Below are 72,089 nucleotides of genomic sequence, written 5' to 3'. Positions count from 1 at the left end.
TCAAAGCGAGCACAGGAATATGGAACATTTGAGAATTACCTTATTCCAGAACATCCGCCAATTAATTCTGGTTAAAAGTAAAGCTGACCTAGCCAGGCGAATCTCTCCCGAGGAACAGCGAATCCTAAACGCTTTCAACATTTGCACCGGCCAAAGTCTCATCCTCCAGGCCAAACAGAAGAACATTAACAACACGCTAACAGGATGGACTCGGCCCCCTACAGGTTTTCTGAAGTTAAATTTCAACGAAGCCTCGAAAGGAAACCCGGGCCCAGCTGGTATAGGGGGCATAATCCGAAACCATTTAGGCGAAATACTACATCTCTATAGCACAGCGCTAGGTGAGGGCACCAACAACGAAATGGAATTCGTAGCAATGGAAAAGGGGTTAAAAATCCTTCACAGAAATCATACAGAAAACGCAATAATTGAGGGCGGCTCTGAGATAGCCATAGCAGTGGCCAAGAAAATTTACAGGGGCACTCCAATAAGCAAAGTAACGAAGCACTGGCGCCTATCCATGGTCACAGAAAATATTGGGAATTTGCTTGGAAGAATGAAAGGCCTCGTCTTCCAAGCAGTAAGGAGAAAGGAAAATTCAGTCGCCGACCACTTGGCTAACCACGGGATCAAATACCCAGCTGAAATGGTGGACAACTGTTGGCAAATGGTGGAAAATCATCATTTAAAAGACCGATGCTCTCAACTCGCTCGCTTAGATTTAGTGGCTGTGGAAAGGGCAGGTCAGCACTCCGTTTAATGATCTTACACAGGTACATGGATAGGCCGACGGGACTGGGGCCATCAACTCCTAACAACTACTACAGGACAAGCCGGTTAAGGGCATTCATGAATATAGCAGGTTACAGAGATTTGTACAGAAACATGATCCAGGATGACATAACCCAACGCAGAAGCGCGGGACGGAGGGACACGTGGGACTCTCAAGATCGTGCAGGAGGCGGCGAAGGCAAACATTCCCAATCAATGGAAAACCCCTCCAATTTTTCGCACAATAACATTTATGGTGATCGTACAGGCAAGGATCACACCGCGATCCACTCCCCAGCCCGAAACCTCCCCACCAATTTCTATATATTTGCTCCTGCTCTCCATTGGAGCATCATGTTTCATGCGCTCAGAAGGCAGAGTATCAACTTTCCCATTTGCATTCAGGAGGGTATCAGGCACGAAAGGTTTCTCATGGCGGGAAATAGCAGCCGAAATCAATCGGCAAACAAAGACCTGCAGACGGCCCAAGAATTGTTTGAGCGGAGAACTTCTCAGAGGAATAAGAGAAAAATTATAGACTTGGAGGCCTCTGCTCAAGAAGAGGAAGCAAAGCTCTCGGATCACTAGCTCAGCCAGGAAGTGGATTGGTTGCAGGACCCTGGTACGCCCAGCACCAGAGAAACTCAAATTGTCCGCACTCGAGCTGAAGCATGGAGGATAAATACCATCGTCGCAAAAGCCATGGACGTTCAAGGGGAACAGGCGGAGCAACTTCGCACCCTCCAATAGTTCGCAGCCTAGATGACAAAGGAACACTGAGCTGTGGTCGAAAGCAGCAAATTCAAACTCTGTGCTCTGCATCAGGAGATGGATTCCATCAGCAAAAAGCTCTCGGTTTTGATCAAGCTCCTCCAGAAATCCATTGAGAAGGATAGCAAGCCCACTGATTCGTCGAAGGGAGGACCATCGTGCATCCACCAGGCCCAGGCCCCCAGGCACAGAGAGGCGCATGCAACCCCTCCCAACAACCATGATTAGTCTCCCCTGTCCCTTCGCGGGACTCTGCTATATTCTCTGCTACTGTGTTTTTTCAGATATGTGATAATCAGTTTTTTGGGATCAAGTCACCCTGCGTGGTGTTATTCTAGGCAGCTCTAGTTCTCTCTATGTCTTCTATAGCTCTCTCTTCTCTTTTCAATCTGTTGCTACTGAGTAAGGCTTTCCATGCAGCCAGCAATCTGCCTCGGCAGAAGTTTTGTAATATATGTTTTACTTGTTAATACAAAAGCTTATTTACACAAAAAAAAAAACTAAAACCAATTCTCTAGACATAATGGAATAAATTGTTTAGGAAAAAAATGTGTGGAAATAATTAATTTTAGAAATGGCAACACAAGCTCAAGATATTGATCAACAAAAAGAGTAGCTATTTTAACATGCTATGATACATGTTCGAGATGATAATTCATTCCATATAAGACAAACACCTTCAATAACTAGTCACACAACTAGATCAAATATCATAGCTCTAGTATTTTTATGTGGTTGAAACCCTCAAAGAGGGAAATACTCCACATCCCCAATCAATGTGGCTACTAGAGGAAATTTAACTGATGAAAAAGGAAAGAACTTTACATAAGATATTTCTCATGAAATAATTATTAACAGTGACCCCCCATGCTCTTTAAATCGACATTATGGACCAATTGGGTGTTAAGTCATGAATCAATAGTCATTAATATCGAGGAGAATGTAAACCATTAGATTACTTTATGTCTAGAATACATCATGGCCATCAAATTATGAGGCAAATAATGCATACTAAAGAAACATGATTCTACCTAATAGACACATTAGACCAAGCTGAGCATAACTAACTCCTAAGTGTCTAAATATCCTAACATAAATTTCTAATTAGAACCTTTAACTTAATAACTAGGTGAACTTGTGAAGTTCACTTGAAACATTTTGATGTTCCAATAAGTGTCAGAATTCTATAAAAGTAGTGTGTTATGTATTTTGGTTACACATTGTCGATTTGGTTACAATGATATTGCAGATCATTTAGGCCCGAAATGTCCCTCTATTATCTGAATTGCTAATTCACATTCATGATACCATTTAAAGGAAATTTATGGTATGATCAATAGGAAGAAATCAATAAATATTGGATATTTGACTAAAATTTACCACTAAATAACAACTTCCAAATAGATTTAAATAGCTATGAACCTTATTTAAGGCATCCTAAGTAACGATGGACCCATATTAAGGGTTTGTGCCCTCAAATGGTTTAGTGAACTTAGGAAATGCACAAAAAAATGACCGAATGGAAAAAAATGAGGCAAACTAGCAACACAGGGTATGATACCAATGGGGTAACAAGGAATCAAAGAACTCACCATAATGTTAAACATCCCAATGGTGTCCCATGTCTATACCAAGGTGAAATTAGCTCTTGGAAGGTGATTTATAATTTGAGAGCTATCATATAATCATAAGGTGGGTCAAGCATGGGTGAATAGTTCCAGGAACCTTCTAGGGTATAATCATATGTGAGTACCAAAGTTAAAATTCCATACTATACACGATTATTTTTGGTGAGTGAATTTAATGAAAGTCACTAAACACCCAAGTTAATTTTCTTCCCTTTGATAGAGTATAAATGATGTACAAATGATATAACATGAAGCATCTATTTCTTAACCTAAGAATTGGAGAATAGAAACTTGGACTATGGGTATTTATTATACCAACATTATTTTAGGTTTACCCAATCTCATATCATATCTTAATGCTTTCTTTAGTTTAAATTATATGCTAGGTGGGTTATTAGGCCCACTTTGTTTTCCATTGGCACTCAAACTTATCTCATTTTAATATACAATATCAATTTATTTTCTATGTTTCATTAAAATAAAGAATATCATAAGAAACACATCATAAAAATGAACTAACTAAATTTAGTAATGAATAGCACAAAAGTACAATATTAATTAGATTTTTTCATTAATATAGTACAACAACTAAACTATTTGCGAGCTTGGATATGTAAGAAACACAAATAAATGGGTAAAACATGTTTATATCCAATTGTGATTGAAACTGATAAAAATAATATTGAATTATATAATTTAATATATTATAAATACATAGTTTTAATTATGAATATGCAATCTTGGGGTTCATTATTCACCCACAAAGGGTCCAAAGGGAATCTATCCCAAGTGCATGTTATGGATCAACACTATCTATTTTGAATCTTTCATGATGAAGGCATAATGAATTTAATGGAATTGTTTAGCTCTAATATAGTGTGTCGGGTTGAATTAAAATTGAATTAAAGAAGTTGGCATGAGAAGATAGAAGCTATAAATTAACTAAAGTCTACAAGATGAAACTATTTATATAGAAACATGGGCACACATAATTGAAATTAATACCATACTCATGATACAAAAACTAATTTGAAAAGAATAAATGCATGTGTAATTTCCCTCAAAATGTTTTTCTATAAAGATATATTTGCTACGCAAAAAATCCAGTTGAATCTAAAATGAATTAATTGGCATGGCAAAGCCAAAAAGAGTCTTCTACATTCAATACGACTTATAAAAATGACCATCATGAGGTTTTTTATATTCATATTCTAAACTTCTTTCTAAGTACATATAATGGATTTTGATGTCTTAAGGGATGATACTCTACTTTGACTAAATTCAAGAGTAATTTGTGATCTAAGATGGTAGTACAACTAGATGGACTCAATAGGAGTTTCTAATGCTTCCTTCTAAATTTCTACCTCTAAAACATTTTTTTATATAGATAAAGTTTAAATGTAAAGGTTGTGTGAAATAATAAATTCGGTATAGCATTTGATCTTTGTTGGGAATGATTGAGTGTAGTTTCCTATGATTCATAGAAGAGATCAAAATTTGTTCCCATAGATCAATTATATTCATTAGAATTGAAAACAACTAATGTTCATGTCCAAGCCCTAAGGGTTAGCTCAAATATTTGAGTCCCCGTCGTTAAGTACCACTCCCCAATCGGGAGGTCACACAAGCAATTCTCCTCGATGCCCTTGGGGTTAGGCCTTGCTAGTCTCACTGACGGGCTTTAAAAGATTCCCTTCAGGGTCGATCTACCCAAATTTTTCCAAGGGAAAAAAACTAATGTTCATGTCCAACACATTGATAATATGGCTATTCATTCCATCACAACCATGATAATATATATATTTTTTTTCTAAGTAAATGCTACTTCTATATTGAAAGGAGAAAAATATGTACAGAGCTGAAGAAAATACAAAAAGGCCTAGGCCAGTACATGAACTGAGAAGGCCTGACTAATCTGTCTATCTGCCTTTGCTGGGTACCAAAAATTCCAATTTGTCACATGATTTCTTGAGATTATAGAACCTAGACTCCTACTGATAGATATATGATGGCTACTAACAGAATAGTGCCATGTTACATTGTAAAGTGTGGAGCAAAAAAAGCTGGCTGTTATGGCATGAAGCCAACAGCAGTATCTGTATAAAGCCTGAAAACTGAGGAAATCAGAGAGAGACACTAGATGCGAAAACATAAAGACAAAAGACAGAGGATTGCAGACCGAAGTGATCTAAGTATGCTGGCTAGTCGATTCCGTCTGGACGCTGTCACCGTGGCTTGGAGAATCAACCCAGATGACCATCCCGTCTTCAGGATCAGGAGGAGCTTGGGTACCCGAGACTTCTGCCACAGCATTCAAATCTGGCAATTGCATGATTTCCTGAATGGACAAATCGTTGCCCGAATCCTCCCTCATTTCTGCTGGCCGGGCGAGAGCACTCGGAGCAAACATCCCAACTTCACGGCGCGTTCTGTAAACTTTGCCCTCCATGTCCGCGACAAAGACATCACTGTCATGAGCTCTGGAGGGGGAACCCGAATTTATGCAGCTAGGGTCCTCCTCCGTTATAAACACAGAGAAATTCACCACTACCTCCGGGCGAACCAGGCGACTAGGGAAACGAAAACGGAAGGATTGATAAGTTCCCTGAGGGAGCCAACATTCCTGTTCAGAATTGTCTGTGTCAGAAGGAGAAGGGGGCGCTTCATTGACAGGGGAAAGGGGCTGCACACTGCCCCTTTCCGAACTAACTCTCACGCCAGATCTACCACCTCTCCTGGGGATGCCTCTATCCCGCGGCATTTTGCCCAAATCCTGAGAGCCGAGCTCACTGTAATGCCCCAGAATACTAAACTGCCATTGATGAGCTGAATAACGATTGCTGGACTCAATTAATAGGAGAATGACCATGATTGCTGCGTGTGGGAGGCTTTTGGCGCCTCCCCTTCCCTCCTTAGAACTCTGCGCCCACATACCAGGCATAAATGCCTCACCTCTCCTCTGCTGCGATCGCCTGAGAGCAATGTCCCGTCGGCTCTGAGCCGAAGTAAATGCTACCGTCCTGCAGCTTAAGAACTTGAATTCTCCACCACCCTTCACGCGCATGGGCTGGCTCCTCCATCTGCGTCCATGTGGCTGTGTCATGGGGCGTTTAATGACAATTGTGGACACCCGCATCCGGGTAACCATGATAATATATTACTATTATTAAAAAACACAATTAGTAAAGGGTTACGCACTCCATATTTTTCCAAGGGAAAAAAAACTAATGTTCATGTCCAAGCCATTGATAATATGGCTATTCATTCCACCACAACCATGATAATATATTATTATTATTCAAAAACACAATTAGTAAAGGATTATGCACTCCATATTTCATTTGCCTAGCAATAGTAAAAAGGTGCACTTTAAACATGGTATAGGAGAGATAGATGTGTAGTGTATTGTAATCCTTATAAATTCAATTGAAAAATAAAGTTCATAAAATTTGATTTTTTCATCATCCATAATAGTCATAAGAAAATAAACGCACATAAATCCATCTAAATCTCAATCTTTTAGTCACAAATAAATTGGTGTTGCAATTGACCTTTATTCCACTTAGTGATTAATAGATGTAAGATGGATCTACATTAGTATTAATAACATACAATCATACATAATCACTTAATTTGTTTGAATATTTCTATAATATTTGTATTTTTGTTATATAAGTGTGTGTATGTGTGTGTGTGTGTGTGTTAAAAATTCTACTCTCAATAAAAAGTAGCTTGAATAACATGCAATAACTTTGAAATGTATATGCAAATTCATCTTAACTTTATTCAATAACTTTGAAATGTATATGCAAATTCATCTTAACTTTATTCAATAACTTTGAAATGTATATGTGAATTCATCTTAACTTTAGATTTATAGTTGATTATTTTATGATAACATCATCTTAAACAATATCCTTATGGTTCAAATTAGCATGTTAATTGTTGGAAAAAAAATTCCAGCAACAACAAGCTAGAATCATTTAATGGCAAGTCCCCATTGGACTTGCTCTCATTTGGTATAGTTTCCACCTAAAATGCTGGAATAAATTTAATATCAATTAAATTAGAAAAATAACATTAAAATTTCTAAAATCCAACTATTTGTATATGTTAGAAATATTATGTCTAATTACCTATCCTAATTGGGAACATGTGCATTGAGATAAAACACAAGCAAACAAATTAATTACAAAATTAAATTAAATAATTAATAAAATCAATAAAAGATTGAGCACAAAAAATATATTAATATTTTAAAAATATATTTTTACTTAAAAAATCACATACATATTCTTATATCCAATATGAAATATTAATTGAAAAATAAACTTACTGTGAAATATAAGAATATGGAAATCTTAAACCTTGATAGAAATACAAAATATATAACAATAGATTGGCATAGAAGTCTTCTCCAAAGATATATGACGTTTCAATCTATCATTAAGAAATTTATCAGTAAGAGTTGATAAAATTATACAAGCTTCTGGAATCTAAATTTTCGATCTCTTTGTTTCTCAAAAGCACATCCTCTTAAATGGCATACTTAATAAAGTACATTTATTAAGAATTGATAAAATTATACAAATTTTGGAATCTAAATTTTCTTTCTTTTTGTTTCTCAGAAGAACTTCCTCTTAAGTGACATAATTAATAAAGTACATTCAATTTTATCTTCTTTTTGTTACAACAAATTCCACATTCCAAGTCTAATTTTAATATTTATTATGAAAAATGTTGGATAAAAGCATACGACTATTCCTTTCAAACAATGATGTCGATATAATTTTCCATTTATCAAATTCTTATGGTTAGTAACAAATTGTAATTTGTTATACAAATATTTGTATTTGATTCAAGATTTTGAATATGTAGTAGTGTTTATTTGAATGCAAGTAGGTTTTTTTCTCCTTATTTTCTATTATTTATTGTATTCTCTTATTCTTTCTATTTTCTTTATCATTCAGATTATTTCAGTCTCAAAAATATTTGCCAAATGTACAAAAAGTAATAGCTAGTATGTTAATAGGTAAATAATTTTATATTTACGCAAGTAATCATAAAAAAATAATAGATTCAAATATTAATCCCATATTCATTGGGTGAAATGGTTACAAAGAGTTTATAAGTTATCCTTCACCTAACATAATTCATTTGCACAATATTATGCAATATGGACTACAATGTATTCTTTTAATCTTAATCATATACTAGACTAGCATACAAAAATTTGGGATCTGAAAATATGTAATGGATAGAAATACTATGGTAGATGACACATCAGCAAAAGCATGCCAGTGTCTAATAGATTCCATACATGATTATCTCTAATAATCCATTGGTTAGCCCACGAATAGCTGAGTAGTTTTATCTGACATGGAGAAGAACTTCACAAGTAACATGGACTAAACAAAACAATTTGAATGTGAAAAACAAAGCGGATACCTCGGTATCCATAAGACTTGTATGAGGCCTATAAAATTTAATCCATATATGGATTTTCAATATCCAAATAGTTATATAAAATCCTTGATCCAGGTACTTGAAGTGGAAATGAATAATATGGAATTAGGAAGAATGAAGTGAAAAATAAATGATTGGGATCCATATAAAAATAGTACATATGAAAAACTTCAAAACAAATTCCTAGTTCTATATAGTTAGATAGAAAATAAAATCTAGAATGCATAACACCACAATAAATTCCATTGAATCATTACTTATCCAGATACAATGAATTCATGAAATTTGAATACTTTTAACACCTATTTCAAAACTACCATGTCAATGTATATGTCATCATTCCAAGTCATTAGTATGCTTAATAAATTAAATCAATCATTGGCCATTTGGGATGACATGTCAACATGGCATGTCATATTCCATGTTATCATAAATGCACTCAAAATTTGGTTAGATTCATTTCATTGTCCACCATGTTATTTCAAATCTATGAAATATTATGTGAAAGAAAGCTTTGGATTTTGATATCCAATATCAAGGATTTGGAAATTTCAAATAATTATATATTAAGTTTGATCCAAATCCTAATATATATGATCTAAGTTATGAGAGTTTTTTTTAGACATAATTTACCTTATCCAGATCCAAATACAAATAATCTATCAACAATTCCTCTAGATCTAGATTTAAGGAATTGAGAGCTCATAAAATTATATTAGCAATGTGTATACATGATCCAGATTCAAATTACTTGCATGTGCATTTAATCAAAATCTTTAAAAACACCCATATGATCAATGCTTTGAACTCTTTGATTTGGATCTCGTTACCAAGAATTTTTCAATAATTTTTTTGGCACTTTTATGAAATAATAGGAAACAAATTAGATCAAATGATATGAAAAATAAATAAATTTCGAATGGAAATAAGTGTCATCAAATTAATTGGAAACTATGCAAAATTGTAAAAATTCATTATATACAATCAAATAAAACAAAATAAAAGATAAAAACATTTACAAACTATATTAAATCAATAATAAATCATATCATAGAGAAAACATAGGAAATCTATAAGAGGGTGTGGCCATATAGAGGAGTTGTCTACTTTAGTTCTATCGTCTCTACTAGGAAGTTCGTTAACACTAGGAGCGAGACATGTGTTGGTTGGAAACACTTGGTCGTTTCTCTATCTGGATGTCATTTTAGCAATGTCTACATGATGGAGTTACAAAGTAAAAGTGTTGGTTTTGACTTGTGTGTAAGTAATTAGTATCTCCTCCCCAATCTTAAAAATGACTCTTTATTTATCACATACATATAATTTTATACACAGTGGTGATATCAATATACATTCTTTAAAAAACAAAATCTAAACACAAACCAAAGTCTATATTTCATAATGCTCATATAGTCTAATGTTTGTTATATGATATTTATGAATTCCCAACCTATATTCGAGTGGTCCATCTCTCCCTACTTATATTTTGTACTTGAACCCTATTCTTGAAATTTCTATATCAGTACTAAATCTCTATGCTCCCATCTTAACAAAGTATATTTCTTTATCACAATATTGTTTCTTTTTCACAATAGATATACTTTTATACAACATTTATATCACTTGCATATTTTGTAAACTAAACACAAATCAAAATCTATATTTCGTAATGCTCATATACTCCCATATTTGTTGTAGGATATCTATAAATTTCCAACCTATATTCAAATTATCCATCCTCCCTACTTGTATTTTAAAATTAAACACCATTCAAAGAAATTATTATATATTCATATTATTTAAAACAAATATACATTATAACCAAGTGCAAATTTCCCCCTCGTGCAAATCCAAGAGCAATCTATACATCAATAAACAAATAAATCCTATGATTACACATTCCTAAATGCTCATATATAACATCATGGAACAAAAATCCTATGATCACACATTCCCTATATGCTCACATATATAACATGATGGCACAGGATCTTCTAAGACTCTCTTACACCATGTTCTTCTAACTAATATCACTGCTATTTAAAAATAGAAGAATTTTCAATCTGCATATGGGATCTAAGATGTAAAAACAAGTCTTCAAACTAATGAGCAATCTATACATTAATAAACAAATAAATCCTATGATTACACATTCCTAAATGCTCATATATAACATCATGGAACAAAAATCCTATGAACACACATTCCCTATATGCTCACATATATAACACGATGGCACAGGATCTTCCGAGACTCTCATACACCATGTTCTTCTAAGCTAATATCACTACTATTTAAAAATAGAAGAATTTTAAATGTGCATATGGGATCTAAGATGTAAAAACAAGTCTTCAATCTGATTCAACAGGATGAAATGAAACAAAACAATTCTGGAGCCCATAAGTACCAAAATTCATATATATTTCCATCGACTCAGATTTTCATATAGAATACAGACTTAGTAAAAGATATTACTAGGGATAATGTGGATTAACCTACTTTGAATCAATCCCGGCTGACCTAGTTGCAGCTCTGCGCGCACGCGCCTGATCCTGCTCTCGGCCCCTGGCTCCTTTCTGCGACTGCGCCTCTGTGTCTGTGCCATTAGAACTGTCCCATGGATCCTCCGGATCCTCCCGGAGGGGATCTGGACCTGCAGTAGGCCTTTTCCAATCTGGTGAAATCGTTGCCTTAGCAAAGGCAAAGACCTACAACAACCAAGTTCGTAAAGAAACTAGATGTGCTAAAGGAAGTACACTTGCCTCTGACTATTCCTCGCATGGCAGCCATCTCGCTTGCTGAGAAAGGATTAATCTGCCAATTCACAGGGTTATGGCCCTCACCCAAAACTGTGCATAGATGGGTGGAGCATAATTGGGCAGACAAGACCCAAGGGAAAATAGCTATAAGATTTTGTGGCAGAGGATACTTTACTTTTCATTTTGAAACCAAGGAGGACAAGGATTTAATCTTTCGAAACGGACCTTACTTCATGGATTCAAGAGGTCTCTACCTCAACAAGTGGACCCCGGACTTTGATCCCGAGCTGGGCATCCCAAGTGCTGTTCCTGTTTGGGTCAGACTCCCTCATCTTCCTCTTCACTGCTGGGGAGATGATTCGGTTAAAGCTATCGGGAACGCGGTCAGAAAATACATAGACCGAAGTGAACCCAAGGATAACATGCAGGCCTGTGCGCGAATATGCGTGGAAGTTGATCTGGGTCGCGGACTTCCAGAGGCAATCAAACTGAAAGTGGACGACTGGTGCCATATCCAACAGCTGGACTACGAGCAGATCCCCTTCAAGTGCAAGGTATGTCACGAATATGGACATTTTTCTAATAGATGCCCAAAACTTATAAATGTAGATTCTTCAGAGCAAGAAGGACAGTGGGAAACGGTAAAGAGAAAAAAAACGAACCCCCCCCTGAAGCAAGCTGAAACTGAAATCCCTGGGCCTTCCCAGCCTCTTCCTTCACACCCTCATTCACCGCCTCAGCACCTGCCCTCATCCCCTCAGCAGCCCCATCCTCACATACCCTCCTCCCCCCCTCGACGTTCAGACCCCTCCATTCCCCCATCAAACAATCCCTTTGCTTCCCTCTCTGAGGAAGACCCCGATCTGGACCTCACTTCATCTGATCCGCAGCCCCACTCCTCTCCCCCTCAATCTTCCCATCCATCTCCTGATTCAAACCCCATAAGAATCACTAGAAGTTCTTCAAAGGATCATGGAGCGCCCAGCGACATCCCAAAAAAGCATGGACCTGGCAGGAAATCAGCAAAGCAACACAGAGAAGAAAATGCTGAGAAAGATATAGCAATGGGATCCCAAACCCCTATTGAATCTTATATCCTCGGACACTCGGATAAGGAAAACAACAATAAAGGCAAAGAGAGGCGGGCACCTCTCCATAACCCAGGTAAATCATGATGAAGCTGCTATCTTGGAATAGCAGGGGATTAGGGCACCCCTCCAAGAAAGCAGCCCTTAGAGAGCTGATACAAAGTGAAAAGCCTGAAATTATTCTCATTCAAGAGACAAAGCTAGACCAGTCAGAAATCAACAGAATCATTTCCCAGCAAAAACAATATAGTGGCTGTGCCAGTGAAGCTAGAGGAGCATCGGGAGGCATTCTAACAATGTGGGACAACAACAGATGGAACTGCGGCCTCATCAAAATACATCAGAACTGGATCAATGTTAAACTCGAAAGTAAGGACAATGGAGCTGAGGTTAAAATCTATAATGTGTATTCACCAAACCATCACAGGGAAAAGGAAGTTTGCTGGAATACTTTGAACACAAGTATAGAAGAAGATCAGGACAGCAATATCATACTTGCCGGGGACCTAAATCTGGTCATGCACAGTAATGAGAAAAGAGGAGGAAATTTTAACTCAGATCCTTTCAGAAGCAAGCTTGAGAATATTATGCAAGAGAAAGAATTAGTGGATATAAAGCCTAAGAATAGAAGATATACATGGAGCAACAGGCGTCTTGGAGCAGGAAACATAATGGAAAGACTTGACCGTTTCCTCATTAACATTGCTTTGCTCTCCTCCTTCTCTTCCGGTCAGTCTGATATTCTCAACATTTCTACTTCAGACCATTACCCAATCACTCTTACTCTGCTCAATCACGGCCAGATGGGACCCCTCCCTTTTAGATATTCTCCCCTCTAGAATCGAATCCCTGCAGCCAGAGATGCAGTGATGCATGCGTGGACCCAGCACGTGGAGGGTTCCCCAGCTTATATTTGGGAATCCAAGCTGAAGCAAACTCGGCAGGCCCTCAAATCTTGGGCAAAGAGTAACTATCAGGAACCTGAGATCATCAAAAAAGAATTAAAAACAAGTCTCGAGACAGTCCAGCAAAACATAGAGGTGTTGGGTCTAACGCAGCAAGCAAAAGAAGACGAGATACGTTTGTATGCCCAGCTTAGACAAACCGTTAGAGATGAGGAGATTAAATGGAGGATAAAATCTAGACAGTTGTGGTTGCATGATGGAGATAAGAATACCTCATACTTCCGCAAGCAAGCTACAGTCAGGAAGACAAGAAATGTTGTGAGTAAAATCAAAGACAGTGAAGGAATAAGCCACGAAACTCAAGAATCCATAAAAGCAGCTGCAACCACCCATTTTAAAAATTTGCTATCTGAGGACAAAAGCGAGGAGGATTATTCAAGCCTACTCCAGCACATGACGCTCAATGTCACACAAGGTATGAATAGTAAGCTAACGGAAGAAATAGAAGAAGATGAGGTACAAACAGCAATATGGAGCCTCCATCCGGACAAAGCTCCAGGTCCCGATGGGTTTCCAATAAGCTTTTATAGAGACTATTGGCATCTGATAAAAAAAGACCTTCTAAAAATGATTCGTTGGTCCCTCCGAAAAGGCAAATTGGGGGGCTTCACCAACTCAACCTACCTTGCTCTTATCCCAAAAGAAAACAGGCCTTCCACCTTCTCTAGATTTCGGCCCATATCTCTATGCAATTCTGCTTACAAAATTATCACTAAAATCCTATCTACTAGACTCAAGCCTCATCTATCCACTTTAATCTCAGAAAATCAAGGTGAATTTCTGCCTAATCGACATATATCAGACTCCATTCTTCTTGTACAAGAAGCTATACACTCTAGCAAAAGTCGAGGGGAAAAAGGCTTTGTTCTAAAACTTGACCTTGCCAATGCATTTGACAGGGTCAGAAATTCCTTTCTTTTTGCAGTTTTACGCAAAATGGGATTCAACGCCTCATTTATAAGCATGATTAAAGCCTGCATCTCCAAACCTTGGATTTCCCCCTTGGTCAACGGGAGACCTTGTGATGCCTTTCAATCTTCCCGAGGCCTTAGGCAAGGCTGCCCTCTGTCCCCATATTTATTTATTCTTATGGTTGAATCCTTCAGCAAAGCCTTGGACTACAACCGAAGAGTTGGTCTCATTACGGGCATCCAATTTGAGGAGGGCACAAAAAATATCAACCATTCACAATTTGCAGACGACACCCTCTTGATCGGTGGTGCTTCAATCACCATTGCAAGGAGATTCAAAAAGATTCTCGATCAATTTATGGATTATTTGGGAGGAAAGGTTAATCAAGTTAAAAGTTGTGTCTATGGTTGGAATGCAACGCATCATATCATACACAACATTGCAAACATTCTTGGAGTCTCACACAAGCTGGATTGGAACCATTTCACTTATCTTGGGATGCCAGTCGGTATTGGGCCTTTGAAGATTGACATTTGGAGTGGAATTATTGAAAAAATTAAAAGGAAAATTCAACAATGGGGATCTATGTGGCTGAATCCAGCTGGCCGCTTAGTACTTCTAAAATCAGGTCTGATTTCTCTGCCCATCTATCGCTTCTCTTTGATTCAAGATCCAATGGCTTTACATAACAAAATGGAAAAGGCTCTCAGACACTTCCTTTGGCAAGGAGGTAAGACGAAGAAAAAGAAGTTCAACCTAGTCAAGTGGAAGAATGTCATCCAGCCCCTTGAGAAAGGAGGACTTGGAATAAGATCACCTCATCTGCTAAACTTAGCCCTTGGGGAAAAATTGGTTTGGAGGTTAATTACAGGGGATTCAGCTTGGTGGAAAACAGTCCTTGAAGCCAAATATCTAAATAGTTCTAGACATCAACTGTTAGACACTAATGTCCCCAACAGGGACAGCACTAACATTTGGAAATTGTGCAAGAAAACCATCCCCCTCATGGCCCAACATATCTCAAAAATTCTCGGGGAAGGCAGCAACATCAGCATCTCTAATGACAGAATATTAGGCCAGAGCTCTATAGGATCCAATATTGAGGCAATCCCAGCTGTCAGCTGGCTCAATAACAGAGGAATATGGTATCTAGCTCAAATAACTCAGTGGGGAAATCATACTCAAGCTTGGACAGGCTGGTCCTTTCCGGATTACCCAAGGGAACTCGAAACAAGCTTTCTCGCCCTAAAGAATTTATTGCACAACAAAGCTCCGATCCAAAGAGGAATTAAAGACGGCTATCGATGGGATCCTACAGGAACTCTCTATACAGTCAAAGAAGGGTATCAACGTTTATGTGAAAGCGTTTCTCCACAGGCCACTTGGGCTCATTGGAAACTGACTTGGAAAGCAGAAGCCCCTCCCAAAGTAAAATTCTTCTTCTGGCTCCTTCTGAAAGGTAAGATCCTAACCTCAGAGAACTTAAAAAAGAGGGGTATAATGGGACCCTCTTGGTGTCCAATCTGCTGTCAAGCTGAAGAAACAATGCAACATTTGTTCCTTGACTGTCCAATAGCTAAAATGGGCTAGGAAAACATGGCCTCAATAGGGGAGGTTGCATTGGAACCAAAGGTAACTATAGTTGAAACTGCTCTCAGTTGGAAGAAAAATTTCCCTTGGAAGGGTAAGAAGAGCAATCTAACTCAGAGGATATGGAACACAATTCCTTTAACTTTGGTTTGGAACATATGGTTGGCCAGAAATAAAAAAGTTTTTGAAGACAAGGATCACAACTTAAGGGTTATCTGTCACAAAGCTAAGAGCTTAGCAGTGGAAACAATCATCACCCGCACTCAAGGCAAGATCGAGGCTCAATATTTCAGTATATAAGAAAGAAATTTGCTTAGCTATGGGCATGACAATGCTATCAGTGGCCAGACAACGAGAAATGAGAATTTACAGCAGAATGGAAAAAGTAGTGATTGGAAACTGAGATACACAGAGGAAGAATTTGCTCAATGGTTGAGCAACTGCAATAGGTTTCACATGTTTTTTGATGGAGCCTCAAAGTCTAATCCCGGTAAAGCAGGGGCAGGAGGACTCATATGTAATGGCAATGGTGAGTTGATCCTTCAATTTGAATGGGGGTTAGGTGAATTATCAAACAACAGGGCTGAAGGTCTGGCCTTGTTTCAAGGACTCACGCAACTGATCAGGCTAGGCATAAAAAAGGCAACCATCTTTGGCGACTCTGCAATTATAATACGACTAATGGTGCTTAGGTAGACTTCGCCTAACGCTCTTCTTCAGCAAATCAACAATAGAAATCAGATTCTTCATGACTCGATGGAGGAGGTCTGTTATTATCACATTCTGCGGAGTCTCAACAAAAAGGCGGACAGTTACGCCAACAAGGCCTGTGACCGACCCAAAGGCCACCTCAGCTGCAATGGCAGAGTTTCAACCCACTTATTACCATGATCGCACACTCAGCTCAAGCATGCGACACTCCAATCAACAGAATCCGCATTTGCAGGAATATCAACAGAACAGAAGATAAACTGGGTATGGAAGCAAGAAATTTTGTCAGAAGACAGTCTGGGCAGTCAATTCAGCCCTCCTTTCTCATCGGACCTCACCCCTCACACGATTACAGTCAACTCGCACAGAGTAGAGCAGGCATGAAGGATGGAAATCCAGTCAGAAATCGGATTGAGAAATCCGACCAAAGCAGGGGAATCCGCCGAAATGCAAGAAGCAATCGTCCTGCTAGTCAGAATAGCAGCTCCAATTCAGATGCGCATTGGGTTGCGTGGATCAGCCATGCACAGGATGGTTCCCGACCCATTGGTGTGGAAATGCTATTAATAACTGGCCCGAGATATAGTATTCACCATTCTAGAGAAGCTATCTGTGCTAACGCTCTTCCCCCCAGCGTCTCCTCTTTTCGAACAGCAAACGGTGACGATAATACCCTTCCAGGGGACTCAGAGGGTATTACCAGAGACAAGCTCCAAAGTCTTTGTACCAGAGAGGCGACTGCAGAAAAGATCAGAGAGTTAGCCCATCAGCGAAGTTATATTCGTAAAGTGAAATCCATGGAGCGCCTGGAGCAATGTTTCCATTGCCGCGATCTGCAAGAAGAGTTCGAAGAGGTTCGTGAGCAGCAAAGGATTTTGCAGGACCAAGTCCACAGCATGGAGGCCAGACATGCTGAACAAATTCGGAATCTGGAGGCAAAATTTGATGAGGAGTGCAAAATCCTCCACAATAAATACCGGGCAGAGATGAACTTATTTCTTCATCGAGTTCATTCTCTTCACGAGCAGTTTAGCGGCCTTAGCAATCGTTGCGCACATGCAGAGGAATCACTCTCGATCTTAAGGGATATCATGGAGAAAAAACACAAGGATGCTTCATCCTCCTCCAGTGCAAAACCAATTGAAGCTGACCAGAACCCGGAGGACTCAACAGCAAGAAAGATTAGCCATATCGAAATTGATTAGTTATGTGCTGCAGGTGTAAGTTTTGGTGTCTCCAGTTTGTGCGAATCTATAGTAGCAATAGATGTCTAATAGTTAGAAGCAATAGGATCAAGACCAAGGAATGGAACTATTTTGTATCTCCTTGGATCTGTAACGCTCAAGAAGCACCTCATGTAAGGCAATATGCCCTTTTATTTTTTCAGATTAATACATAGCAACCGAACTTGTTAAAAAAAAAAAAAAAAGATATTACTAGCATAAATTTTTGAACTTAAGTCCGTGATTCCAGCCAAGACTACCACAAGAGGATCATTGATATAAGTTGTGGGCTCAAGCTTGCACGAATCGGCCTTGTTATGTCTATTATTCCATGATGTTGTTGTGGAGCTTAGCCAAGACTCCCACGAGAGGAGCATTGATATATGTCGTGGGCTCAAGCTTGGTGGAATCAGCCCTGCTATCCTCAAACCTGTCATAGCGATCAGGCCCTCCCACAACCGCACCTGTTAATTCATTTGGGTTTGGTGCTTCTCTGTTGAACCACAAAGTGAAACCTTTGGTACATGATATCTTTCTAGAATCCTCGTATATCGAAACTATGGAGGACCCTCTGTGGTGAGCTTGTTGTGGATATTTTTCACCAAAACCCACCATGAAAGACATACCAGCAGGATTCTTGCCCAAATGTAATCCACCTACAATTTACATATACAAAGTGGATTTGTTAGCTAATACTTTGCTGGTTTTTTCAAATTATGATATGAAAAAACAAATCAAATTTATTTAACTTTGAATCTCTTATACTCTGAGAAATCTGGAATGGATATACAAGTGTGCTCAATTCTTCTCCTCATTAATTAAATATTTTGCAACACTTAAAAAATTATAATATGTATATGTACTTGTTGTTTGGCAAATGCAATAAGAATGCTTGGTTCATATGTTTGATCGCCACATTGCAGGTATTGCTTATATCGTGACAGTAAGTCACTGTAAACTGATATAAGGAATGATGTGCCTGTAGCATATTGTGTATTTGCACCATCTCTAACAAACAACAAACCTCCTGTACAAGTGCAACAGATACAAACACTATTAATGAGCTTAATTTTGAAACTCAACAAATACAAACACTGTTAATGAGCTTAATTTTGAAACTTGGAGCATGACAGGGAGAAACTTTCATTTACCTGGTGTGATGGAATTTTTGAATTGAGGACTTTGTGGAAGAACTGAGCAGAGGAACACTTCTGCTTGGCCTTTGAAAACTTCCAGGTTGTTTTCTCCGGAGAAATATAGGTGCCAGCTTTATTAATTTTATTAATTTTATGAAGATGTGGTCAGTTGAAGGTCAAGTGGCCAGTCTTAAACTTTTTCTCAATTTAACATTTGGTGATTCATATGTTTATGTGAATATGGACTTACACTAGACAGGTGGATTTGAACTCCTGCACATTTGAGATCCCAATTGAACTCATACTCATTGGAAGTACAAAAATTCTAGTGGAGTATGTATTTGTTATAATATGGCAATCCATTTGTTATAATATGGCAATCCAGTTTCTCTATATAGCCACACCGCTGCCCATGCAAGCTCGTCCTGTATGTTAGTTAGTAGAGGAATAATAAGAAGACTTCAATAAGTTACTTACTCTATAGTTTAAATAAATAATAGTGTGAAGTGAAAAAGGAAGTAAAATTTATAATGTTAAGGAAAGATACATCATAGCCTAAGACAGAGCAATAGAAAGGGCATTCTCCATGATATGTTCCGCGGTACTGGTCGGCAAAACGAAAGAGCTGTAATAAATGACATATTCAATTGCATGAGTATCATAAAAAGTTGGAAAAGAAAATTCATTAAATTAATTTTCAATTTTGAATCTAACACATGAAGGAAAGAGGTGTACTAAATTAATATTCAACTATATGAGTATTTTAAAATGTTGGAGAAAACAATTCATTAAATTAATTTTCAATTTTGAATCTAAAACATGAATTTTATAGAAATGTTAAAAATGGGCATTTTTAAAAGATTTTTGGAATATTTTGGAATCATAAGAAACGTAGCCAACGTCAAATAAGTAATTTCACCATGTTTGTCTGATCCCAAAATATTCTAAAAATAGAAACATTAAATTAAATTAAATTTAAAATAAAAATTAAAAAAACCATTCATCCACAAACAAATATGACCTATCATATGTTTTAATTACTAAAGTTATCTAGATTGTAAATTCTAAGAATAGAATAGAACAGAACAGTGAAAAGAAATGGTTTCCTATCATATGTTTGTTTTAGTAATTACTAAAGTTATCTAGATTGTAAATTCTAAGAATAGAATATAATAGTGAAAAGAAATTAAACCATTAACGTTTCTCCTAACAGTAGGATTCTAAAATATCTCAATATCTCTCAAATATGCAATCGCTGTTTTAAACCAATAAAATCGCTGTTTTAAACCAATAAAACAGTATAAGTGATTTTAGAATACGATTAATCTTATACCAAAGTAGCTCGTTGGAGTAGGAGAATGGAATAAGGTTTGTCAATGGCTGCAAAGACGACGGAGGAAGGGGCCAATGCTGCAGTAGTCTCTGCTGCCATTTCTGTCCCGTGAGTGGATATATCTATTCTGTACAAAGTCCTTGGAGTGTCCATCCTCTCTGGGTTCTCCCAACAGTTATGGTCTGCAGTTGGATCTCCCACCTAAAAACAAATCCATAACTAAATTCATAATTGCTATTTGTTGTGATCCTTAGTAAATTTTGTTGTGATCCATGAGTAAATTTAGTTGGGATGGTAATTAATTCACCTGAACCCACAGCTGGTTTTCGGTGGCGCTTGCTTTGATGAAATAATCAGTTCCCCACTTAATGGCATCCCTAACGTTCTCCAACTCTCCCGCTGCTGCAAGTTCATCTCTGTACTGAAGGGCTCCCCATGCCAACATGGTAACGGTGAATGCCATCGGAAACCCATACTTCACATTATCCCCAGCGTCGTAGTAACCGCCCACCAAATCCACCTGCATAAATACACAGGAAAAGCCATGTTGAACATCATTGTATCTTTCCAGACTTCTTGAAGATCTGCACCAAATAATCAATTCCTAATTTATATGGACAGAGAATGTTGATAGAAATCAAGCTGTTGCAAACTCATAACTCATAATATTGGAGTAAGAATTCACATTGTAGGTGGGTTGCGGGGGATCTTTATGTTAATAACTTAATTGTATATTTCCAGAATATCCTGAAAACTGATAGTGCTGAGAAATCAATTCTGAGAGATCAATTGTTTGATCTAAATAAGTTGTGGGTGGAGTATCAATTGTTTTCGCATTGATAAGATCAGCGTAGTTATTTTGCCATTTTGGGTATGATTAACAACACTTCTAAAACATTCAGGAAACAACATTTCTAAAACAATCCGGAACAGATGACAATACCAAAATGAGAAAATATTGGATTTGTCCGTCTCTTAGAGCAGAATCTCCTCTCCAGCTTATCCTGTTGCTACTGCTTGACAGTTTTCCTGAACGTTGAGCCTCCAGAAACAGAATAGATTTATGCAGAGCATCTTTGTAGTCAAACTCACCCAACACAAACTGATGATGAGCAGACAGCACAGTAGCAAGAATTATACACGCAAACCTTTCAACGATCCTGAAACTCATTTCTGCTGCAATTGATCAACAAATGGCTACAGAAATAAAAATCGTTGATGCGTATATATATTTGTGTCTCACGCATCCAACGTGTAATGACGAAGGGAAATCGATCTCTCGTTTGCATGCACATGGGGCTTGTACAGGTTTTGCAGGACAAAGAAGTCTTGTACATGTTTTGCATGCATGGTTGATGTTGGGTTTATTTTGAAGGCTAGAGAAGTCTGTTGGATATGAAAGGAGGAAAATTCCATGAAAACATTAACTAAATGATAAGTCACTGTATAAGGTCGCCTCGTCACCATTTCCTCGCAGTACTTTTAACGAGCAAATGTTAAATTTTCAAAAAACACAAGGAAGATAACGAAGTTAGTTTTTCTACACAAACTGAATATGAACTGGCTGTAGTTTTTCGACACAAACTGAATATGAACTAACTGTTGCCAATAAAGCCGGCATGATCAGCGTTACTATTAATATACAAAATACCGGTAAAAGTTAAAGAACAAATTTAGATGTAAAGTAATTAAAGTTATTATTTTGTAAATTAAAAAAAATAACAAATTTAATGATGGATTGGTTCAAAGGCCTATGTAAAGTAGTAGCTAACAGAAAAAATCATGTGGACATTGAAGAAGCACATTAAGACGTGAAAATAAAAATATCATTAGGACTTAAATGTACTCAATATAAAATTTTCAATGGTATTATTTCTAGGGAAAGCTACGTTGATAATATGTTATTGAGAAATATCATTAGGACTTAAATGTACTCAATATAAAATTTTCAATGGTATTATTTCTAGGGAAAGCTATGTTGATATGTTATTGAGATGCCCTGAGAAATACAAGGGAAAGAAAGTGTGGAATGATTTTCATGATAGTCCAACTAGTTATCACTTCTCTATAGATACCATTGCTCATAAATTTTTAATGGTTGGACATTATTGTCCCACATTTTTCAAACATGGGCATGAACAAATCAGTACTAGTAGATATGGAAACATGCATAGATAGAAAAAAGAAGGAAATACATCCCTTGTAAGCTATTGATAATGAGTATCCTTTCAAGAAATGGAGCTTTAATGTCATAGGTGAGATAAATGCTCACTATTTAAAGAAATGCAAGTACACAATCATGGTTAAAAAATACTCTAAAAGAATATAAAAGATGGTTACAAAATACACTATTATGTACCAAGACTATAAAAGATATGATGCCTCTTAACCTTGCCACTAAGCCTATTTGGTAGAAGCTATAAAAAATGCATCCACTATCATTGAATCATTTATTAGACAAGTAATTGGATTACAATTGTTGTTGTCATATGGAAGAAGAGTGATGAGACGAGTTTGTAAATGGATTTCCAAATATTAATTTAGAATTTGAGAAGAATAACTATCTTGTCACACCCATGGAACAAAATTTATATATGTTCACAAGTTCTAAAATGCTATCTTTCTCTCATGAATTTTTAATGAACACTCATGTCCTTATCTTGGACGAGGATCAATTGGAAACCATTTTCAAGACTAAATGAATACATATGCTTTCAAAAGAATCCCAAGATTGTTGAATGTCACCAATATTATTCAATGCATGACGGATATGGATTTTGTGTGCCTTGTTAACTAAAGAGTGGTTGTCTACATAGACAATATCGTGATCTTTTCAAAAAATAACTCCAACCAACTATGATACTTAAAATAAAATATTTGACAGGTGCAGGAAGCATGAAATCTATTTAAATCCAAAAAAAATAATATTCATTGTGGTATAAACAAAGTTACTTGACCATATCATATTGAAAAATTCAATACTAATGAATTTGGAAAGAATCAAAGCTATCACATAGATGCCCCACCTCATAAGAAGACATTGTTTCAATCATTATTTTGGAAGATTAATTTCATAAATTATTTGGCTTAGATTCCTTTAAAATCATGAATCTCATGTAAAAGATCATTAGTGGACAAAGGTCGAGAGAAGGGAATTTAATAAAATCAAATTAGTCAATGTTTCCTTCCCATCCTTTTCCAATCTAAACATCATTAAGGAATTCTACCTATATATATTTGCATTATATCACTCCCTTGTTGTTATCCTCTCTCAAAAATATGAGGGAGTGAGTTTTCTGTATAGTTTATGAGTATGGGTCTTAGGATTTTGAACTAAATTATCCAAGACTTGAGAAACAAATTTTCACCATGGTCAAAGAAATTAATTAATTCAAACCTTGCATCTTGAAAATCCCCAAAAAAATAATCCTTCCTCATGTTGTTGTAGATCTCTGTTTATACAAAAGGAAATTGGTGAAAGGCAAGAAAATTGGATGATTGTCATTCAATTGTAAGATATTTATGTTAAGCATTCTATCATTGTTATTGGAAAAGGCCTATGTAAAGTAGTAGTTGATGGACAACATCATGTGTACATTAAATAAGCACATTTATATGTGAAAAGAAGAAGATCATTAGGACTTAAATGCACTCAATATAAAATTTTCAATGGTATTATTTCTAAGGAAAGCTATGTTGATGTGTTATTGAGATGTTGTGAGAAACATAATGCTATGAAAGTCTAGAATTATTTGCATGATATTCCAACTAGTTGTCACTTCTCTAAAGATAACATTGCTCATAAATTCTTAATGGTTGGACATTATTGTCCCACATTTTTCAAACATGGGCATGCACAATTAAGATAATATTAGATATAAAAACATGCATAGATAAAGAAAAGAAGGAAATAAATCCCTTGTAAGATATTGCTAATGTGTATCCTTTCAAGAAATGGGGATTTAATGTCATAGGTGAGATAAATGCCCACTATTTGAAGCAATGCAAGTACACAATCATGATTACAGAATACTTTATTAGATGGATAAAGGTTATTCCGTTGACACATGTGAATGGTGAAACAATGACCCAATTCTTGGAACAACACATTATCACATGTCATGTTCATGTTCATATTTGATAACATGTCATATTTTTCATTTATGGATTTAACTAAGTTGTCTTTGGAGAAAGTGATTGTTTTAAGCTATTTGCACAATTATTAATCTTGAGGAAATGATATTGTTGAGTAGAAAAACAAGAGGTTAATTTTAATTACAAATAACAATGTGGTTGACCGTGATTAAAATTAGCACAATGTTCTCTAAAGTACATTGTGGATGGATCGTGTTTCACATAAGGTAGTAAATTCGGCACATCGCCAAATTTTCCATCTGTGGAAAATAAGCAAGTTTACCATCAAACATCTCCTTATCCTCTTTGAAATGATCTTATATTTGGTACCAATCATAATTAGTTGAATATTTCCATGATTAGTGCCTCCCTTTTGTTGTTTTAAATTGGTTTTTTTAAATGTATTCTACTAGAGAGGAAACATAGATAGGTTATATTAGAAATAGAATGAATTACATCTTTCATTTTCATAGTAGTTTCATATCATTCAAATCATGATATAGCAAGAATGAACCAGGGTATAACAATAAACCTTAGGGAACCAATGGAAAGATGAGCCATTACGAGAGGATTATCCCTTGTAATGAAAAAATATTATAAGAAAACAGGGTATTCCATAGATGATGAACAACATAAGTAACCACTCTTACAAATAGATCAAAAGAGATTACGTGGAACGATCAGATCAAATAAACCATCACCAAATAAATGCTCAGTCACCTGAAAATCTTCAATCACTTTCTGACCTAATGTCTGTTCGATTACTCTTTTACCTGCAAATGCAATGTACGCTTTAGGTTCGGCAATAATAATATCTCCCAACATGCCAAAACTAGCAGTCACTCCACCAGTTGTCGGTGACGTCAGAATCGATATATATAACAACTTTTTCTCCTTCTGATGAATATATAATGCAGAAGCTATTTTAGCCATTTGCATTAAACTAAAACTTCCTTCTTGCATACGTGCTCCTCCAGAAGCACACACCATAATTAATGGAAGAGATTCCGCGGTAGCGCGCTCGATCAGACGGGTTATTTTCTCACCTACTACAGAGCCCATACTACCTCCCATGAACTGAAAATCCATAACTCCGAGTGCGATAGTAAGACCATTTAATTGACCTATGCCTGTTTGAATAGCATCAGTTAAACCTGTCTCTATTTGATAGAAAGTGATATGATCCTTATAAGATTCATCCTCAGAATTAAGATTATCAGAATGAGAAGGTTCATTCTCAGAATAAAATTGAAGAACATCTAGAGTGTACATGTCTTCATCCATAGGACGCCAAGTGTCACGATCAATTGGAAGTTCTATTCTATCTGAACTATTCATTTGCAGATAATATCCACATTCTTTACAAACACTTTGATTCTCTCTCAAGAATCTGAGATATAGTAAGTTCTCGCAATTATCGCATTGAGCCCATAACTTCTTAATTTTAGTGTAATCAATACTTTTATTCTTGTTTTTCTCCGTCTCATTGGCATCCTTACTATCCCTTTCGACCGAATTTTTTAGTAATGCAGTTATTTTACGCAAAAAAGGCACCCCGCGTTTTCCCCATCCTTTAGGGAAATAAAGGATCATAATTGACAACATTAGGTAGGATTCGTTTCAAAGAATCATGATTGATAACATTAGGTTGTCATCTTAAAAAAAATAAAATAATAATAATATGGAAAACCATCAGTAAACCCTGGAGGTTCACCCAATTAGGGGCTACCATCAGTAAACCCCGGGAGTAAAGGTTCCCCTCATTTAGGATGGGACAGTCAAAAGGCACTATCCATATCATAATGTCAATATTTGTACATGGTTAAAACCCTCAAAGAGGGAAACAATCCATGTCCCTAGCCAATGTGGCTAGTTGAGGTAAGTTTATTAATGCAAAATAAAAAACATTGCTTAAGAGAGTTCTACAAAATTCTCATCAACCATGACTTTCTATGCTCTTTAAATATATCATGGATCAATCAGGTTTTAAGTCATGGATCAATATCATTATTATCAAGGAGAATATGATTCTTCATATCACTTTATGTCTAGAACATATTGTGACCATTGGATTACAATGCAACTAATGCATACTAAAGAAACACACAATGAAACTCATTGTTACCTAATAGACATATTAAAACAAGTTGAACTTAATATGCAACTAGATCATTTGTAAGGAAAAAGAGCACTTCAAGGTAACTTGATCATGAATGATCTTTCGGATGAAGTGCATTTGTAGCTCAATGTGTTTCCTATGATAACGTTGAACTAGATCTTTGGCTATCTTGATGGCATTGTGATTGTCACACCAAAGGGTGGTTTGATGATGTTGTTAGAAAACTATGAAAATATCTGTCAAAGCCAAGATACTTCTTGAATTGCATTAATTATTGCTTAAAACTCTAATTTTTTGAAAAATGAGTGATATTCTTGTGCCTTTTACAATCCTAAGTGATATGTCTGGAACCAATATTGAAAAAATAACCCACATTAGAATTATGATCATTAGGGTTTCCAAACCAATTTGAATTGGTGAAACAAACCAATAAAAGGGTCCCCCCTTATTAAGACACAACCACTAAATCAAACTTCTAGACTAAGAGATTTTCATCAAATTTAACATATATTCTAATGATTATTTCATTGAATTGAGGTTGAATAAGTCTATAACCTTTTACATCTTTAGAATATCCAACAAAAATACAATTCTCTCTTTTAGGTTGTAAATATTTCATTTTTTAATTAGGAGTGTGAGCGCATTCTGGTGACTACCAAAGACACAAAGTGGCTTACATCTAGCTTAATTTTAATCCATGCTTCTTTTGGTGTTATATTTTGTATATCCTTTGTGGAAGTGAAATAATTTGTGAATTTATTGTTTACATATTCACCTGAATTATTTGTTCTTAACCTTTGCAGTTGATTTCTATATTGTTTTTCTACAAGGGCCTTTTAGGCCAAGAAAAAGTAAAAAACATATATTTTATGTTTTAAGAAATAAACCCATGTTTGTTTAGATAAATCATTAATGAAAGTTAAGAAGTAATTAAACCTTAAGAAAGAAGTAGAAGAAAGTGGACCTCAAAAACACTATGGACAAGCTACAACAGGGTTGTAGTGTGTCAAGAGACATAGTTGTCAAAACTATCATACTGATTTTTTCCAACACGACTAGTATAAATGACATCTCAACAAGAAACAAGAAGAAGACCAATCGCCATATCTTGATTACAAGGTTTCTGCAATAAGTGATAGTTTAGATAACTAAATCACTTATGCCAAAGTTTGCTCAAGTTATCACTATGAGAAATAAAAACTGAGGGAAAATCGGATGACCCAAAGTTGCCAAACTTGTACAACCTGGTAATATCAAACTATTCCAATGGAAAGAATGTGCTTAGAATCTTTTAAATCCTCAATTAAAAATTGGTGAGGTGAAAACTTTGTTTTTCATCTTCACCTTAATGAGTGATATGATATTAATATAAGTTTGCAAGAATGACTTGAAACACATAATAAATCATTCAAATGATAATTATCTACTTGAATTTTTCAAAATCCTATAAAATTAATAGGTCTATCATCACAAATAAGTATTTATTTTGTGTTTTAATCATTAAGAGTTGAAAAAAGGCTTTATTCTTAGCCATATGATAAGATGCTCTACAATCAATAAGCCACTCATCAGAAGAAGAACTATAGATTGCTTTAAGGAGAAACCAAAAGCATAAAGTGCATGTCCATGAGAGGAAGTGTTAGAAGAAGAATCGAGATGTAGGTTGTGCTTCTTTATTGCTTCCAAGGTCTCCATCACTTTAGAACATTTTAACTCCAAATTGACCATTTTTCGCACAATCATTGCAATGTCTATCAATCTCCTTACTCTTTTCATTTTGGTCCTTTGTGACCATTGGTAGTAGAAGATGTTTCAAAGGGTTTGGGGCCCTTGTTTTGCTTGTTTTCACAAGGATGTTGCTTCTTTGGATGCTTGGTTTTATATTTCTATTACGCTACCATGGCCTTGTTAGATGGACCTATAGTGCTAATCACTCCAATATGTAAGAGCTTGTATTACTATCTAACCATAGAATGACAAAAAGATTCAAGAGAAGGTTTTTAATATGAAACCCTAGAGCTTCTTTAGTGGATAACATGTAGATAAAAAATGTATGTAGAACCAAGCTTGGAAAGAATAATATATATGTAGTTCTCATCATATAGATCAATTTGATAGTCTTTATTTAAATTTCTAAAAGTTTTGAACTTATATATATAATTTTCAATTCAAGGTAAATCATTAGGACTTAATGTCATGATTTTATTTTCAAGTTGATGAGATCTAACTTCACATTAGATTCACAAAATATATTTTTCAACTTTTTTAATACTTCTTCAAATTCAACCCTGAAGGTTAGCTCAATTGATCAAGTCCCCGACATTAAAGCGCCTTTGCTATTGAGATGTCACGGGTTCAATTCTCTCAACACCCCTGAGGTCATGCTTTGTGGTTGAGCAAGTAGGAAGCAATCCCTAGAGGAGGATTTGCCTAGTGAAAATATTGCATGGAAATAGGGGTCACTGATATCCAAAGTCCATAAACCACATTATAAAACAAACAAACAAAAACTTTCATCTGAGTAATCAGTTTCTTGAATATGAAACCACAAATCAGGATAAATGGACATTTTCATCAATCCACATGATTCATCGTTCCTCCCATTTGGCTCTCTTATCAATATTAGTGGGAAAATTTTCTTTTCCCAACGTAATTTGATATAATTCCTTACTTCTTAGTACAACCTCCATGTGAGATTTCCATAAATAGTTGAAATTGGTAAGGAAAAGTTGAGTTGGAGCAACTCTCTCTCTCTCTCTTTATATATATATATATATATATATATATATATATATATATATATATATATATATACTCAAATGTTGAAACTGATTATCTAAATAGAAAGCTCTCTCAAAAAATAGTCTATTTAAAAAATAACAACATGAAAGATAGACTTCAAATCTGAAAGCTATGCCACTTTTTGAAAAAAGACATTAATTTGTAACAAAGAACCACATGGCACCTTAGATTTTATCCACATGATGATGGATATTGTAGAGAGAAAATTTTAAAGGCTATCGATGTTTTTTTCCTAAAAATAGATTCACCAATTTCTAATTTTTCTAAAAATGATTCATCCAAAATTTAAAGTATAAGATTATTTTACCTTAAAAATTACCAAAATTTTAAAGACTTTAATTCTTTTACAAACAAATTGCAAAATGTTTTACACTTTGCATATTATGAAATAGTAAGATTTGCCAAAATTTTTAAACTTTAAGATAAATTCTCATCCTTAAAATTTTCCTTAATGTTATGAAAAAAAAAAATAAAATAAATATATATATATATATATATATATATATATATATATATATATATATATATATATATATATATATATATCCTCATTTAACTTTGCATATAAGTTCAATTATACAAATAAAAAATCGCCCTTACAATAAAGTTGTTTTATAAATGAAAATTATAAGTAAAAAAATAACTTAAAAACAATATTAAAAATATTGCATAGTGAATAAAATACACTTTATAATAAAATTATGAAATAACTTAATTTTATATTAACTTTTACATCACATAATTTAAATAAAACCCCTAAACAAGTATACTAGTGCAAAACACATACTAATAATAAAAATAAGAGTGTTTGTGTAAGTATAAGAGTATTGGCGTTGTTATTGGAACTTTGTCTAAAAGTTCATGTTTCAATTTTATTTTTTTTTAACAAAAAATAATAATATTTTATTTATATATATATATATATATATATATATATATATATATATATATATATAATATTCAATAACAATAAGGTTAAATCTCGATTAACCAACGCAGAAAATGAATGTTTCATGTAATAGCTTCGAGAGCCCCATATACTCTCTTTTTTTTTTTCAAGTAATACAAATTTATAATCAATAAAGCAAAGGAGGAGAGAATTGACCAGCCATATTCGTACAGGATCCAAGACGTAAAGTCTCTCTATTTACAAGTGATACAATTTTACTTTATTTAAAAGGAAAAATCGATTTACAAAGCCTGCTCTGCATACAGGATCCAGGATGGAAGTAGCAGTGACAAGCCTTCAATCTGGCCATGGGATCCAACAAGCTGAAATGACCCAAAAAATAATCCTAGAGCCCAGAATAAACAAAGTTCATATACTTTCTTCCATTGGCTAATTAACCTAGCCACAACGGAAAGCAACCTTAGAACAAAGAATGAATTAATAGCATAACCTTTCAAATTTAAATTGGTGATTTCATGCTGATACTGTCGAGCTTAGCCAGGACTCCCACGAGAGGGGCATTGATATACGTTGTGGGCTCAAGCTTGCTCGGATCGGCCCTGCAATCCTCAAACATTTCATGGCGATCAGGCCCTCCTAAAACTGCACCTGTTAATTCATTTGGGGTCGGTGCTGGTCTGTGGAACCACACCATGAAACCTTCGGTACATGATATCGTTGTGGACTCCACGTATATTGAAACTATTGAAGACCCTCTGTGATGAGCTTGTTGTGGATATTTGTCACCAAAACCAACCATGATTTTTACCCAATATGTAATGAACCTGTAAATTTTACAATATTAAACGCAATGTAGTCGACAGCTAAATCATTATTGCATCCAGATAACCAAGGTGGTGTCAGCTCAGATGCATTGCGTAAGAAAATACTTTGTTGGTTTCTTTAACCTATGTAGATATGGAAACTAATTAAATTATAATTTTGAATCTCTCCATGGAGATTTTAATTTTGAATTTCTTGAATAAAATTATTTAGATATTGTCTTCCAGATCCATCACAAATGTATATATGTAATGTGATGGATCCTTTTGAAAGACTTTTCTAAATAAAATTATTTAGATATTAATAGAGACTTTTGTGAATGAAATTATTTAGATATTGTCTTCAATATCCATCACAAATGTAGATATGTAATGTGATGGATCCAAAAAACAGATATCTAACTAACTTCGAATTTCTTAAATTCTGAAAATGTGGAAATAGATACACTAGTATGATAAGTTGTTATGGTCCTTTATTAAATATTTTGCAAAAACGAAAAATCCAACATGTATATGTACTTGTTTTTTGGCAAATGCAATCAGGTTGCTTGGTTCATAGATTTGATCGCCACATTGTAGGGATTGCTTGTACTTTGATAACAAATCACTGTATACTGATACAAGGAATGATATGCTTGTAGCATATTGCGTATTTGCACCATCTCTGACATATAACAATCCTCCTGTCCAAATGCAACATATTATACATTGTTAAGGAGCTTAACTTTGAAACCCATAGCATAAGGGGAAATTTTCAATTACCTGGTGTTGTGGAAAGTTTGAAATGAGGACGTTCTGGAGGAACTGAGCAGAGAAATGCTTCTTCTTTCTTTCTGTAAACTTCCAAGTTGGATTCTCCAGAGAAATATAGCTGCCATGTTTTATTATTAGTTTTATGATAGTGTGAGTAAGTTGAAGGTCAAGTGACAAGATTTCAAACTTTTATCTCAATTGACTAGCTTGAACATTTGGTAATTGATATGATTTATGTAGATATCAACTTACACGAGACATGAGGACTTGAACACCTGGAGATTTGAGATCCCAGCTGAAGTCAGATTAAGTGGAAGTAGAAAAATTATGTTGAAGTATGTATTTGGTATATTTTGACAATCCAGTTGCCCTATACAGCCATGATGCTGCCCATGGAAGCTCGTCCTGCATGTTGGCCGAGGAAGAAGAATAAGGCATCATGAAGTTACTGATTATTTACTTTTAAATAATGGTGTGTTAGTAATGTGTATTTAATTTGAAAATGTGTTATTATGGGGAAAGTATACATCATAGCCTGAGACAGAGCAATAGAAAGGGCATTCTCCATCATATGTTCCACGGTACTAGTCAGCAAAACGAAAGATCTGCAATAATACATTACATATTCAATTACGTGAATGTTATAAAAAATTGAAGGGGATATTGCATTTTTAGATTAATTTAACTTTCAATTTGGAAGAGATTAATCTTATACCAATCTAGCTCTTTTGAGGAGGCGATGGGAATAAGGATTGTCAACGGTTAGAAAGACAATGGAGGAAGCAGCCAATGTTGCAGTAGTCTCTACTGCAATTTCTGTCCCTGGAGTGGATTTATCTATTTTTTACAAAGTCCTTGGAGTGTCCATTCTCTCTGGGTTCTACCAACAGCTATGGTCTGCAATAGGATCTCCCACCTGAAAAAAAAAACAGTTAAACATATGTTCTATGTAAATCTAATTATAGTATTTTCTATTCTCATTAGTTAAAGTTTGCCCCTAAAAATCAAAATCATAAAAAAAACTATAAATGCTAGTTAGTGTGAGCCTTAGTGTGATTTAAATGCTATAATAATTTGTTTACCTGAACCCATGGCTGGTTTTTAGTGGCACTTGCTTTGATGAAATAATCAGTACCCCACCTAATGGCATTCCTAACGTCCTCCAATTCTCTAGCTGTTGCAAGTTCAACTTCATAGTGAAGGCCTCCCCATGCCAACATGGTAACTGTGAATGCCATGGGAAGTCCATACTTCACATTATCCCCAACGTCATAGTAACCTCCCACCAAATCCACATGTTAGCCTCCTATTGCAATATGTTTCATATTTCATGATTGGCAGTGGAAGTGCCAGATATGTTCATCTTTTCCATGCTGCAAAAGTTTCATCTTTGAAGAACTTCAAAATTGTAATTTTGTCACGGTTAAGGGAAGGCCAAACAGCTCAATCTTGGCCTCCCTAGGTTTAAATTGCTTGTTTTAGAAGATAGAGAATAAAGATCTGACCAAACTGTTTAATCTTGGCAGATTGTTAGATAGGTAGAGAAGCTAGGGTGCTCAAAAGCTTAATCTGAGCCCCTAGAAGTAATAAGGGTAGATTTAGGTAGGAGGATAGCCAAAAGAAAAGATGAAAAGTTGGGTTTGCTAGTTCAAGTGCACCCAAACAAAAAGAAGAAAAAATGTTAGGTGAGTAGGCTGGTTAGGCAGTTTTGAGGTGGCAGAATGATGAATTGTGATCCAGTTTTGTGTTTCAAAGTGCTAATCTACTTCAGATCACAAGTGACAGGCAACTTTCCCTTGGAGCAACTCAAGCGAGGCATGACTAACTTCCACTTCTTCCTTTTCCCCAAATCATTCACTAATTTCCCCTTAAAAATGTTAAGATCTGCTTGATATCTTTAAAATTCATCATATTCCATAACATTTGCCTAAGTAAAGATCTGCTTTACTTAGGAGTGCTCATATTTCTTCTATAAAGTCCTAATTCCCCTTTGTAGCCTAAGATTTCTATACTCAGTGCTTTCTTCACAAACTCCATATTAATTCAGAACTCTATTATATAAATCCCTTCTTATTTCCCCTTCCCCTATTAAAAATATGTTATAAATCCCCTTTATATACATATCCCCTCCCTCTGGTTGAAGTATAACCATAAATATTCCTTGGGAATTACTAAGTTTATTTGAAACTTAGTAAGAACCCTCATTTTCCTCTTTAAACCATCTTCCAATGCATAAAACCCCTTTTACTTCATAAAAACCTCTTTTTCATGCATTGGACTTCTTCCATTGCATTAAAAATCCCCCTTCCGATGCATTAAAAACCCTTCCGATGCTTTATAACCCTTTTAAAGGCATAAAACTCTCCTCCGATTAGAAATCTCCCCCCTCCGACGCGATATCGTTGTCGGAGGTAGCAACAATGTTGGCCCCATATATATATGCCCCCATTCCTGATGCTCCGATGCGATATCGCTATCGCATCCGAAGAGATATCGCTATCGGGAGCCCTTCCTATCGCATTTTCCCTTTATCCCTGATATATCTTCTTTTTATCGTTTTACCGCATAAACCTATGTTTTCAATAAAACATATGTTTATCGTTAAACATTTCATTTCCGCACATTTATCCTTTATCGCCCTATATCGCATATCGCATCGTAATTAAATATAAAGCCCGCCCCCTAGACCTCCGCCGACGCGATATTGCGATCGCGCGGCAGCCATCCGATCTGCCCTCAGATCAACGGTCCAAATCTTATCACATCGCTCCCATCGCTATCGCATATATAATAGCCATCGCCCATTCCACCCCCAATAGCCGATTTCCGATAGCGATATCGACGATCGCTATATCTGAAGTCGCACAAATATAAAAGCCCCCGTCCCCCGATCCCTGCCGATAGCGATATTGCGATTCAATCACAACTGTTGGATCTGCCATCACGTGATCCAACGGCCAAGATTAATTTTCTGCTACAGTGTCGCTCCCACCTCTGTTTTTCATGAATTTTACGTGTAAAATGGTATTTTTCCTTACAAAGGAAACAAGGCTATTTTTTATATTATTCATATCTATGCCTGTGCATGCTCCAGTTCAAAGGAAGCATGCCTTCTTCAGCCATTTTTGATCGCTCCAAAGCCCAAATTTGCTTAGGACAACGAGCACGGCCCATCACAAGCCATCAGTGAGCATTCCTCCACCATTTTTGCAGGATTTCTTCAGTCTCGATAATATTTCGATCGGCCAAGCGCCGAAATAGCTCTAAAGGCCACGGAAAACACAACAGCAGCCAAATCTCACCATAAAGTGGCAGGCAAGGGCGATTTTGACAGTTAAAGAGTATCAGTGCAGAGAAAAGGCCCCGATTCAAGTTTTAAAGTGTATCAGAGTTGCGGAAAAGTGTATCAGTTAGAGATTTTAAGTGAAAGACTTCAAGCCAAGGCAAATAAACATTAAAGGGCCTCCATCCAAGTCAAAGAAGCAGTAAAAGCCCATTAAAGGCTCATCAGGTCAGAGTTAATGCGCATCAAAGCCACCTAAGGGCAGCGCTGCAGAAACCATAGCACAGTTATGGCAAAATGAACAGCACAGAGCCAAAAGGACACTTCAAAGCCCCATTTTGAATGTTGCTGCCTCCAACGCAGCTTAAGTAGATATTTGTTACATTTATTTCAGGATAAGTTAGGTTAATCAGAGTTATTTCCCCAGATCTTCCCTCAGATCTGTTTTGTAGATATTTTTCCTATAAATACCACCCTGAGCTATGTATTAAGGGTTGGTTGGTTCGTTGTTTTTCTCATTCTAGACTTGCGTTGTAAGCCTGAAAGTTTTTATAATCAAAGATTGTTGGAATATTTGCTTCTCAACTGGCTGGTTGTGGTTTTAATGGTTGAAGAGCTTAATACGGAATTCTCGTGCTTCCTCATGGTTCAATAAGTCTTTCCTACCTCTGTTTTTCAGTTTATATGTGTCTGTATCATCTATATATCACAATCTAAGCTGCAGAAAGAAAGAATAGCTCAGAACTCTTTCTATATGCTCTGTGCTCAATTTTTGTGGTTTTATATATTTTCCTCTGAATTAGTGATGAATATGCATACTTAATTGATCATGTTTAAGCTATTTCTCTCATTTCTGAATGTTGTCTAGGAATCCTTCATTGCTCCTATTTAGCCTTCATCCACTTTCCTTCTTTGGCTGGATGAGAGATCCTTAATTGCCTCTCATCCCCTGACCTTCATTTCATCTTAATTCCAACATTTAACATTGTGTCATGTGTAGCTATCCTGCTCTGTATTCCTCTCTTCTACCAAAGAAACACACCCATCAGTTCACATTCATTGACTCCATGCCCAATGGTCTGAACTTCTTACACTTTACATGCCAACTCTGTCTGAAAACACCAACCAATCAACCAAACATAAATCAAACCCATGCACATCATATCTAGCCTAAAATCACCCCTAAAACAAAGCTAAATCATAAAGAGAGAGCCCTCTCTAATTGCAGGTAGGCTAGGATCTGCAATCTAAAGATTGGTCTATGGTTACCTCGGTCATATTCCCTTAGGAGTCAAAGAGAACAACCTGAGTGATAACATCATTGGCGACTCAACTGGGGACTGAATCATTTTGTTTATCATTGCACATCTAAGTATTTGATCAGTTTGCCTCTTGAATAAAATCCTTGATCTGTTTTGAAAAATATCCCAAAAAAATCAAAATAATCTGAAAAATCTCAAAAAATCTCATTCCCTGGAAAAGATCCCCCTTTTCTTCAGAATTATTTCATGTTTAGCTTTGATCTGTGACGATGGACAGAGATCAGGCACTTCAAAGTTAATTCATCCACCTGGCGACTCCACATCATGCTCATAATAAAGACTCCACTGGAGAAATGAACCTGAAAGAACTATATGAGCAGATCATGCTTTTGCAATGTATATTGTACTTTAAAGACGATTTTAGATTAGATTCTTAAAATTTTCCTTTGGAAAACATTGTTGAAAAGCCTCCTTGCGCATTAGAGCAGCAGTCTTCTAATGTTGTTAAAGATCATCATACAGTCAAGGAGGAACCAAAAATCGAGCCCAGTCTTCCAATCCCTTTACATATTCCCGTGCCTCGTAAGGTTCTCGATAGATATACGCCTCTCATTTTGCCTCCCACGCTCAATCTTTTTCCTAAAGATCATCCTGAGTATCTCCCGAGATTTGATGGAGAGAATGGAGTTACTGCTCAAAAGCATATCCAAGCTTTTGAAGACTATCTTAACATATTTGAAGTAGAAGATGAGGATGTTAGTATTAGGCTTTTCGCCCTTTCTTTGCAAAGCGAAGTTAGGACTTGGTTCAAGACCTTGCCTGAGGCTAGCATCTCTAATCTTGAGCAGTTTCTCAAACTCTTCCTTGATAGATGGATGATCAAAGTCAATTTCCTCATGCTCATAGAAGAATATAATCAATTAAGAAGGCTTCTAGATGAAACAGTTCAGCAATTTTCCGACCGATTCAATCAAATTTATCATTCTATGCCTTTGAATATAAGACCTCCCCCTGATTTAGCTCTATTGCATTATCCAAGAGCTTTTGATGCAGAAATTGAATATCGTTTGAGAGAAAGAAGCCCGTCCACTATCAAATAGATTCAAGACATGGCTATGGACGTGGAGGCAAATCTGAAGATTAGAGAGGAACAACGCAAGGCAGAGCAAAAAGAAAAACTTCTTTATTTGTTAAAAGAAACAGAGGAAATGATGCAACAGATCGCAATGAAAGTTGAATGTTTAGAGCACCAGAACACATCTATTTTGTAGAAGGAAATTAGTGGTATTCACGAACAAACCTACCACAAATCAGATGACATATTCATAGAGCCATATGTGAAGGAGCAGTGTCCTGATATTCTGTGTGAATATGATAGCTTTTCTCCTTTTAGTTGTTTGCCCAAATATGATCTGTATGATGATGATTATGTGCCTCAAATCCAAATAAGCCTTGCAGAGGAATCAAGTGTTATTTTGGCAGAAAGAAGTGTTCAGGTTCAGTGGCCTGAAATCAGTGATCAGCTTGCTCATTTCAACTATGAAGAAAAGGAGGAAAATGCAGAGAATTTTGATTTCAGCGAAGGAAATTTGCCTTTTTGTTTTGAATATTTTCAGTTCATTAAGGATAATTATCATGCAACTCGTAGTCAAGTGTCATCAAATGTTGATATTGGCCATTTAGAGGAGAGTCAAATCCTTGCTCCTAATGCATTACCTCTAGATTTGCAACCCCAAAGTGTCACTGAATGCCAGTTCGAAGAAGACTTGGAAGCAGCAGTATGTAATCAAGTGATCCAAGTTCTTTCCCCGCCGCTTTGTTTTCAGTCATCTGAATTTTTTAAAGAGAGGAAGGAGCATCAAGTGCAAATCAGTCAAGTTCCTTATGAGCCTGAATGTAACAAATTACAAATATCCTTCCATGTTCCGTGTAATCCATCAGCAGACAGACTGAGTGATGAAATAGATCAGCGCTCTTCTCCGTTAGCAGGCTGTAAGGCTCAATATCAAGATGCTGGTGATTTCCCAATTCAAAGGCATGATAGTCATCCTAAACCTTTGTACAACTCTTTAATTCAGCTCAGCAATTGTGTATATATGTTGCAGGACCCTTTTGTACAGTGTTTAGATTCAACAAAGGAGATTAGGACTTTTCTGATCTTCTCAATGGTTAACAAAGCTACATCAGATTGCAAGATCTCCATTTCAAGCACCAACAAACACAAGCAGCAAAGGTCATTGATGTTTATAATGCTTAAGTGGCTGCATTGGCTGTTTCATTTCACCTAACCAGCAAAGTAAGTGTTGATTAGGGTGAGTAGGAGTTTTTTTTGTTTTGGACAATAGCTTGTTGCAGTTGAAGCCTGAAGTGAAGGCCCTAAGCTCCTCAAGTGTGCTATCATATATACAATAAAGCAGCCAACAAAGGGAAGTTTTCAGAATACAGCAAGAATTGAATAATAAGGCCATCTGACCTGTTGTTCTTGACTTTTCACAAGGAAAATCCATCCCCAAGTGGAGCCACTGTTAGCCTCCTATTGCAATAGGTTTCATATTTCATGATTGGCAGTGGAAGTGCCAAATATGTTCATCTTCTCCATGCTACAAAAGTTCCATCTTCGAATAACTTCAAAATTGTAATTTTTTCACGGTTAAGGGAAGGCCAAACAGCTTAATCTTGGCATCCCTAGGTTTAAATTGCTTGTTTTAGAAGATAGAGAATAAAGATCTGACCAAACTGTTTAATCTTGGCAGATTGTTAGATAGGTAGAGAAGCTAGGGTGCTCAAAAGCTTAATCTAAGCCCCTGGAAGTAATAAGGGTAGATTTAGGTAGGAGGATAGCCAAAAGAAAAGATGAAAAGATGGGTTTTCTAGTTCAAGTGCACCCAAACAAAAAGAAGAAAAAATGTTAGGTGAGTAGGCTGGGTAGGCAGTTTTAAGGTGGCAGAATGATGAATTGTGATCCAGTTTTGTGTTTCAAAGTGCTAATCTACTTCAGATCACAAGTGCAAGGCAACTTTCCCTTAGAGCAACTCAAGTGAGGCATGACTAACTTCCCCTTTTTCCTTTTCCCCAAATCATTCACTAATTTCCCCTTAAAGGTGTTAAGATCTACTTGATATCTTTAAAATTCATCATATTCCATAACATTTGCCTAAGTAAAAATCTGCTTTACTTAGGAGTGCTCATATTTCTTCTATAAAGTCCTAATTCCCCTTTGTAGCCTAAGATTTCTATACACAGCGCTTTCTTCACAAACTCCATATTAATTACTAACTCTATTATATAAATCCCATCTTATTTCCCCTTCCTCTATTAAAAATATGTTATAAATCCCCTTTATATACATATCCCCTCCCTCTGGTTGAAATATAACCATAAATATGCCTTGGGAATTACTAAGTTTATTTGAAACCTAGTAGGAACCCTCATTTTCCTCTTTAAACCATCTTCCAATGCTTTGGACCCCTTCCAATGCATAAAACCCCTTTTACTTCATAAAACCCTCTTTTTCATGCATTGGACTTCTTCCATTGCATTAAAAATCCCCCTTCCGATGCATTAAAAACCCTTCCGATGCTTTATAACCCTTTTAAAGGCATAAATCCCTCCTCCGATTAGAAATCTCCCCCCTCCGACGCGATATCGTTGTCGGAGGTAGCAGTAGTGTTGGCCCCATATATATATGCCCCCATTCCTCATGCTCCAATGCGATATCGCTATCGCATCCGAAGCGATATCGCTATCGGGAGCCCTTCCTATCGCATTTTCCCTTTATCCCTGATATATCCGCTTTTTATCGTTTTACCGCATAAACCTATGTTTTCAATAAAACATATGTTTATCATTAAACATTGCATTTCTTCATATTTCCCCTTTATCGCCATATATCGCATATCGCATCGCAATTAAATATAAAGCCCGCCCCTTAGACCTTCGCCGACGCGATATTGCGATCGCGCGGTAGCCGTCCGATCTACCCTCAGATCAACGGTCCAGATCTTATCGCTATTGCATATATAATAGCCATCGCCCATTCCACCCCCGATAGCCGATCGCCGATAGCGATATCGGCGATCGCTATATTGGAAGTCGTACATATATAAAAGCCCCCGTCCCTCGATCCCCGCCGATAGCGATATTGTGATTCAATCGCAACCGTTGGATCTGCCATCACACAATCCAACGGCTAGGATTAATTTTCTGCTACAGTGTCGCTCCCGCCTCTGTTTTTCATGAATTTTACGTGTAAAATGGTCTTTTTCCTTACAAAGGAAAAAAGGCTATTTTTTATATTATTCATATCTATGCCTGTGTGCGCTCCAGTTCAAAGGAAGCATGCATTCTTCAGGCATTTTTTATCGCTCCAAAGCCCAAATTTGCTCCGGACAACGAGCACAGCCCAGCACAAGCCATCAGTGAGCATTCCTCCTCCATTTTTGCAGGATTTCTTCAGTCTTGATAATATTTTGATCGGCCAAGTGCCGAAACAGCTCTAAAGGCCACGGAAAGCACAGAAGTAGTCAAATCTCACTATAAATTGGTAGGCAAGGGCGATTTTGACAGTTAAAGAGTATCAGTGGAGAGAAAAGGCCCCGATTCAAGTATTAAAGTGTATCAGAGTTGCGGAAAAGTGTATCAGTTAGAGATTTTCAATGAAAGACTTTAAGCCAAGGCAAATAAACATTAAAGGGCCTCCATCCAAGTCAAATAAGCAGTAAAAGCCCATTAAAGGCTCATCAGATCAGAGTTAATGCACATCAAAGCCACCTAAGGGCAGCGCTGCAGAAACCAAAGCACAGTTATGGCCAAATGAACAGCACAGAGCCAAAAGGACACCTCAAAGCCCCATTTTGAACGATGCTGCCTCCAGCGCAGCTTAAGTAGATATTTGTTACATTTATTTCACAATAAGTTAGGTTAATCAGAGTTATTTCCCCAGATCTTCCCTCAGATCTGTTTTGTAGATATTTTTCCTATAAATACCACCATGAGCTATGTATTAAGGGTTGGTTGGTTCGTTGTTTTTCAGACTTGCGCTGTAAGCTTGAGAGTTTTTATAATCAAAGATTGTTGGAATATTTGCTTCTGAACTGGCTGGTTGTGGTTTTAATGGTTGAAGAGCTTAATATGGAATTCTCGTGCTTTCTCATGGTTCAATAAGTCTTTCCTGCCTCTATTTTCTCAGTTTATATGTGTCTGTATCATCTATATATCACAATCTAAATTGCAGAAAGAAAGAATAGCTCAGAACTCTTTCTATATGCTCTGTGCTCAATTTCTGTGGTTTTATATGTTTTCCTCTAAATTAGTGATGAATATGCATACTTAATTGATCATGTTTAAGCTATTTCTCTCATTTATGAATGTTGTCTAGGAATCCTTCATTGCTCCTATTTAGCCTTCATCCACTTTCCCTCTTTGGTTGGATGAGAGATCCTTAATTGCCTCTCATCCCCTACCTCCATTTCATCTTAATCCCAACATTTAACATTGTGTCATGTGTAGCTATCCTGCTCTGTATTCCTCTCTTTTACCAAAGAAACACACCCATCAGTTCACATTCATTGACTCCATGCCCAATGGTCTGAACTTCTTAAATTTTACATGCCAACTCTGTCTGAAAACACCAACCAATCCACCAAATAAAAAGCAAACCCATGCACATCATATCTAGCCTAAAATCACCCCTAAAACAAAGCTAAATCATAAAGAGAGAGCCCTCTTTGATTGCAGTTAGGCTAGGACCTGCAATCCAAAGATTGGTCTGTGGTTACCTCGGTCGTATTCCCTTAGGAGTCAAAGGGAACAACCTGAGTGATAACACCACCTACACAAAAACACAGTAAAAACCATACGAAACATCATTGTATCTTTTCAGACTTGTTGAGGATCTGGACTACATATTGAATGCACAAATTATTTGAATAGAGAATGTTGATGGTACCCTAGCAAGCCTGTCACTTTCAAGGAAGAGCCCTTAATTCAAAATTAAGTTTTGGTGAGTTTTCTAATGTACCAAAGTTATTAGGAATTGGTAGGATATGGACTAAATATTATATTCACAAAATTATTTGGATAGAGAGTGTTAATGGGATCCTTTAAAGCATAACAAACTTTAGAATTCATTGATGGGTCGGTATTTAATTTACCATTGCATCAATAATCGAGAGGACTTGCCAACCAAGACATGGATTTGACCGTTCAAATTTTTATGAAGAATATCACCACCTTACTTTAAAAACTTAACAAACTTGGTAAAAAATATCATTATTACGTTTTATCATTCCATCAAAATTCATTAGCCAGTTTTCTTTTTAACTTACAAAGCTATAGCTCTCTTTTAGATTTTTGCCTGGCTCGGGACAATAGTTTGTAATCATGGAAAAATGAAAATTGCTGAGTAGCCATAGAATCTAAAACATGTATTGATCTGAAAGTAGAGCAATTGAAAGTAGAGCGATTGGAATTAATAAGGATACAACGATATCTTTAATACACAATGTTGAAATACCTGCACAGACAATAAGCTCAATTGAAATTGTAAATGAGCGTGGGATACATTGTACATTCAAAGAACAGAAATAATGAAATATTTTCACAGACAATTGTTGGAATATTAATTCCAACTGCTGTGCAGCAGCAACAGCTATTTTACTTTATTCATTTGTCGTGATCCGGCGCCCCACATTTTCTCCCGTCTTTTATGTCACCGCCATTACCATCTTTTCACCGTTTGCTTGTTTGTGTTCCCAAAGGAGGAGGAAGATCAGATCCAGCGCCACACCGTTACTTTTCAGCAAGCGTATTAATGAGCAGAACGGATGAAACAGAAAAAGAATCATTATCGAGCCGTAACAGCATTTATCAGCCATAGATTTCATCACCACCGACTCAAAAAATACTGCAAAAGATCAGATCTGTTCATTATGAACAACAGAAACTCTGCCAGCAAGTTAAGGCAGTGAAGACCCTTTCCCGCACTATAAATAGAAACAGAAACAGAAGTAGAAAATAGAGAGATATAGAGAGCAAAGGGGAGCACACAGCAGTGAAGAACAAGAGAGTTTTTTGTATTGAACAGCAGTGCTGAAATTTTCTGAAATAGTTGTTTTCTGGAACTAAAACATTCATGTTGTAATCCCTATGTCAAGAGGAAGATGCTCTTTAGCATAATACTTTGTGAAGATCCCTCTACGTGAGGAAGACTTAGTTTTATCTGTTGGTTTATTTTCATAAATAGAAGTTTCTTTCTGTGCGTTGCTATTTCACCAAAAGTTATTTTGTCAAAAAATTTCTCGTAACTCAAAAAATACTTGACGTCAAAAGTTACGTTGCTGCAACACCAAAAATTTTACGTTGCTGCAACGCCACGAACAGCGTTGCTGCAACAATACGAACAGCAACTGAAAAAAACTGTGTTGCTGCAACACCGTTTCCAGAGAACGATTTTTTTTGTTTTTCTGAGTTAAAAACAGAGTATTTTTCTGCGTCAAAGACAAAGTATTATTTTGATCAGTTTTTGATCTTGAGGAAAAGTAGAGTACTATTTTATGCTTTGTTCTTGTGTTTTTGAATTATCAGAAAACAGAGTATTACTCTCTGTTCATATTTTTGTTGTTTCGGAATTTATCAGAAAATTCTGAACAGTGGAAACAGAGGATTTTTCCACTGTATTTTGTTTGGAATAACAAGAAATTCCCGACATGGTATCAGAGCTTGTCCAGGCTCTTTGAAGACATCAAAGAAGCTGAAAGAAGATTTGTTGCTGCAGCAAATTATCCAGCAGAGCGAAAACGCTGTCAAGGTATTTTTCAGATTAGTTTTTTGTGTAGCTGCTGAAAACAATTAAGTGATTTTTTTTACAGTCAAGTATTGCAAGAATGGACAGCACCAGTGTGGGTATGTTTAATACCCAACTCCCACAGTTCAATGGGAAAAATTATGACTACTGGGCAATAACCATGAAAGCCGTGTTTGCCTCACATGATTTATGGGAACTTGTTGAATATGGATTAACTCAGGCAGAGAAAGAGCTGTTGAAGAGCAATAAGAAGAAGGACTCAAAAGCCCTTGTATTCTTATATCAAGCAGTGCATGAGAGTGTGTTTCCGAGGATAGCAGCAGCCAATACATCCAGAGAAGCATGGCAAACTCTCAAGACAGCCTATCAAGGCATGGAGAAAGTGAAGACAGCAAAACTATAGTTGCTGAGGAAAGATTTTGAGAACCTGCGTATGAAGGAGTCAGACAATATTGACTCATTCTTCACACAAGCAATTGGTTTGGTCACACAGATAAGGTCTCATGGAGAAATTCTTGAAGAAAGGAGGATTGTGGAGAAACTATTGAGGTGCCTACCCTCAAAGTTTGATGTGATTGTCACCACCATAGAAGAGACAAAGGATCTCTCAAATTTCTCAGTTGATGAACTTCATGCATCACTGATAACTCATGAGCAGATGTTGAGTAGAAATGAAAACTCATCTCTAGAGCAAGCCTTCAAGACCCAGATGTCATTTGGAAGAGGAAGAGGTCAAGGCAGAAGCCAATACAGAGGCAGAAGAAACAGTCCAACAAACGTTCAAGGAAGAGGTAGCAATCCAAATCAGAACCAAGGCCATGGTAGCAGTCAGCAAAGTGGACAACATCATGCTCAAGGACAAAGGTATGAAAAATCCAATGTCCAATGTTATTATTGTAAAAAATATGGGCACTATGCAAATGAATGTAAGAAAAAGCAGTATGATATGAGTAATAGATCTAGTGCAAATATCACTAGAGAAAATATCAGTCAAGATAATGTGTTGTTAGTTTGTAATATGGCTGAAACAAACAGTGAAGATATATGGTTTCTAGATTCTGGTTGCAGCAACCATATGACAGGAAACATAGCCCTGTTTTCTGCTTTAGATCAGAGTGTGCAGTCACAAGTCACACTTGGGACTGATAGTAAAATTTCTGTTATGGGAAAAGGAGAAGTTAAAATATTCACAAAGAAAGTTGAAAAGAAAACCATAGCAGATGTCTATTATGTTCCTGGAATGAAGTGTAATCTCTTGAGTATTGGACAGCTTGTTCAGAAGGGTTACAATGTTTTCTTTGAGAATGATGTATGCACCATCATGGACAGATTACCCAGCAAGCGTTGTATTGTTGAAGTGAAGATGACAAGGAATAGGATGTTCCCTCTCAGAATAAGGGCAGATCTGAAAAATAAAGAAGTAATTGTAGCAGTGACACAAGAGGCTCTCCAAAGCGTACCAAAGGATGAAAATTGGTTGTGGCATTTGAGATTTGGACATCTCAACTTTGGAGGTCTTAATTTGTTGAGTAGAAAAGGAATGGTAAGAGGATTACCATTGATAGAAAAGCCAGACAGCCTTTGTGAAGGTTGTATATTGGGAAAACAACACAGAGAAAGTTTTCCAACTGGGAAAAGCATAAGGGCAAAAGCACCTTTAGAAATTGTCCACTCAGATTTGTGTGGACCGATGCAAGCTCCATCACTTGCAGGCAGCCAATATTTTCTAACATTTATTGATGACTTTACCAGAAAGACTTGGGTTTATTTTCTGAAGAATAAGAGTGAAGTGTTTGAAAAATTCCAAAATTTCAAAGCACTTGTAGAAAATCAAAGTGGGCTGCGTATCAAGGTTTTGAGAACTGACAAAGGAGGTGAGTATATCTCCAAAGAATTTTTACGTTTTTGCAGAGAAAATGGAATTCATAAGCAATTTACAGCAAGGTACACCCCACAGCAAAATGGAGTTGCTGAAAGGAAAAACAGAACAATCATGGATATGGAAAGGAGCATGTTGAAGGCAAAGCATTTGCCAAATGATTATTGGGCTGAAGCTGTACACTGTGCAGTATATATCTTGAATAGATGTCCTACAAAAGCAGTGATGAACAAAGTGCCAGAAGAAGCATGGAGTAGGACAAAGCAAGGAGTCACCCACATGAAATTTTTTTGTTGTGTGGCTTATGCACACATTCCAGATCAGCTAAGGAAGAAATTGGACAGCAAAGGGGAGAAGTGTATTTTCATTGGATACAGTGAAGAATCCAAAGCTTACAGGTTATATATCCCATCCACCAAGAAGTTTTTTGTGAGCAGAGATGTTCAATTTATTGAAGAAGAAGCTTGGGATGGAAGCATAGAGAAAACAGTTAATGTTAAAAACTGTTTGTCTCATGATGATGATGAGGAGGAGTTGGCTGAAACACATCTCCAAACAGCAGTGCCAACAACAGAGCAGCAAGACACACCCTTGAGGAGAAATGAGAGTGCTTCTCCGAGCACACCACAAGGAGGAAATTCAAGTGCATCTACAAGCACTTGCACACCGAATGAAAGAGGTAAGAAATTCAGAAATTTAAGTGATATTTATGATGAAGGAATGAATTCTTTGTTTGCCTTGTATTGTCATGTTGATGACCCTGTTCATTTTGAAGATGCAATTAAAGATAAGAAATGGATAGAAGCTATGGATGAGGAGATGAATGCCATAGAAAGAAATAAGACATGGGATTTAGTTGATCTACCAAAAGGTAAAGAAGTTATTGGAGTTAAATGGGTCTACAAGACCAAGAGTAATGCTGAAGGCAAGATAGAAAGGCATAACGCAAGACTTGTTGTCAAGGGATACAAGCAGCAATATGGAAGAGATTATGAAGAGACTTTTGCACCAGTTGCAAGAATGGAAACAGTAAGAGCAGTGTTGTCCATAGCAGCACAAAACAAATGGAAAGTTTACCAAATGGACGTGAAGTCAGCATTCTTGAATGGAGTATTAATGGAAGAGGTTTACATCGAGCAACCTCTAGGCTATGAGAAGAAAGGCCAAGAGCACAAAGTCTGCAGATTGAAGAAAGCTCTTTATGGGCTGAAGCAAGCACCAAGAGCGTGGTACAGTAGGATAGATTCCTATCTACTGGAGAACGGATTTGAGAAGTGTGAGGGAGAACCCACTGTTTACATCAAAGAAAAAGGCTGTAAAATTTTAATTGTTGTATTATATGTTGATGATGTGATTTTTACAGGTAATGATGACTACCTCATTGAAAATTTCAAATCAGTCATGAAAGAAGAATTTGAGATGACTGACATGGGTTTGCTGAGATACTTCTTAGGAATAGAAGTAGATCAAAATGAAAATGGAATTTTTATTTCACAGACAAAATATGTAAATGAAGTGTTGAGCAGATTTAACATGCAGGACAGCAAGGCAGCAATCACTCCCACAGTGATGGGATTAAAACTCAGCAAAGAGGACAGCAACAAATATTTTGACCCTGGTGTGTACAAGAGCATAGTTGGCAGCCTCATGTATTTGACTGCAACTAGGCCAAACATAATGTATGCTGTTAGTTTAATTTCCAAATTCATGGAGAAGCCAAAAGAAACACATTGGCAGGCAGCAAAGAGAATTCTGAGATATGTTAAAGGTACAAAAAGGTATGGCATATTTTATACTGTTTCAGAATGTTCAGATTTAGTTGGATACACAGATAGTGATTGGGCTGGAAGTGTAGATGACCGGAAAAGCACATCTGGTTACATTTTTCACATAGGTTCAGGAGCCATTTCATGGGCTTCCAAGAAACAACCAATTGTGACATTGTCTACAGCAGAAGCAGAGTATGTGGCAGCTACAGCAGCAACATGTCAAGCGGTTTGGATGAGGAGAATGTTGAGAAGTCTATGCCAGGAGCAGGCAACAGCAACAGTTATTTTTTGTGACAATAGCTCAGCTATTGCATTATCCAAGAACTCTGTATTCCACGAGAGAACAAAACACATAGACACAAAGTTTCACTACATAAGAGAATTGGTGAACAATGGAGAAACCATTTTACAACATTGCAGGACTCAGGAACAGGTTGCAGATATTCTGACAAAGCCATTGGATCAGAAAAGTTTTGAGTTTTTAAGGAAACTTCTGGGTATGATTGATAACCCAGCAGTTGAAATTAAAAGGGGAGTGTTGGAATATTAATTCCAACTGCTGTGCAGCAGCAGAAGCTATTTTACTTTATTCATTTGTCGTGATCCGGCGCCCCACATTTTCTCCCGTCTTTTATGTCACCGCCATTACCATCTTTTCACCGTTTGCTTGTTTGTGTTCCCAAAGGAGGAGGAAGATCAGATCCAGCACCACACCGTTACTTTTCAGCAAGCGTATTAATGAGCAGAACGGCTGAAACAGAAAAAGAATCATTCTCGAGCCGTAGCAGCATTTATCAGCCATAGATTTCATCACCACTGACTCAAAAAATACTGCAAAAGATCAGATCTGTTCATTATGAACAGCAGAAACTCTGTCAGCAAGTTAAGGCGGTGAAGACCCTTTCCCGCACTATAAATAGAAACAGAAACAGAAGTAGAAAATAGAGAGATATAGAGAGCAAAGGGGAGCACACAACAGTGAAGAACAAGAGAGTTTTTTGTATTGCACAGCAATGCTGAAATTTTCTGAAATAGTTGTTTTCTGGAACTGAAACGTTCATGTTGTAATCCCTCTGTCAAGAGGAAGATGCTATTTAGCATAATACTTTGTGAAGATCCCTCTACGTGAGGAATACTTAGTTTTATCTGTTGGTTTATTTTCATAAATAGAAATTTCTTTCTGTGCGTTGTTATTTCACCAAAAGTTATTTTGTCAAAAAATTTCTCGTAACTCAAAAAATACTTGACGTCAAAAGTTACGTCGCTGCAACACCAAAAATTTTACGTTGCTGCAACACCACGAACAGCGTTGCTGCAACACTACGAACAGCAACTAAAAAAAACTGTGTTGCTGCAACACCGTTTCCAGAGAACGAATTTTTCTGTTTTTCTGAGTTAAAAACAGAGTATTTTTCTGCGTCAAAGACAAAGTATTATTTTGATCAGTTTTTGATCCTGAGGCAAAGTAGAGTACTATTTTATGCTCTGTTCTTGTGTTTTTGAATTATCAGAAAACAGAGTATTACTCTCTGTTCATATTTTTGTTGTTTCGGAATTTATCAGAAAATTCTGAACAGTGGAAACAGAGGATTTTTCCACTGTATTTTGTTTGGAATAACCAGAAATTCCCGACAACAATATCTATTTCAAATGTGCTGCCAATGCCCAGATCTCAATGATAATACACAATGTTGAAATAACTGCATAGACAATAATCTCAATCGAAATTGTAATTGAGCGTGGGATACATGGTACATTCAAAGAACAGAAATAATGAAATATTTTCACATACAATATCTATTTCAATTGTGCTGGCAATGCCAAGATCTCAGTGATAATGTAAAACTCGTCACTCAGATCGAGAAGTTTAAATAATAAAAAGGGTGAAATTTGGTGGGCAAAGTGCTCATCATGGGAAAGGAAAAAAATATAGTTATTATTTTGTAATGATAATCTAAATCCCCACTAGTAAATCTATACAATCAGTTTAAACAAAGTGATGGAATTTAATGGGATAACAAAAAAACTAATTACTGTTTTGAAATGATAATCTAAATCCTTATAAGTAAATCTCTAAATTTAGACAATAGGTTTAAAAAACGGCATGGGATAGGAATTTGGTTACCAAATTAACTGCATCTTAATATATATATGAAAGGTGGTTTTTTAGTAGAGTCATTTAGAGATTTGTTTTCGGAATTTATCACATAAATTATTTAAATTGTCAATATTTAGAACTATTTTAAAACTTACTCATATAGTTTTTCAAGACAATTAAATGAGCCACATTAATTGATTAGAAATAAATTTAAATTTAAATGATTTATATAATAGATCCCTAAACAAATCTTTGGGTTTTTTTAATTTCTTTGAACACACAAACAATTTCATTTTGAAATTCCTACCTTTTAATCATAATTATAATTGCAACACAAGATACATTTTACACGGCACAAGTAATGACAGGACAGAAATAATGAAATATTTGTACAGACAATACCTATTTTTATCAGTTTGCAATCATAGTCAAAATACCCCAAACGTAAAACAAATAAACTAGAAATGGCTTTAGCCATTAGGGTAGAGCAGACCATAATGATAATGAAACCAGTTTACCAGCAACACTCCACTAACTTCACCAGTGAAACAAATCTGATTTAGTTTGACCATGGCCAGCTCAAAATATAAAAATCTAAGGCAGGCAACCCGTGTTTTTTAATTGAAAAGGCTGCAAATTTTCATGGGAGTAGTCTCTAGACAAGTTTATATGAACTATAGCATCCATTAATATTATTTTCTCATTGTGCAAAGCATTCAGACTTAGATGGCAATACCAAAAGGAGTAATTATATTACTACATTTTGCATGTGTCCATCTGTGACAGCAGAATCTCCTCTCCAACTGATCCTGTTCCTACTAGACAGTTTTCCTGAACGTTGAGCTTCCAGAAACAGAATAGATTTATGCAGAGAATCTTTGTAATCAAACTCACCCAACACAAATTGATGATCAGCTGACAGCACTGTAGCAAGAATTATGCAGACAAACCTTCCAACAGTGAGCCTGTAACCCATTGCTGCTGCAACAGATTGCTAAACCCCAACAAACATAAAGGACAACATGCAGAAAAAGCTACCAAAATTGGTGGGTATATATATTTACTTCTCCACGTTGGTGTAATGATGCATAGAACTGATTTGGACTCAAAGAATAAAGTGAAAAAGCATTGAATGTTTTACGTGGGGTATCTGCAATTTGGAAGGACAAGATATTGGCTCATTTCAAGGACTAAAGGAAGTTTGTGAGTGTCGGTTGCCTGAGATAGGCCTGAGATGGGTAGCACGTAGAGGAAGAAAATCCTCTCAAAAACATAAACCAAATGCCAAATAGTGACACTGTCGGCTGACTCCAAGGACATCATAATCACAATTTCTTTCAAACCTTACAAGAAGCACAAGGTAGGGTCATTAACACTTAATTTTAAAAATACAAAAGGTTACTACAAAGTTTGTGCACTAATGAAAATGTAGTCAAATTTTTACAACATTAATAATAAGAAACTTTGATTTCCCTTTATATAATAATAAAGAATCTATTCATAAAAGCATTATTTATTTCGAAATTTACTAACTTCACTTATAATTATTATTATTATTATAAAGTATATTAATTTTTCATTATCTTACTTATATAATTAATTACAATTATAATTATTTAAATATTCTAGTGTAATTATCACTTCTTCTTTTTTCCCTTCATTCCATATGAGAGTGTCCAGAATTAAAATGGCTATCATTCCATATGAGAGTGTCCAGAATTAAAATGGCTATCATTTAATCATGTAGATTATTCGTAATATTTTCTTTTTATATTAATATAATTGAAACTATATCATTAATATATTTATATATTAGTGACGTTGAAGTATCTCTTTAAGAGTCCACCAGACTTAAGAGGTCTTATCAAATTTACTAAAAAATAAAATGGATTTCTTTAATTTAATTTAAGATATGATTAAGGGATTTGTTTTCATAATTAAGATGTAATAATGATTGATTTGAGAAGTGGAGGATTAATTTACCATCTACATAATATTCACTATTTGAAGTGATTTATTGGAGTTATAGATTTTAGGCTTAGATTGGATATTTCTATGTAGGGATAATTTGATCCATATTTAGTGAATCTCAACAAAGTTGGCACCTTGTATATAACAGAGTCCTGAAAACAAGGGTAGAGAGTGAGATAGACAGAGAGAAGAGAAGAATAAGATAGAGAGTGGGTGTAAGAAAAGGTTTGAGAGGCCAAGAAGGGAGATTATAGCAATATTTAACAACCCTCAATATAACAATTGATTAAAATTGATGATTTGATTTTGAATGTTATTCACAAGATTGTATGGATATTTGTATCTCATCTCTTGTGGGAAGGTCTCTTCAAATATTATTGAATATCAATGTTGGTCATGTTAATAAATGTTGAGCAAGAATACTACGAGATGGTGTGTTGAATTTGCAGTGGAGTCTCTCTCACACAATCTCTATGTCATGTTTTATATGAATGCTTGGGTTTTTACATTCACTATGTAATGTCTAGATTGGCAAGAATGTGAGAATTGTGAACATAAAACGAGATAATTTTTAGCCTTGTTGCAAGGAAAAATTTATATTTCATCATGAATGATCAAGAATCGCTATCGTCGGCTCTAATTCGAAGTTACCGAGTAAATTGTGGTTACAGCACAATTCGGGGTCGTCAATCCAGACTGGAGTCAAGTGTTATAACATTACCTTTTTGCAAATCCAAATTCATTTTTTAAATAGTTCATTAGATGGAAAAAATAAATAATTATTTTGTTAACAATCTTCGTCATGCATACTAGTTTGCAACATAGTATCCAGGTCAAGGAGCATCTAAGCTTCATAATTGTTGGTAATGTAGATTTCACCTGAGTCTGGATTGAAACCACATCCCAAACTTGAGTATCTAGAGTGTACCCCACAACAAGGCTTTGAGGTCATGCCATAAAGAAATATAAGCCTCATCCAAGCCTTCCCAAAGTGTGTCACATACAACTGATCTGGATTCCTAGATTTTCAGATTGAGAAGTTATATTCAAATTAAAGTGAAGGCATGTGAGTTGAAGCGATAAATATGGGCTAGGAAAAAGATATTTGTATCAAGGTTATATTTGAATTGGAAGGAGATTATTTGGGTCACAACATATCTGGATTAAAGAAAATGAATTCTGTTCGGGGCATATATCTAGGTTAGATAAAGTATCCAGATCATTAGAAAAAAATCAGGTGTGGAACCTGTAGATTTTGGGAAGTGCACCAAAATTTTATTTGGGTTGAGACATATCTAGGTCTAAAGAAATCTAGGTCATCGGCAAGGAACTTACTAACAAATTATCTCAAATACAAGTGGAACTTGTTGGGTCCCCATATTACTAGTGATTACCCCATTACTATTGTAGTTATACCCCTTATTTATATTGATGTACCCATGTAGTGCCCATATTGTTACTATTGTGCCACATAGAAGCCCACTATTGTTATTGTTGTGCCCTACAATATTATTGTTATGTAGGCTTGGATTGTATTGGGACCACTTAGACTCCTATATATAGAAAGGAGGTATTTTCATTTGTATCATCCAAGAATTGTTCATTTATGTAATGTAAAGGAGGTTGCCCCCTCGAAGAGGCTAAATTCTAAGGCGTGGATCTCTCTTTTCTATCTTTTTTGAGCTGGTTTCATAACATTTGGTATCAGAGCTTTGGATTCTAGGGTTTCGCTGCTCCAAACAGGTCATCGTGGAATTTTCGCTATAAATTGTTTTCTGTGACGTTTCAGAAGTCGCAAAAAAACCCATTTGAGAAGAAATCGTGCCGAACCTTGGGTCTGAATTTTAGAGTTTTTAGCGCAATATGTGCGGAGATATGATCTGAGGAAGTTGGTCTTTTTGCAGACTCCTGAATTACACTCAAAACAGGTGACCTAGGGAAAATCGTCATAACTTTCTTTCTGAGCATCGGATTGAAATTTCGTAAGAAGGTACAGAAAGAGGACAGACTGTAGTTTTCTTATATATTTTTCAGAGTCAAAGGTTGAAACAGTGACACGTGGCACGTCGTACAATTTCGCTCTACTGAACTAGTCTATAATCAAGTCACTGTGGGAGATTTCGCATAACTCTTCCTTGGAGAATCCAATTTGGGTCAGACTTGTGGCATTGGAAAGAGGACACAGAGGGCTACTACAGGTCACAAATTCAGAACTAGATGATCAGAAAGTACAGAGATACATCAGAGGCAATATCGAGCTCCTACAAAGTGAAAAAAAGGTGTGTAGATTTTCTTTAATTTTTGCTTAAGCTTGGTTTGAAAATTTATTTTGAAGGAATTCAAAGGGAATATTAGAGAATTATTATCGGTAACTGATGCCCCGAGGAAAGAAAATGCAAACACCTAGTAAGGAACCTGAAAGCTCTAGCATGACTCATGAAGAAGAAGAAGAAATGCTACATGATATATCAAAATTACAAGAACAAGTGCAACAAATGTCACTTGCACAAAAAGCAACAGAATCTAAAATGGATGGTTTAAGGAAAGATGTAGAAGCTAAGTTGGATGGTTTAAAGAAAGGTGTAGAAGCTAAGATGGATGGAATGGAAGCTAAAATTGATGGCATGGATGATAAGATGGATAAGTTGCTACAAGAAATAGTCACTAAGGTGAAAGAGTAGTAAAGGAAACTCATGATGAGAACAAAAGAAATGTTAATCATGATTCCATAGACTCTAATGTTGGATCGAAGACTCACCATGTTCCAAAAATCGATATGAGGAAGTTTGATGGCAAGGATCCCGCCACATGGATATTACAGATGGAGCAATTCTTCGATCTCAATAATGTGCAAAACACACAAAAGGTACGTATGGCAACTTTATATTTGGAACCAAATCAGTTTGTATGGTATCAATGGCTTTGTTCTCGTAAACAATTTATCACTTGGGCAATTTTTACGGAAGAATTGATAGCACATTATGAGGATACAAAAAGCAACACTTTTTTTAGCCAATTGATAAGTCTCAAACAAAAGGGTTCAATAATGGAGCACATTGAGGAGTTCCAAAAATTGAACATAAGGGTAAAAGATATTCCAGAGGAGCATAGGATTGATGTGTTCATAGGGTCTTTAAAGGATAATATCCAACATGATGTGCGCCTTTGGGAACCTGATTCATTAGAGAAGGCATTCAGGTTAGCAAGAAAAATGGAAAGCAAAATTATGGCAACTAGGAAGCATACCATTCACAACTATAAAGATGGAAGTGTTGTTGCCCATAGTCTTCCACAACCTACAAGGTTGACACCACAACAATTGGAAGAAAAAAGAGCAAAAGGGCTTTGTTACAATTGTGATAGCAAATACACAAAAGGTCATAAGTGTGCTGAGAAGAAATTATTCTACATAGATTGTGAAGAGGAAGAAGAAAAGGAGCAAGAAAGGTCAAAAGAAGAGGATATATTCCAGGAACAAAGCCTAGATGAAGAACAAATAAATCCGACCATATCTTGTAATGCATTGGCGGGAATTACCACTCCTCAAACCATCAAGATAGAAGGACAAATCAAGAAGAAAAAGGTAATAGTGTTGATTGATTCAGGAAGCACCCACAATTTTATTCATTGTAGGGTAGCAAAAGAATTGAATTGCTTCCTATATCCAGCACCAGAGTGTCAAGTGATGATTGCAAATGGAGGAACAATAAATTGCTCTGGAAAGTGCCATAATATCAAGCTATCCATGGGAGAATATGTATTGACTAGCCCAATGCTTTCCATTCCAATGGGAGGTGCTGATGTTGTACTAGGAGTCCAATGGCTACAATCCTTGGGTACAATAGCTTTTAATTTTCAAGAACTTTTCATGAAATTTTCTGTGGAAGGAAAGGAAGTTGAATTAAGGGGTATTGCAGGGAAACCAGGAAAGATAATCAGCTCTAATGGTATGACAAAGCTTCTAAAAAAGGAGCAAAGGGTGTAATTGCACAATTATGTTCGCTAGATGTTTCCACATTGGAATCATCTATTTCTCCAGATCTCCAAAAAGTCCTGGACAATCATTCCAAGGTATTTGAGACTCCCAAAGGTCTCCCACCTATGCGTGATCATGATCATGCTATTCATCTGATTCCAGGAAGTGTTCCTCCAAACATCAGGCCGTACAGATATCCCTATGTCCAAAAAAGTGAAATTGAACGTATGGTTGCAGAAATGCTAGAGGCTGGTATAATTCAACCGAGTCAAAGTTCTTTCTCTGCTCCAGTAGTATTGGTGCACAAGAAGGATGGATCATGGCGCATGTGTCCGGATTATAGGGAGCTCAACAAGCTCACTATTAAAGATAAGTTCCCCATTCCTGTCATTGATGAATTACTGGATGAATTGCATGGATCAATTTACTTCACCAAGTTGGATCTTCGTTCAGGATATCATCAAATCAGAATGAAGATTGAAGACATTCCAAAAACGGCATTTAGAACTCATGAGGGTCATTATGAATTTTTGGTCATGCCTTTTGGCCTTACCAATGCACCTTCAACATTTCAAGGTTTGATGAATTCAATTTTCAAACCATTCCTTAGAAAATTTGTGTTAGTATTTTTTGATGATATACTAATCTACAGCAAGTCTTGGAAGGATCATGTTGAACATGTTGACAGGGTGCTACAACTATTGGAGGAGAAACAATTATATGCAAAAAGATCCAAATGTTTCTTTGGAGTCCAGGAGGTGGAATATTTGGGTCATATTGTATCTCATGAAGGAGTTAAGGTAGACCCTAGCAAAATTAAAGCCATTAAGGAATGGAAAATCCCCACATCCATAAAGCATCTGCGAGGATTTCTTGGGTTGACAGGGTATTATCGCAAGTTTGTTAAGAATTATGGGAGAATAGCAGCACCTCTAACAACATTATTGAAGAAAGATGCATTTTCATGGACTCCGGAAGCAACAAAGGCCTTTGAACATCTTAAAGAGGCAATGTGCCAAGCACCGGTCTTAGCTACACCGGACTTCACAAAAACCTTTATTGTGGAATGTGATGCTTCAGGAAATGGAATTGGTGCTGTTCTAATGCAAGATGAAAGACCCATTGCTTTTGAAAGTCGTCCAATCAAGGGAAAGTTTTTAAGCAAAGCTATTTATGAGAAGGAAATGTTGGCAATACTCCATGCACTTAAGAAATGGCGACCCTACCTAATGGGAAGACACTTCAAGGTAAAAACAGATCATGATAGCCTTAAATACTTTTTAGAACAAAGATTATCCTCTGAAGAGCAACAAAAGTGGGTCACAAAGATGTTGGGTTATGACTTTGAAATCATCTACAAAAAAGGGAAGCAAAATGTGGTGGCAGATGCACTCTCAAGAAAGGATGAGGATGTGGAAGCATTGTTGTGCGCCATTTCTATTATCCAACCAGATTGGATAAATGAAGCAAGGGAGGAATGGAAGAATGACGAAGAAGTGTGGGCACTTATTCGAAAGCTACAACAAGATTCCAGTACGTCTGATACATTTAGCTGGAAAAATGATTCGTTATGGTACAAAGATCGCTTATACCTCTGTAAGAATTCCCAGCTAAAACAAAAGATTCTTATGGAATTGCACACTTCTCCCTTAGGAGGGCACTCAGGATTTTTAAAAACTTACCACAGGGTTAAGAAGGAATTTTTTTGGGATGGCCTTAAATCAGATATTCAAAAGTTTGTGGCAGAATGTTTGGTTTGCCAACAAAATAAAGTTGAAACAATTAAGACACCGGGTCTATTACAACCTTTATCCATTCCAAGCCAACGTTGGGAGGAGGTTTCAATGGATTTTATCACAGGTTTACCCAAGTCTGAGGGAAAGAGTGTCATCATGGTGGTAGTTGACAGACTTACCAAGTATGCACACTTTTGTGCATTATCACATCCATTTAAAGCCAGTACAGTTTCTACTGCATTTATGGAAACAATTCAAAAGCTACATGGAAACCCAAAGATTATTGTAAGTGACAGAGATCCCATTTTCACTGGAAATTTTTGGACAGAATTATTTTCTTGTCTTGGTACTCAGTTAGCTCATAGCTCATCTTATCATCCTCAATCTGATGGGCAAACTGAGATAGTAAACAAATGTTTGGAAGGATATCTTCGTTGCTTTGTATCTGATAAACAGACACAATGGGTCAAATGGTTGCCTCTGGCTGAATGGTGGTATAACACTTCCTTCATACAGCAACAAAAATGACCCCATTTATGGCACTTTATGGGTATCAACCACCATCCATCACATCATATTTAAGAGAAAATTCTAAGGTTCAGGCAGTGGAACATCACATCGAACATCAACAACAAGTCCTCCAACTCTTAAAGGATAACCTCGTGTTGGCACAGAATAGAATGAAACAACAGGCAGATCAACATCGCAGTGAAAGAAGTTTTGATGTAGGTGATTGGGTATTCCTACGGCTACAACCATATAAGCAAATGTCCCTCAAGCAAGCTAAGAAGGATAATAAATTATCACCAAAGTATTATGGTCCGTACAAGGTGTTGCAAAAGATTGGTACTATGGCATACAAATTGGAGCTTCCTGCAGCTTCTCGATTGCACCCAGTTTTCCATGTTTCATGCTTAAAGAAGGTTATAGGCGACAAGCTCCCAGTTCAAACAATATTGCCAGAACTTGACGAAGAAGGAAAAATTATATTGGAACCGGAAGCAGTTATAGAAACAAGAACTCGACGGCTAAGAAATCGATCAATTTCAGAGTACCTTATCAAGTGGAAGAACTTATCCGCTGAAGATTCCACATGGGAGGATGCAAATTTATGCAGAAGTATCCTGAACTATTCAAATGTTGAGGACAACACTTTTTTGAAGGAGAGGGGCATGTTGGGTCCCTATAATACTAGTGATTGCCCCATTACTATTGTAGTTGTACCCCTTATTTATATTGATGTACCCATGTAGTGCCCTTATTGTTACTATTGTGCCACATAGAAGCCCACTATTGTTATTGTTGTGCCCTACAATATTATTGTTATGTAGGCTTGGATTGTATTGGGACCACTTAGACTCCTATATATAGAAAGGAGGTATTTTCATTTGTAGCATCCAAGAATTGTTCATTTATGTAATATAAAGGAGGTTGCCCCCTCGAAGAGGCTGAATTCTAAGGCGTGGATCTCTCTTTTCTATCTTTTTTGAGCTGGTTTCATAACAGAACTCTGGAAAAATGCTAGTCTTAGTGCTTGGTTATGTGGATAGTGCATATTACACCCTTGGAGATTAGGGCTTAGAAATTCAATGTTTTAATTTAATATAAATTTCAGGATTACACTAAGAAATTTGGAATGAAGAAAGGGTAAATTTGGGAGATAGATGCATTGGCATCAATTAGATAGATAATAAGTATTTTCAATAAAAATAAAAATAAATATTATAAAAATATATCATTGATATTTATATAGTATAATATTATTTGTATGAGGTGAATTTGATGAAAGAAGGACAAGGGGTGGTGGGATGACAAAGTCCTGCAAAGTTAGGTCATGCATTGTCTTCTACCAACCCATGACATGTAATACTAGGTATTAATGGGATGATGAAAGTCCACAAAGCTAGGTCATGCATCATCCTTTGCCCAAATCATGACATGCAGTACTAGGTATTAATGGTAACTTTCTAGTCCTATATCATGGTTCCTCCATTATAGCAATGTCATGTTCATTTATGGATTAACATGGCTTCAAGATAATTATATAAGGCAATGATACAACGATGTGTTTAATCAATTGGTTTTGGTCGTGGGGAATGTTTATTACAATAGGTTCGACCCTTGCATGCTCTAAAACATGGCTCTTCTCTCTCTACTGCAAGTTGACATATCATCTCCTTTTAATTTAATTTAATTTCAAAGGTATTTTCCCTTTTCCAATTTCTCCTTAACCCAGCTACAGAGGGAATTGCAACCAGAGAACTTGCTCAGGTTTTTTCAACTTTGCCTCCCCTACAACAAGAAATGTGATAATGCAACAAGAAGTCGAGGTTAAATTAAGCAAGAAGTGGTGAATTATGAAGAGGTAATGAATGAAGCTACAGATATTGTCCCACATATGGGAACCAGCCACACTCGTGACATGAAGTGCCATAGAATATTGCAGCTATACTAGCATACCAAAACATTGATTTCTTATGCCCTCACCAAATAGAGCACAAATACTTGCGAGCATGACTAGGCAGAGTAAAGAAGCAAGGGTGTCTTCTTCTAGCTCTAAAAAAGGAAAAGAAGTAGTGACGATTCCTTATCTATGAGACCAATCTAGTTTCTAGGGTAAATCCTATTTACATCCCTAAGGATGCTTCGACAACCATAGCTTACAACCAGGTTTAATTTTACTATCTATAATTTTAATTTTGTTTTATGTATTTATAGGTTTGATCAACTCATAAATATTTTTTATTTTTAGAAATGTTAATATCTCTTTTCAGATTTTGGAAATTTTTTATATATGGCAGTGATGACCTTGTCCAATTTTAATGATGCCTAGTTTCTTTATGTGTAGGCTTAAAATAGTAGGTCACACGTTAGGGCCATCTAGTGTTATGGTCTTATCCATTAGCTACTAGCATTGGCTTTGTAAATATGGTATAGGAATTATATATATATAATTTAAATTTTGAGTGCAATGGTATATTGCAATATCTATAATTTGGGTAGTTGGGAAGATTGCTTGCTCTCATTCAGGCCAGAACTCAATTTTTGGAAGTGACATATTAGCATGTTGTGATAAGGATAGAGAGTTAGACACCCTAAAATAATAGTCACTTTAGTGCTCCTTAATTTTGATTAAGTCAGAGATTATTAATATATCTAACCTCAAACTATTATATAAAATTTTAAATTATAATGATAGTCATATATATTGCTTTATAACTTAATCTAAATCATTTCAATAAATTAATCATTTTAATGATTAAAACCATTATTAAAAATATACCTACTTACTTCTATTTTTTAAAATAATTTAAAATATATAACATATGCATGTGTGTAAAATTCAATGAGAACACTTTGTTCTTTGAAATAGTGCAAAATTTTCAAAATAAACCATGTGATTCTTTAAAGTAATGATTTTTTTAATTTAAATAATTTTTAAATTATGAAATGGTTTTATTAAATATTAATATTATTAATTAGTTAATAAATTTTAAATTTTTAAAAGAGATTTTTTCTTTTTGGAGAGATCACATCGAATAATTTTTTGGAATTAAAGTTTTGAATCCTCTAGTGTGGTTCATTGTAGGTGTAGATGTGTCAGGGAAAACAAATTCATCCATTAGAAAGTCAAAAAAAAATCAAAAAACAATTTTTTTTATTTTTTTTATACGTTAAAAAGTCAAAGTCAAATGAAATCAAATGTTCAAAACAATCCTCATGTATTGAAAAAAATAATATATATATATATATATATATACAAAGATGAAATGCTAAAATTGTGGAGAAAATAAAGGAAGTCAAAAGAAGGATCAATACAAATTATTAAAAACAGGATCAATGAAAAAAAAATTAAATAAATAAAAAATTGTAAAAATAAATAAATTATAATAATAATAATTAAATAAATAAGTAATAAAATTAAATATAAAAGAGACTAAAGAAATAGGCAATTTCCAAAAAAAAAAAACTAGGAATAGAGAGCAGGGATCAGTTGCTGCTAATTCTCCAACCTTCATCTCTATTCAGATTTTTATCGTGCTTCTCAATTCCTAAAGCCTCCCTGGACTTCCTATTATGGAATTATCAATTTTGGCTAAAACACAGGAATCTTCAATACATATGTGGTGTTTAGTATTAGACGCATGCTCAACTAAGGCAGATGAGCAGGATCTATTATGCCTAATATCTGCCACATGCTCTTGGATCCTTTGCTTGATGGAACAACCTATTTCTCCAATATATGGTGTTCCACATGAGCAAGGGACTAAGTAAACACCTTTCATATCTTTGGGGTCAACATGATCCTTGATTGACTTAAGGGAGCTACGAATAGTGCTGAGGGGCTTAAAGGAAGCATGCACCTTATTCTTACACAGAATGTGTGTGATCTTGTCAGTGGTTCCCCTTATGAAAGGAAGTTGCATGTAGTTTTCAAAACCAAGGGGATCCTTTTTTGGTTTAGGTCTGAGGCTAGCTTTTCAAAAATATTTGATACCTAATGTCTATTATAGCCATTATCTTCAAAAAAAAATTTAATTATATATATATATATATATATATATATATATATATATATATATATATATATATATATATATATATATATATATATATATATATTTTTATTAAATTAAATTAATTTTTTATTACATTTTATTTAGTAAATTAAATTACTTAAAATTATCTATATTTATAAATTTTAGATAATATTTTATTTAATATTCCTTGATGAGGTGTTTAGGGTTGAAGGTGAAGTGTCAGTTAGAATTCGGGCTAGGGTTCAAGGCCTCTCCCCCTCCTAACATGATAACTGATTAGTGAGTACAATAAACTCAGCCTTGGTAGTGATGCCTCCCTCCTTGCAAGATATATTGCATTAAACTCACTCATGTCAATGCCTCCACAAACTTCGTGAAGGGTGTTATCTCCAAGCTCGCTAAAATGATTTCCATTTTCATTTTTTCCAATTCCTCCCAATGGTTTCCACCTCCCAACATGACTCTTGCTTGCAACTCCTCTTTCCTTGGTTCTCCTTTTGATAGCTTCTCTCTAACTTTCCTCGTGCCCTCTTTAACACTAATGGATGATGGAGGACATGCATAGGTGATCATAGACATAGCCTTTTTCCTCAAGGAAAGTATTAATCTCTTCTTCGGCCTACACTTCGTTCATCATTCAATTTTGAGTCTCCTTTGACTCACTCAGTTCTTTCTTCCCTTAGCCACTATGATGTGACAATCTACATGTATCTGACAAGGTGCTATAGGTTTTGGGAGTGTTAGAGTCTCACAGGCTCATTTTTGAGCTAATACTTTTGCCCGCCACTATAAATATCACACTCCCCTTAAAATCTACTCAAAAATTTATGCAGTTGAGGATGAAGGCATACTATACTCTGAGGTTATGGACAATATTGTGGATTGGGATCTGGACATTGGAAACACCAAAGACCATAAAAATCATTCATTTCTTATTTTTATTGGCACATTAAACTACTTCTACATAAAGCTATGGTTAATATATGGGATGCTCGAGACAACCTCACACACAAGTTGGAGGAGTTAAAGTTGTTGTTGATGGATTTGGTGGGCCATATTGCTCGCCTTGAAATGGGCTTGCCTCCAAGTTTGATAGTGATACCACATTGCAAGGATTCAGACCACCCAATTGAATTAGACACCTCCTTATCTTCATGACTCAATTTTTTCTTAATTTTTTTTCTATTCATTTTGTCCAATTTTTTTGGATTCTTTGGTTGTAGTGTTCAGGGTTGGTCTCCCCACTTATGGGACAATTTCTTTTATTTTTAGACCAATGCTATTAGTTCTTTGCATACAATCTCAAAATTCGGTCTATAATTTTGTTTTTCTTTCAGCTAGTTTTCCCCTCAAAGGGATATGCAAATTGTACGTTTGTTGGGTGCTCTTTTCCTCATACCATTTTGGACACTAACTGACCAACAATTATCTTGTCTTTGGTGTGGTTTCCCATGTGGCATACCAAAGACAAATAACAACATTAACAACTCCAATTGTTTTATTAACAGTAGAAATCTTAACTTACCAAAAACAAAAACAAAGAGCATTTCATTTAATATAAGTTAAGTTTCATATTTAAAATAATATATAGTTATAATTAAAAGCATGAGAGATATTTATTATGTTATTTTTTTTTTAATTATTTCACAATGGGACTTAATACCCCTGATGGGGGTGACCTCGATGTTAAGTGAAGGACAGGGAGGGACATTTAACCCCATGCCACATGGCATTAAACGACATGAAGTGTATTAAATACGCCTCATGTGGCGCACGAGAACAGATAGTTCTCGAAGGGCATTGTGGTATATGTGATATGTGGGTTCTATTGGAAAGTCATTGGATTTGCATGGTAATGGGAAGAGGGAAATTGGTAGGTAATGTCTTCGTTGGAGTGCAAGGTGGATTGCTATCCTTTTCATCCATGGCTCCCCAAACTATAATAGTTAGAATAGTCGTCGTTTCAAAGCTTGGATGCTTATCCCCTATCACAGTAGAAACTCGGTTGGAAACGGCTTGGGACCTAGGCTCATGGTGGTCTGCACAGACAGACGACAGGAGTTGAGAATTGATTCAAAGCAATCAACAATTGGCGTTGACGATTATGGTGACTTTGAGAGTGGCCACCTCATTTTCAATCTCACTAGTTAAATCCCCCCCCCTAGTCTTCAATTTTGCTCATATTCTTTCTCTTTTCTAGAATGTTAACTTTTGTGATGGAACAATTATTCGGCTTGGGATAGTTGTGGCTGAGTTTATGGTTATTGGGGATAGGCCCCTCCTAGTCTCTATCTTACTCCTTTGTTGGTTTTCATTACTTGAGGTCAATTGGGGAGGTAATGGTGTTTTTTATGGGGTTTCCCTTCTTCTTTTTTGGGCCTATGAGTCAATTATTGTTCCAGGTATGGTTATTGTCTGGAATGTTTGTGTCAACCCCTCTCTAATGCATAGTTTTGTAAATCTTCTTAGTCTCCTTGTCTCAGGGTGTGGATGACGATTTCTTTGAGCATAGGGTGTGGGATTGGTGACTTTCAATTGAAATTCCACAGCCATGCAATGCCAGTGAGTTCATGTTCACAAATGCATAGGGCCTCACGGCTAGGGAGAAGACCATCAGGCATAAATTCGAGACTTTGGGGAGGAGGTAGACCAATAACCACCTCCATCTCCTGGTGGAATTGATCTCCCACCTCCATTTGATTCACTGGAAAACCAAATTCAACCGGTAACCACCATTCTAGAGCAATTCACGCGCAACTGGCATGATGAATAAAATGAAATCATTACTTTCATGAATGACCTTCAACATAACCAATGGGACATGATGGATATACTATTATCCTTGCATTGTGGGAAGAAAAGGATCTAGGCGAGGTTAGACGGATTAGAGGGCAGATTGGCACATTTGGAAGCACACATTCATGAGGGTCTTCACCCTCCTCTACCTCCCGAAAATGGACCAAACATTCCAGGTGTCCGGTAATCTTATTGATTGGGGATAAATATTGGATGCATTTTGGTTCTTGGGTCCCTTTACATTTTTTAGGTGATCGACATATGATCTCTGTGTTTATTATTGTTATTGTCAAACTATTTTTGTCATTATCTTATGATCAATAAGTTCAGTAAAAATGAAATTAGCAATAGACTAATAACAAACTTCTCATATTATATTCTTATATAAATTAATAAAAATCTCGATTTCAAAACAAAAAAATAACATTATATCTATCTTACTATAAACTAAATTATTATTATATAATTTTCTCCTATTTTAATTTTACTATATAAAATAAAAATAAAAATAAAAATAAATAAATTATGTTCACTTTAAACTTCAAAATTCTTTAACAACAATAAAAATAAAAATTATATCTATCTTACTATAAACCAAATTATTATTATATAACTTTTTCCTATTTTAATTTTACTATATAAAATAAAAATAAAGAAAATTAGGTTCACTTTAAACTTTAAAATTCTTTAATAACAATAAAAATAAAAATTATTAAATTAAATTAAATTAATATTTTTACAAATCTATCACATGACACAATGCAATAATCACGAAATTAACTATTATTTATTTTAATTAAAATATATATATGCAATATCGCATTTTTAATTATATCACACCAATCATTGTACTCTTATAAATCTATCACAAAAGTAAATCGAGAAATAACATGATTACTAAACCAATAATTCCATTTCCTTGCTTTTGCCCTTTTTGAAATCTGAACTCACCACAAGTCATTATTAATATTTCATCTTTTTAAGAGTAAGTATAAAGTACGGAAATAATTACCATAGGAAATCTTCTTGATCTTAAATTTCTTAGTAAAGTTTAGAATTATTTTAGTGTTGATAATTGTGTCATATTTTTAGTCTTTTCGTTTATCTTTTTTAAAAACAAGTGCCGCATGCAGTTGGTAGTTCCTGTCTATATAACCGAAAAATTAGCAAGTTGTCGATGCCAACGCTGTTGCAAGTGTGTGACAATTGTTGCCGTTGGCAAGCACTAAGTGGAACGAATTGTCCAAAACGAAATTACTCGCCAATGCCAATTCCCCATTTCATTTCTTCTGTTACCAGACAGTGGCATATGGCCAGCTTGCCCGAGCAGAGTCCAGCTCTATTTCAAAACTGATGGAAGGCACAAGAAATTTTGGGATCTTGGATGGTGATGGGGACAATTCGTACCAACAATATTTCCTATGTAGAAATTCTAGTAATTCATGCTCATAAGTTCACTCTATTACTGAGCATATTAAGAGATTCAGAGTTTTGACAATCTCTCCTCAAAAATGTGAGCTGTAACTCAAATATACTCCATAATCATTGCGCAATAGCCATCCAGTTACTGAGACTTATTGATTTTTATACAATAATGAACTGACAAGGAGGGACGTTGGCGCTGGAACCGAGAAAGAAAGAAATGGCAGGGCAGGGGACTTTTATTGCTAAGATTAATGGCGTGCATCGCTGGCTTGCATTACTCACTTGGGATTGCTCGCTGGTGCGAATCTATTGCTAGCTGGTAGGCTGCATTGTCCTGGTTATAATTTGTGTACAGTTTCTAGACAGATACAATATTGTTCTATATTTTCCCTGCAAGATGAAAAACAGAGCAAGCAACCACGGCGGAGACAACATTAGCAAGCCCAATCCAGTTAGGTAGTCATCAGACTTACGCAGATCACAATGGATTTTATTCCATGTATGGATCTACAATAAGTATTGAAGGATAAATCTCAATGATTTCTTATCTCATGTAAGTATAATAAAACACTAAAATCTTGGGCATGACTTATTCATTCTGCAAACACAGAAACCCCTCTATAAACTCAATTAAGTGTGACAGAATAAGAATGAAATTACCTCGAGCGAGTTCATGGCTCTGCTGTCTATAATTTTGAGAATGTTACCTTCAGGCAACAAAATTAGCTTCATTATGGTTAAAGCTACCAATGAAACCACAACATTACAATATCAATATGCTAGCAGCGATTGTACAAAGTAAATTGAAAACCAAAACATCTAATTACAAGTACAGAGCACCGAGCGGAGGCAACCACTATGTTATTAACATTAATGAAATCTTGGCAGCCGAATTTGGATTTCAAAATGTTATCAAAATCAACGCAAAGGATACGCAGACTTTAGAATTACCATCATATAAACCCGTGTTATATCATATGCACAAGTGCACAAAATGATCAGATTCTGAGTTTAGATGGGTTTCTCTAGTGAAGACGAAAAATCAATTTAAAGAATTTAAAAGGAACAGAGAATGGCATTTTTTTTTAAATTGCAGATTTTAAAGCATTTTCCGAAATTTGATACACAGGGATCTAGGAATATTCTTGAAATTTGAAATAAATAATTTTATAACAACATTGCTCATAGAAATGTTCAATTATATTATATTATTCCACAGCTCTCATATGCAGTACCTTCGTATGGGCTTCCAAATATGGTAGACTTCAATTTTCTCCAGGTTGTGAAGAGGCATACAAATATGACAAACTTCAAGCTTCTCCAGATTGTAAAGCGGCATACAAATATGCCAGACCTCAAGCTTCTCCAGATTTCCAAGAGGCATGCAGATATGGAAGAATCGCAGATATGGAACATTTCATGCATCTCCAGATTTCAAAGAGGCATATAGATATGGAAAACATCAATCTTTTGCGTGTCTCCAAAACACATACTTTATTTGTTTCCGTTATATGATCATAATCGCATGTGAAGCCTACGCTATGGAGAATGAGCTGAATGTTGAAGGTATTCTGGTGCGCTCAGCCTAAGGTATTCTTGTGTGCTCAGGAAAATGAGCTGAATGTATTCTGGTGCGCTGCACTGAGGAGAATGAGTTGATCCAGGCAGAGAGTTAATATCTTAGCAGTAATTCTTAATATTGTTATCTGTTCTGCCTGGTAACTGGGCAGCAATTATAGACCACCTGCATAATGCCAGAACTCATAGGACAAGTTTAATGTTCCAATCAATAAATGTAAAATAAAAAATTCAGTTTTGCAGATCAATGAATGAGTGGCTTTTAAGGTTGTCTTCTTTTTAACTACCTGCTACCAATACTGATATAGAGGTTACAGATGATGTTATCTTCTTCTTCTGAGAACCCTCCATGCTTTAGATTAGGTCCTAAATAGTTCAACCATCTAAGTCTGCATCTCTTTCCACACCTTTTCAAACCTGTATGGAAAAATGTCAGTATAAAACTGGTGCAAAGTCCTCATATTTTGATGATAGAAAGACATCAAAAGATAACAGTTCTAAATTTATTGGCGTGGTCTTGGACTCGACCAGTAAGGTCATGCAGTTTGATAACCTAAGGTTGTATTGTATATCTACCAGAACAGGTGTTTCTAAACAGGATACCTTGGACTCAGAACTGGTTCAAATTATTTGGTTACAGAAATGGAATCTCCCACAAAAATGGATCAATCCAGTAAGAGCCAACATCGAGCATTCATACCATATCTATAAAACTAGGTGAATACAAATGCAGATGCTAAAGTATCCATTATTCCCATTAAAAAACCATTACCCATTCAAATCTGAATCTTACAGACAAACATCTAAACACCTGAACCCTATAAACATTGATCTGTTATTTAGATATAACAGGAGTTCTAGTGACATGATAACAAAACCTGCAAACCTATAAACATTTATCTTTTAGATATAATAGGAATTGCAATGACAGTCAATCATGTGTTTTTTGCAGCGATTCTCACGCATACAGATCATCTAGATCAAAAATCCATAACCAGAAATTTTGTTATTTTAATTATATTGCAAAAATAGCTCCGACTAAGTTTGACACTAAACACTAAGCATGCTAACCAGTCACCAAAAAGTAGCCCTATGTTTGTGACCACAACTTGACCTCGGATATAAGAAAGTAAATTCAGATATAAATAATTCGAACATGATCCTATAAGCCAGACCAGAGAAAGAATGACATCTCAGACATGAGCCGCAAAAAAGTGTTTCCAATTGCTAGTCTTTTCAAAGCCTCCCTACTGAGGATTTGGCGGCCTGTTGTTTGCTGCCGAGACTCTGGAACCCCACTCAAGCAACTCTTTGCTTGTATCATCCTTGTGTACAATAACTTCAATGAAGCATAAGCAATCCTTTTTGGGTCCTAGGGCAGTTTTAATAGCCTCTACAGCCTCTTCTTCCGTCTTAACCTGCACAGAAAGAAGGGGTGTTGTTAAATAACAAAACAAATACCTGGTACAGAGTACTTAGGCATCCTGCATTTTCTAGGGCTGAGAAAAAACGATGAAAAGCTGACAATAACAACAAAACTGCCATGATAAGAATCAAAAAGAGAGGAGTAGATTAAGATCACCAATCTGATACAGAGTTTTGACCAACTAAAGGTAAGTCCCAAAGTCTACAATAATGTAAAAAAATACCTTGGCAGTCCAGCATTTCCCTTCACCGTTATGAATGGCATCTACTAAACCGGTGTAGTTCCAATTCTTTATGACATTGTATGGGCCATCATGTATTTCAACTTCTATAGTATATCCTCCATTATTAATCAGAAAAATGATAGGATTCTGCCCATTTCGAATCATAGTAGACACATCCTGGACTGTCACCTGTTGAAATAAGGAAGAATACATTTAGGGATAAAAACTTACTGATTTTTGGACAAAACAGATAACCCGAAGGAATTTAATATTTCAAATACAGATTCATTGTTATTCATTAAATAAAATATTACAGAATTTTATATAAAAATCCTTGCATCTGCACCTGAAAGCTTCCATCACCAATGCATGATATTAAACGCTTCTCTAGCATTGCTTGAGCATATCCCAGTGTTGCTCCTACAGACCAACCTATCGATCCATACTGCATTTGGAACTCATACCTGCCAAACATACATTTAGCTCAACGAGCAAACAACTGCAAATATAGAGACAAATATACTTGCGAACAGAGCACCATGAGAGTGACAAATAGAGCAGCATAATAGTAGGTCCCTCTCATCAGAGAACAAACATTTCTCTTTCATCACTCATTGTTGCCACTCCTGCCATTGCAGACTTCGGCTCTGAAGCCTATCCAACAACAGTCTCACCGGAAACCTTCCTCCGCAGATGGTAAAGACTAATTTCATATTGTGTTTGGTGGCAAGAAATTGAGAGGCGGTGGTAGCCAGCTACCTGAGAGGTGGCAGACGGTGGCAGACGGTGGTAGCCAGCTGCCTGAGAGGTGAGAGGTGGCAGCTATATAATAAACTTTGCATGCGCCTAAGTTTCATGTTTGTCACCACAATTTTCCAGACTTTGGATAAAATATAACTTGTCACCACATTTTTACATTGGTATAAGCGAAGCCTGCAATAAGAGGTCCTTTCTTGCCCAGCCAAAAACCTTCGTTAAAATTTTGATAGACGAAAATTGTCATTCTAAAACATTGGTTAAACGATGATAACGCCAAAAAAAAAATGGTCAGCGAATGAATTAATACGGGGTCAACGATCTATCGATCGCTATAGTCCCAGGCAGGGACTAATAAGATACCTAAGTCCCTCTTAGGAACAAAAATATTTTGGTCGGCATGAATTTTATCCATTTTTTTATTGTTAGGTCATTGATTAACTATAGAGCGATCACGCTATTGCATTATATTTTCTGTATTAAAAATTTTCAAATTTTTTTATGCATTTCCTAGATTAAATTTTGGTTTCAGATCATTCGTATAATAAATTTGGTTGGTGTATTTTCCGCAGCCACTACCAAGGTAGCTGAGGAATACGTCAATATGTTGTCTTGTTTTTCTCTTTCTCTCTTTCTTTCTATTCTAGCTGACATTATTGAAATGAATATTATTTTTAAGAGGGAACAACAAGATGGGAATTTATTTTAGTGGGTATGTTTTCTAGTTATTTTTAGAGAGAACAAATAAAATGGGAATTTACTTTAATTTTATTTATGTTAATTTTTTATAAAATAATTAACACATTCATATAAGTTAAATGGTTGATAAGGTATTAAAACTCTTACTTTAGGATTAATCTCACATTATTTTCAAAACAAATGATCAAAATTAAGTAAATTATATTATTATTATTATTAACAAATTAATTTATGAGTTAAATATATATACACTTAAAAAAGCATGTAACAAGGTTATTAATCATGGAGATTCATTCCTACTTTACTATTGAAGTTGTTAACTTATAAATAAGTTTTGTTACAATACCATAGCTTAATAATATCACATGTCCAAGAAACCATAACTCTTGTTCATATGACATTTTTTTAATTAATCATTTTAACTGAAAGGTTAGAAAGAAATAAGTAATTTTGAAAAAAATCAAAGCCTTTGATATGTGACAACTACTAAAGTATTCTAGAATATCCCATTGGGGTTAAATTGCTTCCACCCACCTAATAATTACTGATAGTTAAATTAAAATTCTAAAATTCATATTCCAAAATATACATGCATATTAGCATAATAAATTATTTTTTAAGTGTCTTTCTTATTGTTTCAATGTATGTGGCTATGGAGGAATCATCTTCTAAAGTGAATGATTATATTATTATCCACCCTTTTATCATATAGGTTTATACTTTTGTTTTTGAATATTTTATCTTATGGTGATCTGTATTAGATCATTATATTGTTTATCATCCATTTTGATGCTTTTATAGTGGAATTAGTGGAGGAATCAGCGCACAGAACCATTTTTACTAGCAGGACCTAGTTTGGCAAATTGGGTTTTTACTAGCAGGACCTAGTTTGGCAAATTGGGGTCTGAAACCTTCAGGGAGTAGTTTGAGGCATAAATTGATATTTTTTTGGAGTAAAAATTTGTTTCTTAAGCA

At 35.9% G+C, this 72,089-nt stretch overlaps 3 protein-coding genes and 1 pseudogene across 3 annotated transcripts; 1 reads left to right on the top strand and 3 right to left on the bottom strand.

The window, feature by feature from the left end:
• The first annotated feature begins 13,352 nt into the window (after positions 1-13,352).
• Positions 13,353-16,920, top strand: LOC149254983 (uncharacterized). The gene is made up of 3 exons (XM_089454901.1): positions 13,353-13,957; positions 14,555-15,819; positions 16,643-16,920. The coding sequence occupies exons 1-3, from the start codon at positions 13,353-13,355 to the stop codon at positions 16,918-16,920; spliced, it is 2,148 nt and encodes a 715-aa protein (XP_089311027.1).
• Positions 16,921-18,208: 1,288 nt separating this feature from the next.
• On the bottom strand, positions 18,209-21,524 carry LOC149254982 (endoglucanase 16-like). Its single transcript, XM_089454900.1, has 5 exons — positions 21,297-21,524; positions 20,661-20,873; positions 20,354-20,554; positions 19,568-19,645; positions 18,209-18,520 (listed from the first exon to the last, which is right to left on the bottom strand). The coding sequence occupies exons 1-5, from the start codon at positions 21,522-21,524 to the stop codon at positions 18,209-18,211; spliced, it is 1,032 nt and encodes a 343-aa protein (XP_089311026.1).
• A 9,293-nt stretch (positions 21,525-30,817) lies between these two features.
• Positions 30,818-50,985, bottom strand: LOC149254981 (endoglucanase 16-like; annotated as a pseudogene).
• Positions 50,986-68,986: 18,001 nt separating this feature from the next.
• LOC149254980 (pyruvate decarboxylase 2-like) lies at positions 68,987-70,292 on the bottom strand. Its single transcript, XM_089454899.1, has 4 exons — positions 70,255-70,292; positions 70,006-70,123; positions 69,660-69,848; positions 68,987-69,428 (listed from the first exon to the last, which is right to left on the bottom strand). Exons 1-4 carry the CDS (start codon positions 70,290-70,292, stop codon positions 69,258-69,260), a joined length of 516 nt encoding a protein of 171 aa, XP_089311025.1. The 3' UTR covers positions 68,987-69,257.
• Between the last annotated feature and the right edge of the window lie 1,797 nt (positions 70,293-72,089).

The sequence above is a fragment of the Pinus tabuliformis genome, chromosome 7 (genome assembly GCF_031772625.1).
Source record: "Pinus tabuliformis cultivar Carrire ecotype Pingquan chromosome 7, CPIR1, whole genome shotgun sequence".
In the NCBI taxonomy this organism is placed as follows: domain Eukaryota; kingdom Viridiplantae; phylum Streptophyta; class Pinopsida; order Pinales; family Pinaceae; genus Pinus; species Pinus tabuliformis.
The sequence above is the reverse complement of the archived record's forward strand: the minus strand, read 5'-3'. Positions and strand labels throughout refer to the sequence as shown.

Coding starts and splice junctions, on each gene's coding strand:
- LOC149254983 (XM_089454901.1), top strand. CDS start 13,353: ATGCATGCGTGGACCCAGCACGTGGAGGGTTCCCCAGCTTATATTTGG. Junction 13,958..14,554: donor AAAGCTCCAGGTCCCGATGG/GTTTCCAATAAG, acceptor TGAATCCTTCAG/CAAAGCCTTGGACTACAACC. Junction 15,820..16,642: donor CTTCTGGCTCCTTCTGAAAG/GTAAGATCCTAA, acceptor AATGGTGCTTAG/GTAGACTTCGCCTAACGCTC.
- LOC149254982 (XM_089454900.1), bottom strand. CDS start 21,524: ATGAGTTTCAGGATCGTTGAAAGGTTTGCGTGTATAATTCTTGCTACT. Junction 20,555..20,660: donor AAAACCAGCTGTGGGTTCAG/GTGAATTAATTA, acceptor ATTTGTTTTTAG/GTGGGAGATCCAACTGCAGA. Junction 18,521..19,567: donor GCTCTGTCTTAGGCTATGAT/GTATCTTTCCTT, acceptor CATTTGGGCAAG/AATCCTGCTGGTATGTCTTT.
- LOC149254980 (XM_089454899.1), bottom strand. CDS start 70,292: ATGGCAGGAGTGGCAACAATGAGTGATGAAAGAGAAAT. Junction 70,124..70,254: donor ATGAGTGATGAAAGAGAAAT/GTTTGTTCTCTG, acceptor TATGTTTGGCAG/GTATGAGTTCCAAATGCAGT. Junction 69,849..70,005: donor TTGGTGATGGAAGCTTTCAG/GTGCAGATGCAA, acceptor TTATTTCAACAG/GTGACAGTCCAGGATGTGTC.